We start from the raw sequence: 72,089 nt of genomic DNA on the forward strand, positions 1-72,089 counted from the left end.
GTCTGTTTTGGTTTGGTTTACATGGGTTACTTGAGACGGAGGCACAACACCCGTTGGAACATAAAGAAAAGGGGGGCCTGTTTGGCTATCTCTGTCTCTCTTTTGTCAACTTGGCTTGGCTGCCTGTTTTGAGACGCCCTCATGCCTCTTTCCTCTCGCTGTTCCTAGTGTGGACTTCCCCTTTTCCCCTCTTCGGCCTATTCTTGCTGTTTTAGTCAATTGGATGATGCTTCAGGCGTGCTCGTTTTTGTTTACAAGATGGGACATTTTCTTTCCTACTGGGCCACTAATTATCACCAAAATTTCAGGTTTAAGAGCGACTGACTGCCCAGCTTTAGTTTTGCGATTGGGAAGATCACAAACCCAATCCTAATAAATAATTTCTTCCAAAGACAAAAATATACTCTTAAATCACTTTATTACTTCGTGTAAGCATATAAACAAGCAGCACGAGTAATTTAATGTTGAAACGTGAGGAAATACTTTCTATTTTATACCATTATTAGGGTTCATGGAGTATATATATATTTTACCCAAAATTTTAAAAACTGTGGAAGGAAAGGTGGTTAAGTAAAGAAAAGGTTTGGAAAAAGTAATTTTGACGTCTAGCTTTAGTCTAGTAGTCTTCTTCCTCTTCAATTATTTCCAAAACAATGACAAATTTAACAAAAGCTGAAGGATGCAAAAGTAATAGCAATGTAGAAAGTAATTATTGAGGACGAAACGAACCTTGAAATTGACTTAACGTTGTTGCAGTGGGTGGGTGCAATTGGAATGCCCATGAAATCACATGTTAGGGCAAAACAAAAGGAAACCATATTTCCAAAGCATCCGGCCTTGTGCACATGCTGTCCCCTTAATAGTACCCTTCAACCCATTTGTTTAGTGCTCGAACTGGGAACACCTGCCCCGCACGTGCGACTCGTGTTCCTTTGCTGCTTTCATTTCATATATATTTTTGTGGTGGTAGAGGAGATTGGTAGCGCCGCTGTCAACTTAAATGAATCCTATTTGTTTCCGAGTTACCAAGAGCGGGTTGAGTAAATTTGCGCGACAATTAAAGCAGAGCCTAATGTGGGGGGCATTAGGAGGGTTCCATTAATTAATCTAGGGCTAGATGACTTAAAAATTGCAAATAGGTAAAGCTAATCAGACAGGCTAAAGGAGTTGGGGACTTCTTTATTTGGTAAGGAGGGCATGTGTTAGAGATGGAATTTCGATCAAGCAAGCAAGCAAGATGATGAAATGGGATTTTATATATATATACATGCTTTCACAGAATAGATCTCTCTTCTCTTCACTGCCAGCCTTCCATGTTTGATTGAGCATCTCATTCCCACTTTTCTTTTATTTGAGCATCTGCCACCATCAACCGGATCTATCGAGATGCCCACCCTGCAACATTTCTTTTTATTTATTTATTTATTTATTTTTTGGGTGCAAATGGGATGAAGAAGGAACAATTAATGTAACATCAATACAAGTTAAAATAGTATTTTGTAGTTTATTATAATCATGAAGATAATCAGTTTTAGAGTAAAGTTGTACAATTATAGACGAACGTTTTAAATTAAATAAAAAACAAAATGATGTTTCGTTAAAGATGTAATTAATTACTTTTTAATCTCTTATTAACATCTCACGTTGTACGGATTACTTTAATTAACAAGAAAAAATTACGTAATACAATGATCCAATGATGGGTCATAGTTGTGTATATATATATATATGATTTATGTCTTTTCCTCATTTTTAAAACAAAATCGTACTTCCAATTCTATGCTCTTCGTATTAGTTTAAATAACGTATTTATTGCCCGTTTGATACAAACTAAGATGGATACAAAAAATTATAAAGATAGACAAAAGAACGGAATTTTGTGACCCCTTAGGTTATGTTTGGAAGTTTTGAAAGATAGTGAAGGAAACGGTTTATAAAATAAAATTAAAAAAAAAAAATTGCCATTCACTTGTCTATCTAGATATTGAAGAAAAGGGAAAACGACTCTTTATAATTATAAGTTATTATAACGAGTTTATATGCCTTGCAACAAGATGAAGAGATTGATGTGAGAGAGAGAGAAGGTGCCAAACAATACTGAAGTTACCATTACATAACCAGAAGGGAGACAAATTACATCGAAGTTGTTGATGAAAACCCACACTACCAGACCAGCAGCAGCGCCAGCCGCCATTTACAAAGAACCCCTTGCCCACAGTACAGCATCCCTTCCTCTTCCTTCTCCCACATCCAATCACCATTTCTAACATCATGGTCCTCGTCATCCTAGGACCCCACAAAGCAACTACCCCCCCCCCCCAAAAAAAAAAAAAAAAAAACAAGAAATCTCTCCCTCTATCTTCTCTGGCGAAAATTTAATGGTGGCTTGCAGTTGCAGATCATGTTATCAGTACTGCAGGAAATCAGCGGCCGCCATGATGGGTTGGTTCTGATAGAGATAATTCCACGGGTTGCTAGGCAACCCAAACCCATCAACGGGCTCGCCGGAAAAGTAGCCCTCTCCGGCGCCGAGGCCGCCATTGTTCCCGGCGTCGAGGAAGGCGATGATCTCGTTCAGGGACTGCAGCCTGTGGCTGAGCTCCGCCTCCTGAGCCCGGAGGATGGAGTTCTCGCCCTCCACGGCGAGGTACTGCTGCGTGGTGGCGCTGATTCCGGCGATGATCTGGCCGTTCTCCTTCCGCAGCTCCGCCACTCTCGCCGTCAGTTCGTCGAGATGCTGCTGCTTCCGCATCCGGGACCGCCGCGCCGACTCCCGGTTCGATATCTTCCTTTTCCTCTTCCTCTGGTCCATCAGTTGCCGGAGATCTTCTTCGGAGCCGGAGTTCTGAACCAGCGACGTCGAGCCCGACGATGTTCCGCTATTTGGGGACGCCATTACTCAAGATTTAAAACCTCAGAAATTAATACACAATTATTCAAGCAGTAAGCAGGACCCAGACAGAGATATATATATATATATAGCTAATATTTCAGATCAATATGTATGTAGCTAGAGAGATAGTAATTAATATATCGATATATAATGCTAAATATTATTTAGAGGGTGGGAGCAAGATCGTTATGAGATGTAATAGAACCAGTAGAGGAAGACGACCGAGAAGGATTGAACAAGATGGGTCCTGCGCCTGTATGTGGAATTTATCATAAACCCAGAAAGAAATAGTTCACTCAGAATTGGAGACATGAATCTCAAACATCAAGAACAAGATATTGATCATCAAGATGACCCAAAAGAAACGACGGGTTAATTTCCAGTAGAAGACGGCGAGTTAAGAACGCCCCCTAGCCCAGACGAGAAAACCGGAAGTTTTCCCGGAAAATAGGCGAGAAAGTGAGATTAAATTTGGATCCAGAGAACAGATCCGGTGAAGGAAGCAGAACCGAAGAGGAACTGAAAGGCCAGTGCTTTGATTCCTCGGCACTGAAAGCTAGAAGGAGCAGAATGGTGGCGAAGACTGAGAGTAGAGTAGGAACTAGGAAGGGGATAGGGAAGGGAAGGGAAGAGGGAAGGGAAGAGGCTTGTGTTTTGTGTGGAATATATAGAGCAATTTGGCGAACGAACAACAGCAGCCGGCCATTGAGAGAAAAAGAAAAAAGAAAACGAAAAGAAAAGAAATTGTAAAAAAATATGTGGGGGGAAGAAAGAATATATTAGAAAAGAGGAAAATTTAGGAAATAAGAGACGGAGGGTGGAGAAAGGAAGTTTGTTTGGAATCTACTACTACTCTCTCCTCTCTCGTCAGGAAATCAAAGAAATAAGAGTTAGATAGGACTAGTGGGGCCGGGGTGGCAGAAGCCTCCACAACCGTCCAGATCCAGCTGGGGAGCAACAACAATCATTCAATATATCAACTTGGTAAAACTGTGACAATGACTTTGGTTTCACTTGGCTATTATCAACAGTGACTTCTTTTATATTTATTTGTCGCTTTTGATTTATTATAAATTATATTTTACGCGTGAGATCGGAATCGGATGGAGAAACCGATTCCCACAAGGAAATTGTAAAACGACGTCGTTGTACGAGTAGATTCAATGTGTGATTCGCAACGGGGGATGGCTCTCGAGATGTCACCCTTGGCATTAGAAATCTGACTGTGACAATGACACGAGTCACTTTGAGACGTGGAAATATCTTGGGATGCAGATGATGCCTGTGGGGCACTATTAAATTAAATTAAATGGCCCTTTTAAGTCTCGGTTTCCTTCTGTGATCATTGGGGTTTCTGTCAATTCTCCAAAATGTCCCTCCATCAGCCTCTTCCATCAGATTTGCGAGGGGTAATCCGTCATTTCCCTTCCAAACAATGAGATTCTCTCTGAGAGTCCGCGCCTGTGACCTCTGCCCACGTGACAGCAGACGGCTCGCTCGCTCGCTCGCAATTTGTTAGTGAAAATTCTACTACTAAATTAGTAGCAGAATCCAACACGCTTCTGCCAGATTTTCGTTTTTGTTTTTTAATTGACTTCGCTTTAAGCCTTATTTAAACATTAAAAATAACATTCTTTTTATAATTATACAGTTTTTAATTTTTGTTTTCCCTAAGCTTCTCCTTCACTGTTTATCACTAGTAATATTAATAAATTCTAATTTACTTTATTTTAAATTAAAATAAATATAATAATAATAATAATATAAGTATATAAATTATCCATAAATCATCTTTTGAGTTTGAGATAAAAGATGGTTAATTGGAGACCATGTGTGTCCCCCTTTATAACTGGCCCTCTTAGACTCTCCCTATATATATTTTAGAATTACGTTTTATTACTGACGTCTTTAGTTACTTTACTTTTAAAACTACATTGAAAAGATAAATTACAAGATGTACTTAAATGGCCTGAGTGGTGGGCCTTTGTCTCCTTACTAATGTCATCCTTAAAGTCTTCTTCCAAAAAAAACTATTCTATTTTTTTTTTGAAATCGAATTCACATTGAGAATCCCAACAAAGCTTTTCGACCTGCCCTTTTGACACTTACCTATGCCTGGGGTAACTCTCTCTCTCTCTATATATAAGACCTTGCTATTTGGATAGAATGTATCCAGGTAGAATTGTCTTTTTTTGTCATTTTAATTATTAATGTTAGGATAATTATGTCATTTAACATTTTATTTACCAACAATACCCTCTCTATTCACAATTCAAAATTACATTCTCTCTCTTCCTTGTTAAATTTAAATTTTAGTCTCTCACCTCATTTAATGAATTTTTAGAATTTCAAGAGTCACAATGGCTTTAAATACGGATTATTCTACTTTACTCTAATTGATTGACGCACGAAATCACTTAAAATATCAAATAAGCCCCAATTTATGACGGATTACATAAATTGGCGGACTGCATCTAAATGCAATCCGCCAAATGCAGTGCTGGCGGACTGCATCTTAGATGCAGCCCGCCAACCACCTGTAGTGCCGGCGGGCGTAGAACTTCATGAATGAAATATGTAAGCACCCTCGCCCGGATACCCCAACCACCAGGACTACCCAAACGGGAGCATCTACGAGAGGAGAAAAAACGTAAAACACAAGTCAAGCCACCCTAGCATGCATACTCAAAAACAAGAACAACAAAAGTGAAGCTAAACACATGCATGCACTACGGGTACCCCGCTAGCACAGCAGTCACATGATAAATAAATAAACATAGACTCCTGTGCTGATATACACGAGACTCAAGAAAAGACCTGACACAGTACAAAATAATAGAGTAAACCCTACTCAGACATCATAGTTGATAGGGATTGACGGGACTGCCTGTACACCATACCGACTCTGCTGTTAGAAGTTGACTCCCTTGCCCGGACCCACGCTGCGACTACTTGGAATAATGGAAAGCAAGGTGAGTCGAGAGACTCAGCAAGCATAAGAAAAAAAAGGCTGAAGGCTGTATAAATCCAGAAAACTCTCCCCAGAATAAACCCTCAAGTACACACAAGTCATGAGATGCTACAACACAATAGCATAGTATAATAAAAGCACATACCGGTCCTTGGGGCCCACATAAGACACACGACACCCAAGTCCCATACCAATCTGCCGCTGTCCTGAAAAGGCAACATGTATCTCCAACAAACCTGCGCGCGCTGTCCCGGGTCGGTACTCCCGTCACCCGTCCATGTCGGTACTCCCGACACCCGAGCCATAGGCTCCCTCGGAATGGTACTCCTGTCCGAGAACTATATATTACCAGTAGCTATATAATGCACATAAAAATGCAATGGCGTAGTGAGCATCAACGTGATACACTGGCACCCATACATCCAGGCATCAAGCCATGCTCCGCCCACATAGTAAACCACACGCGATGCATATGCTCGTGCTGGATGCAACCTGACCAAGCTAGCATGTCCGTGTCCAAGCATACTCAATAAATGAATATCCCAACATGTAACCCGTACCCATGTGCATATCAAATCATGAACAGTAATATAATGAATCTAAACGTGCAATAAATCACACACTGATAGAGCTAGTCAGCAGTGCCCGGCACCGGTCAACGACTAGTGACTAGGAGTGTCCACCCGACGGTCCACTTTAGGGCCGTACAATAGTCTACCTCAACTTCACCAACAACCGACCCATGCCCTACTGCTCGATAGCTCTAACCGAATCATAAATAAATCCGAGAAAAACTGTAAATAAACTCGATAAAATCATAAATAAAACCGCACGTCTAGAAACCTAGTTCCTAGGTTAGTTCAGCATCATTCCCAAAAGGAGTGGGGGCAGTACAAACCCCATAGGCTCACAACGAATAAAATTCTAGAAGTCTTGGATTTAATTTAAATTAAAACAGATGAATAATAATTCAACAAATAAGGTTAGGTGCCGAATTAAAGTAAGGGAGATGATAAAATATGAGAAATCACGGGGTCTTTTACGGGGATTGAAGAACACGAGGAGAGGGTTATGAGCTTGCCTGAAAATAGCTACTTTCAGTCTCTCTTGTGCTCTCAATGCGAATTAAATCATTTCCTAGCAAATAACACAACCGGGACTTAAATTAATTATTTCTAATCGCGCAAAATTTATAATTTAAACATATCACGCTTCTGCTAATTTTTACCCACGTACCTGATCACTTCCTTTGCCGAAAAATCCCAAAATTCTTTTATTTTTTCCTTATTTTCTTTTCTTTCTTTCTTCTTCTTCTTCTTCTTCTCTTCTTTTTCCTTTCTTCTCCCGCGCCCCTACTCCTGCGCGCATTGCTTCTTCCTCTTCCTTCTTTCCTTTTTCTTCTCCATTTTTTCTTTCTTTTCTTCTTCTTCTTCTTCCCGCGGCCAAACCAGCACCGCCGCGGCCGAGCTCCTTCCTCCAGCCGCCTGCCGCCTCCAGCTCCGCCTCCCACGGCCACGAGCGCCGCCGCTGCTACTGCCTCGCGTCGCCGCTGCCACCGCTGCTACTCCGCGTCGTCCATGGCCGCGACTTTTTCAAGCCGCTGCTGCTCCTTGTTGGCCATGGCAACGATTGCCATGACCGACTGGCGTCCGAGCTCTCGAGCTCTCTCTCTGCTCGCTCCCTCTATCTTTCACTCTCTATGTGATTTCAAATATCAGAGGAATGGAGGAAGCTTCCTGGAAGTTCACGAGCACCGCCACTCATTTTAATTAAATTAATTTCATTTACTCACTTTTATTATTATTATGGTTATATTATTATTCCTATTATTTTTGGGATATTACAAAATAAAATAAAAGTTTATAATACAAAGAGAATAAAAATTTGTAATATAATATAGATGAAGTACGCCAGTTTAATTCGAGGTAATGCGGCAATTTTAAGATGAAAATATTTTTATCATTTGATATCTTTAGTCATCCGTGCGTCAATCAATTCGGACAAAATAAAATAATCCATGAATGAAATAAAATAGAAGGAGAATGCAAAGAGAATACATTAATTACAACCAATAATGTACTGTCATCTAAGTGTCATGATTGTCATTATTCATTTTTATAACTAATTTTGTTTGTTTTGAAAATCTGCAGCTTTAATGTGTTGGGCAGTAATTTTAGGCGAGAGTTTTAGGTGAGGAAGCATATGAGTGAAGAGTTACAATTTTTATAAAGTTAAAATTATCTTTCTATTTTGTTTAATATAATTAAAATATTATAAAATAAGTATTAAATATCATTTTATCCAGATAGATTCTATCTAAATACATTTTATCCATATATATATATTGGTTTTACGGAAGCAGGGGAAAGCCTCGGACATTGATGCTTCATGGACTAACAAAAGAGGTGAAAAGGTGTAGCTTTGGTGAAAGTAAAAAGAGAGTTTGACTCGTGAATAAAGTGGCGTAAATGTTTCTGAGTTCGTACCACGGGGGGGCGGTGGATTTGGATCCGCCTGTGACCCCGTGCCAGTAAATTGCATCATGCAATATTGGACATTCTGAGCGTCGACAGTGACTTATATTTTACATAAAATTCATCATATTTATATAATATTGAAGACTGAAGACTGAAAATAGTGATGATGTAGATACTGATTGTAACGTTTTGAGAGTTAATTATAATAATAATTAGATAAATGCAATGAAATGTTTTAACTAACCCTATAAAATCTGAATCTTTTGAGTAAAATAAATACAAGTCTACGAGCCTTAATTTGCATTCCCACTCATTCTAACTCTTCACTCCAAAAGAAATGGAAAAGTATCATTTATCATGAACGTGCTCGTCAAAATTGTCCAACGCAACCTAATTTATGGACGCCTGTCACTTTCGTGGAAATATAATTGAAATTCTCTTCCCTTTTAAAAATAATAAAAACTTTTTTTAGTTTAATTTTTTTTTACATAGAATTACTTTTTTCTTCAATAAAGAGACGACACACTCACGACACAGTCATGACTCTTAATATTATTTTTTTATTCATCTATAATTTATTCATATTAATTAATTATTAAATATTTTTATATTGATGGTCTTAAAGTGCAATAGTTTATTATTATCTCCTTGTTATTTATATATATCCCTTGTTGATTAAAAAATTGTTGGGATGGGGAAAATTGGGATGATTGGCAGTTGTCCGTTTGTGCATTGGGGGGAGGGAGAGAGAGAGAGAGAGAGAAGAGGCAGCTTTCAAACTTGACTTGGAGAGCCCTGAAGAATTCCCTTTCCTTTGGCAAAAAGGTCAGGCACATAAAACACGCGCCGCCGCCGGCGGTTTCTGCCTGCAGATCCTCTCTTCCCGGCGGCGGCCATCGGTTTCGGTCTGCACATCTCCTCTCTCTCTCTCTCTCGGGGTTAGGTGCGACGTTGCAAATGGCTGCTTGTCCCGTCTCAATCTCACCTTCCTTCGTTGTGAAGTAAATTCAAATTTGACAATTTTATTAAAATAATATAGTAATCCTAGTTTTATAAAGATAAAGTGTATCCCGACATTACCCTCAATTATAGTCTAACAGTTAGAATCGTACACGTATTAATTTCAAAAAACTCTAAATTTAATTACTATATAACTAGTGCATGTTTCGTGTTCGAATCTCGTCATTGAATTTCGTGATTTAATTCTCGTACAAAAATTTTGAAACTGAACTGTGGGGGTTTCAGGATGTGAGATATCACTTTTTGGTTCCAAAGTGTATCCTCACATTAATATAAATATGAACGATTTTCTCTATATTTGAAAAATTACTTTGACTATTTTTAATTTTTAAAAATATATTAAATTACTCTTTCATAATTTAAGTTACATTTGATATTACTCAAATTTATGTACTTATATAAATTTATTAATACCCAATTTCACGGAGGAGACATCAGTATAATTTTTAAAAGACAGAGGTACATATTATAATTTAACAAAATTTAAAGGACGTTCAATGTAATTTATTTTATATCTTAATTTATTATTGGTATAACTAAAAGTTTTATATAAAAATTATATTTTACAAATAATTATTAAAAGCAAAATGTAAGAAAATTAAGTAATACTATCTGTTGCTTTGAACGGAGATGGTTAAACTTCAATAAATGTAATTTATTTTTAGATAAAATGTATTATTTTTAATTCTAAAATAATTTTTTAGTTGCTGATAAATATATTATATTTTGTAATATTTTATCAACTAATAAAATTCTTTTGAAATTGAAAATAATATACTTTTTCTAAAAATAAAGTGCATTATGTATTATCCTGGAAATAACAATTAAAATTATTCAAGAAAATTAATAAAAAAAATATTATTATGTCAGAATATTTTAATAAAATATCATCACAATAACTCTGGGCCCTTAAGGGTTCATTTTTACTTGTGAACTTGGCCCATGGGCTCCCACTTTAGGCCCGCCTAGCATTGGTAAGGGGCCTCATGTCCTCTACCAGTATGCATTATGCAATAACTTCTTTTGGGCCTGAGGGATCTAGACTCAGTCCAGTTCACTTGGGCTTAAGACATATTTATGATCGATTCAGAAAACTGGGCCGGATCCTAATTATTATCCATGGGCCTAATCCTAAAGGGGGTGGGTTAATTTTAAGGTCCCGGTGGTAGTTCAAATAGAAGGGAGGAAGCTTGCAAAATATTCATTTCTTTAGTATTAACCAAAATATAAATTGAAGACTGAAGAGGAGAAACGATTGGTAGAAACTGAAAAGTGAGGGTAAATGATGGTAGGCATGGGTTGACAATGAATGCTCTTACTCTTTATGGTTGGCTTCCTACTTCCTACCTATGAGGGGGTGGAGCTACACACGACCAAGACATTTTTTTTATTCTTTTTGGAATACCCAACTCACGTATGTGAGTTTTTCAGAGTGTTTTATTGTTAAGTATAGCCATGATTTTGTTGATTGGTTTGTCAATTTTTAGATAATATTATTCTACATAATTTATTTTAAATTTTCTTATACTATTTAATTTTTGTCAACCCTAATTAAAATTTATAGCTCCGCCCCCTATTTCTATACATTTTATATGGAGAGATTAATTATTATATTTAATTTATGTTATTATAATTATTAATTTTACATTTTTTTAAAATTTTAATTTATCTTCTTATTTTTTTATCAAATTTTATTAATAAAAATTGATACGATACAAATTTATCATAAAATACAAAAATCATGGACTAGGTGTTTAATTTATCCTAGTCTATAAAAGAGAGTAATAATGTGATAAATCTTATTTGATTTGGCATGATGAATAGGACAATCCAAACTTGCCCTCGAAGCCTACTTGATTTCCAAAACACACCATCTTGGGGAGTGATGATTCACCCATCTGTCCAAACTTGATTCTGAAAGCTCACAATTTATTTTCATAATTATTATATAGATGATCCATTCACATGACGTTGCAGGCAGCATATTAGCAACCAAATTTATTTGAAGGTTATTATTGTCTTTTTATAACCTAATACAAATTAAAGCTACATTAATACCTTTTACAAATAAAACAAATCATATTATTACCTCAAATAATATCTCATATATCAAACACAATATAACATGATTTGATCCCATCGCTAATATTAAAGTAAAAATTCTATGTAAAATAAAATGACTCATTAATGGCCATCTACATAATAAAACACAACTATTTTTGAAATTGTATATATTTCTATGGTTAAGATTAATTTTCTTCCGATCAATGGCTCAGATCAATTTGATTCCCGTCACTTCCCTTCTCTCTCTCTCCCTCATCTTCTGCAGCTCTCTCCCGCCCAGTCACTTCCCATTTGTTTATCTTTTTCTGTCCCACTCTCCCTCTCTCTTTCTCCCACCCACCCGTCTCCCTCCCTCACTGCCTCTCTCTCACTCTCTCTCCCTCCCACCAACCCACAGGCAGCTCTCCATCGCAGCCGCCCCACCTGAATCTCTCTATCGTCGCCTCCAACTCCATCGCCTCCGTGCGTGTATGTATTTTGTGTGTGTCCATGATCTGTTTGTTGAAGATAGGGGCAGAAGTGTGAGTGCGTGTATGTATTTTGCTTTGTTTTCCAGCTCGGATGGCAAGCATATAGCTCTTTGAGCTTCTGGGTTTTTGTTTTTAATGCTTAACAAGGTTTTGAATTTAGTTGGTTTGGGTTTCCTTTTCTTTGGTCTCAAATATCTGCTTTTGGATCGTTTCTACTATGGGGTTTTTTAGTGAAGTTATGCAACTTTTCTTAATTGAAGTTGCAACAGTTAATGATACATACACACAGTAAAAAAGAAATAGCCCACACTGTGTGCGTGTGTAATGATATGAAGTATTTGTAATGTGTCCGCGTATGTATGTATATAGAATATATGTATGGGAAACAGTGTGTGTGCGTGTGTATGAATATATGATGTGAATGATTCATTCCTTCACTTGAATCAGTGTGTGTGCGGGTGTAGATTTTTTACATTTAGTATTGGAAGCACCAAAAAATATAACAAAAGAAAAAAAAAATTATGAGTTAGACCCACTATTCAAACATTTTCTTAAAAATTTTATTCAATTTCTAACATTTGGTACAATTAAGTTGGACCCAAATATACAATTTTATTTTTTAAAATTTTATGGGACGAAAATGAGCTATAATTTTATTTTTTATTTTTTTCATATGTGTTTGTATAGGTCCCACTCTTATAAAATTATGTGTTTATACAATTATATGTGTTTATGTAATCTTACAAAATTTTATGTGTACAAATTTTGTGTTTATACAATTTTATTTTTTAATTTTCTGTGTTTATATGTAGATCCCAAATATATGTGTTTATATAGGTCTACTCTCAAATTGAAAAATTATAACTTATTTAAATCTCTCTAGAAAAATTATGTTCCGATTTCTATAAAATTGTTCTCTAATTTTAATTTTATTATTTTAATGTGATTATTAAAATACATCTATTCTAAATATTGGGTTGGCCATTTTATGGTTGGCTTCGTACTTCCTATCTATGAAGGGGTGGAGCTACACTAGACCAAGACATTTTTTCTTATTTTTTTTGGAATACCCAACTCACGTTAGGGGTGGAGCTACATACAACCGGCCTCCTTCTTCTTTTTCCAAGGGTAACAAAAAATCTTTATTGTATGTGAGCTTTTCAGAGTGTTTTATTGTTAAGTATAACCATGATTTTGTCGATCGATCTGTCAATTTTTAAATAATATTATTCTACACAATTTATTTTAGATTTTCTTGTACTATTTAATTTTTGTCAACCCTAATTAAAATTTCTAGCTCCGCCCCCTATTTCTATACATTTTATATGGAGAGATTAATTATTATATTTAATTTATGTTATTATAATTATTAATTTTACATTTGTTTAAAAAATTTAATTTATCTTCTTATTTTTCATCAAATTTTATTAATGAAAATTGACACGATACAAATTTATAATAAAATACAAAAATCATGGACTAGGTGTATAATTTATCCTAGTCTATAAAAGAGAGTAATAATGTGATAAATCTTATTTGATTTGGCAGGATGAATAGGACAATCCAAACTTGCCCTTGAAGCCTACTTGATTTCCAAAACACACCATCTTGGGAAGTGATGATTCACCCATATGTCCAAACTTGATTCTGAAAGCTCACAATTTTTTTATTTTGTTTTCATAATTATTATATAGATGATCCATTCACATGAAGTTGCAGGCAGCATATCAGACAACCAAGGTTATTATTGTCTTTTTATAACCTAATACAAATTAAAATTACATTAATACCTTTTACGAATAAAACAAATCATATCATTATCTCAAATAATACCTCATATATCAAACACAATATAACATGATTTGATCCCATCGCTAATATTAAAGTAAAAATTCTATGCAAAATAAAATGACTCGTTAATGACCATACAAGATACATTGAGCGTGAAAATACCCATCAATTGATTTATAATTACAAAATTACCACTACTGCATAATTTAATTGCTATTTTAAAAAATATTATTTTTTGATATATGACCACACATATAAATAAAAAATTTAAACATCGTTGCCTTATAAAAAATATCATATGATATTTGACAAATTATTCAAATTAGTATTAGTTTCTCCGTCACATGGTCTATATATAGAGCCTAGTTTCTCCATCACATGGTCCATGAATAGAGCCAATGTTATTCTCCATCACATGGTCCACGAATAGAGCCTTACACTGAGTGTGTATTTTTAGGTATTGTATTAATGTTGATGTTCACATAAGATGACACTAATATTGATACCAAATATGTGTCGCACTTCTCTACTTAGATGCTTTTAGCATTTTAAAATATGTATTTGTATGAGATCACTTAAATTGCCTACTTAATAATTATAACACCCCGTTTTCCTGGACGCATTATAATTTGGGATAATAAATTTTTTCTTCAAACACTAAAGCTAAATTATATCATTCCTCGTATCCATCTCAGAATTCTCATACATTTTTCTCGAAAGAGAATCATTATACATATCAAATGTCGAAACAATGATCGAACTTGATATCTTAACATTGATCATTAAATCATCGTTCCTCAATATAACTTATTACAAAATATAAGTTCTCAACTAATACTATACTTAATAGGGTTATACATCTTCATGCTTTCAAAACGTTCAGAATTCAAAGTAGCAGAACTTAAATATATAGGCTACATAATATACATTCTATTCATCATGCACTTTGATAAGTGCCATTTCATACCTCATTCATCATTGTATCTGCTACAATCTCCATCTGGAACGTTTGAATATTCAGGGGCAAAGCTCAAATTAGATGATGAATCATCTAAATAAGGGTACAAAACAATATTTCGTGCATGAATTTAATGTCTTACTTCATCGTAAGGGTCAACTGCATCCTTCATGCTACTCACCATTTTTGCGGCCACCTCTTTCGAAGCCGGGGTGTATGGGAGGACCCTTAGTAAAGCAACGGTGCTAGTTCGTACTCCTTATGGCCACGATGCGCGTGATCAATGGTATCAACGTGTATATATGCATTTTATAGTCATGTCATGTATGCAATCTACGTGATGGATACATATCAGAGTATGTTAATTTGATGAAAGCATCCCCGAGGATCGGGGTTTGAAACATAAATCACCTATAAACCAAACATTCTTCATAAAGCTAAATCTAGTTGGGATGTATCACTTCTCTTCTCAAGCCTATCGAGCTACCTCGATATTCACGTATTGCCTCGAAATTTGCCTCGATTTGCGTGCTGATCTCAAAATTCGCACAAGTCACTTCAACTTAAACCTCAAAGCATCCTAATCACCATATTTAATTAAATAAATATTAAAACCTATTTTTCCATAATTTCTTACATTTTCTTTATTTTTCTCTCTATTTCTTCCTATGTTTCCTCAATAAATCCAAACTAAATATTTCTCAAATATTTTCTCACATATTTCACTATGAAAATTCATAAAATAATATTCTTGAATTTCTGAAATTTTACTTACTTTAACTTAGCATCTCTGGCTTCCTCGATACCCGTGCTTTGATCTCGAAACGCGCGCCCGAACCATTTTCTCACCCAAAATATCCAAAATATTAATATATATCCATTTCTTATTTTTTGGGGCATTTTTCAAGATTTTTCTCTATTTTTTTTTTTCCATTTCTTTCTTTTCTCCTCATCTTCTTCTTCTTCTTTTTCTTCCTCTTCTCGCCTACGTGTGAACCAGCCTAAGCCCTCTGCCGCCTGCCCCGCCGCTCTTGTAGCCTACCGCCGGTCTCCCCGACCGCTGCTGTGACCACCGCTGGCAGCCACTTGCAGCGATGGCCACCGCTGCTGTGCGACTAGCTTTGGTCGCCTTCGGCCTCGCTGGCCGGCCTCCTCTACGCCTCTTACCTCGAGGCCCTCACACAACCACCGCAACTAGCCTCCCAGCTGCTGCCTTGTTCGCTGCGCCCTCTTCCACGTAGCTATGGCTGCCAGACAACAGCTTTGCTGCTGCTGCCATGGTCGATTTTGGCCATTTTAGGCCCCTCTTTCTTGGCTCTAGCACAATCTCTCTCTCTCTCTCTCTCTCTCTTTCTTGATCTCACAAGCTCTCTTTATCTATCTCTCAACCATTGGCTCACCCGAGCTTGCTGCCTTCGATTTTCATTCTTGGTTATTTTCCTTCATTTCTCTGCCTATTTATAGCCAATACGCGAACTCTCCTCACTGCCTCGCCATCCCTCTTTGCGTATAGCACACTCAAATTGCAGCCATATGTTTGTAGAGCATGGATATTGGGAGTTGTAGGGCATGGAGATTTGTAGGGGCGTGGCCATTGCGTGCCTCTGCACGCATATATATATATATATAAAATTATGCATTACACTTTAAATTAAGAAAAATTACACATTAAACCCCAAATTTCATCGCTGTTACACTTGTGTAATTCCTAATTGCAATTATGCCCTTAAACCTCAAATTAATTTGCATTACAATATCAAAAATCCACAATTAATAATTTCAAAGTTACTTGATAATAACGATTTCGCCCCAGTGTCCTCATCGAGCTATTGTTTCATCCCGAAACCATCGAAGGGTTGTTTATTACGAAAAACTAGAGCCCCCTCAAACTTCTGTTGACGTTCTGGACGTCCCTTACGGCAATTCGATTTTGCAGCTAAATGGCAGTTGCATTTTAGTTCTACAAAAAATCTGTTCCCGATCTAATTTCTTTTGATATCATAAATTTTATCTTGGAACGCTCATCGAGACCGTATTATTTTCCTTAGACAATTTCACTCCGAAACATTCCCTACAGTCGATTCGGTACTTATAACTACTCTCAAACATATTTTTCGGTATTCAAACCTTATTTAAATTACGTGGCAACCTTATGCCGAAACGGGGTCTTACACTAATTACCATTTTAATATATGTAAGTAGCACACTTTTATTTTTTAAGTTATAAGACTAAAAAAGATTTATAAATGCAAGGGGTAACATAATAGGATTTTTTTTTATGTCACATTCTAATATTTATATATATTGTTACTTATATACAACAATAAATTTATAGTTAAATGTGAGTGTCCGTCCTGAGCCTCCAGTCTATCTTCAGGAGACTTGCAAAAGAGAAAGTAGTTAAGGCATGAGATATTTTTCGTGCATATCTTTCGATGTTTAAGTTAGTATTTATATATAAAAAAAAAAGAATTATAGTATGAGTAGAGTTTGTTTTATCTCGATCAGAAAAATCATCTCTTATTTATAGAATTCGAAATTAATAGATGAAGAAATATACCTGTCTTTTAGATTATTTATTCTAAATTTCCAAACAAAGACATCAAAGATGAATTTAACACAATATTTGACTTGAGAGAGGTTTCTAGAAAGTCCATCGGGAGAGATCTCTTAAGAATAATTTCATTAGTAAGGTTTCTCGAGCTTTTCCTTTTATACTTATTTTTCTTAAACTTACATTGGCGTTGAATCACACACAACAATATCTTACATTCAAATACATATTCTTGGAATTGTTGCCCTTGTACAGTCCCCCACTGTTTGTGCTCTCAATTTCAACAAAATAAGTAAATCGCATACGGATCTTTGATACTTACCTACATCGAGTATCGAACTCGTAATCTACTGGTACTAATCCTAATATATCATTTACCCGCCACTTAATCTATATCTTAGGAACTCGAACACATATTCTTATATTATAAAATTAATGATTCCACGTATGGAATCCATGCAACATAGCATAGAGGCAGTAGATTCCATTCTATGTATGATTGGGTGAATCGTTGAATTTGAAAGAGTCTTAACCATTTTCCCATTATTGGACTTTCGTGTTGGCAGTTCCTCATTGGTAAACATAGCTAAATCTTGTGAAGTAATATGATATATAACAACAATAACAAGCCACCGCAGCAAATATAATCATTTAACCTACAAAATTGAAAGCTAAAGGGCACCGACCGCTATATATGATATATCCCCAACTAATTCCAACCATCTAATTACATCTCTACTTCCCAATCCCTTTCAAACTGTACTGCCAACGGTGGCATCCAAACACGCCCTAATCTTAAATAATATTCATATTTAATTTTCTAATTTATTATGTTTAATTTATCCCTTAATGTAACATAAATTAATAGATACATATGATAATTATAATTTATGAAGTCAATTCTTAATTTTAATTTCCTACAATGGGTTGGACTCTGCACCAACCCACCTTCCCCTAAATATCTCTCGGATTCTCAACTCCACTAGTATTTGGGAAACGTTTAGCATTAATTGTTTGGTAGTTGGTAGGCCACCAAAGCCATCCTTGTTCCTAAATTAAAAAAAAGGGTAATCTTGTAATCTATCCTTGTTCGTGACCAAATGGATCAATTGCACGTATCGTCAAATTTATTTAGAATTATAAATTCATGAATATAATTAAAATATTAAAAAATTTAAAAGTATAATTAATTTAAAATTATAGATTTAAAAATATAATTAAAATAAAAATTTTTAAATATTTAAATAAAAATTACAAATATAAGAATTAAAATATATATTTTGTCAATAATTTTTAGTTCATTGACTTTAACATAATATGTTTTGGTCAGATTAGGCATGGACAATTTAAATTTAACAATTGGAAGTGCACTCCTCGGGGTTACTTTAATCTTCAATAATTTTGATTCATCATAGACAATTACAATGCAATGGGTATTATTCATATTAATAGATACCCACTTAGACTTTTATCAATTGATTATTATTTATTTATTCTGATTTAGATTTTTAGCAGTTCAAATCCTTGTAGTTCATTTTATTATACAAGATTTCTAAATAAAGTTTACCTTATTAATAAGGACAATTACAAATGACCCCATGTTTCAATAATTTTATTTTTATTAAGCTCAGATGATGCGACAAGCAGTCTTCATTATGAATTATTGACATTGGAAGCAGAGCCTGGTTCCGGAGAGGAGAAAGAGACAGCTTGTTGAGTTGGACCGAATGGATGGGGACGGCTAATTAATCAAAGAGGAAACAGACAAAGACACGGTACTTTGGAAAGCAAGCTTTTTCGTACAATCACTGGCGGCCTGGCGCCGGTGGCTGGTCGCCTAGCACTCACCAGCTACAGCCAGCTATAGCAATTCCCTTCCCCTTCCCGCCCGCGGAAACCGACAGTTTTACCTGTCAACTAACTCCCCCCCCCCCCCCCCCCCCCCTTCCAACAAATGGAACCTTTACTTTACAGTTACCCTTTTATTATTCTCCTCTTTGTTCTCATCTGAGGCGAGTATAATTTGGTTTTTTTATATAAATTGAATCAAATCCAATTAAAAGTCTTCGATTTGGTTATGGGTAGGATGGAACCAGTGACTTTTAACTCGACCTAACTCTTATACATATATAATAACATATTATTATTATTATATTAAAACTTTAGAACACTTAACCTAAGCAATCCAACCAAGCCAAGTAGAGGTAGGATCGTGTGTTTGTTTTTGTTCATGGATGACAGTTCGTAGATGTTTCTTTTTCTACCTAACAAATACATTATACTTTTAATATTTTATTATATAATTATTATGTCTCGTTTATAAAATTAATTTTTTTAAATAATGTTAACAAGTTTCTTGAGAGACATTAGTTAAAGAGTTCTCTGATTGGTTAATAAATATTTTGAAAGGATAATAATTGAAGAATTTGATGGGTATTTAAATCTATTCATGCAACAGGTAGGTTAGATATTACGTTTAGATTTGTTTAATAAGCATTAAATGTTTAAAATTTACTAAACCCTAATTGGGTTTGGAAAGCCCAATGGGGCTTCGAATTTTTTTATATTTTAAAATATAATACATTTTGTGGGAACTAATGGAAGTGTATGAAAATAATGTATAATAGGTATATGTTATTTAAGAACAAAATATATTTATATCTCTTCAATTAATGTCCTGAAAACACTTTATTTTATTAGTTGATTTTTTTGATATCAGGGTAAAAACTCATATTTAAATAAAAAATGAAGCCAATTATTATGTAATAAATTAACTTTATTTTTAATAAAATATATTTATTTATCGTATTTTTAAAAATTATATTAATTGATTAAATAATTTAAAATATAAAATGTATTTAATTAATTAATAAATTTATTTTAAAACTTAAAATAAAGTACATTTGTGACTCATTAAAGAGTCGTTAACAGTCATTGCGTTTTAAATAAAATGAGTTGCAATTGATTTATGATTGAAATTCCTAATTTCAAGTAAATTCCCTTTGGTATCCCAAAACTGAGCACGTGCCCAATCATGTGCAATTACTCAAGCCGAGCCCAGGCCGCCAAGCTACCGCCCTGCTCAGCTTACTCCGCCGCCTGTGACCAAATCATTGCTGAATTACTCCAACCGCACCGCCGGCAGATTCCTCCTTCCAGGCAGCCCCCCTCCCGCTCCTCCCGCCACGTGTCATTCATCGCCCAGTGGGCCCACCCCATTTCCCTAGCCCCCAAACCCCTCGCCCGACCCCCTCCCAGCTCACAATTAATTCTCTTAAATTCATCTCTCTCTCTCTCTCTCTTTTCTCTCTCTCTTCGCCGTTTTCCAGTCAGGCGATACATACGTACAGAAGATAAAGCGTATATTGTGATTAAAATCTGCAAATTCAGTATTTCCACTGCGATTTGATGCACCAGTGAACCGTTACAGCGCCAGAGGTCCTCTTAATTGCATTTATTGCCGTTGGATCAACCTCGTGATTCGTGAGAGGTACGAAAACCCTTTATTTCTTCACAGCCTTTGTGTTTCAGTTTGGAATCCGATCTCGCGATATCCGACTTTTTTCGTCGTAATGTAGGTTTTTATAGCGATTCGAGATTTCAGAGGTCGCGGTTTCGTTGTCGGCGAAGTCGATAGAACGGAGCTATGTCGGGTCCGCTGGATCGGTTCGCAAGGCCTTGTGAGTTCTTCTCTTCTCCTCTTCTTTGATCGTGTATTTTCTTTTCTTTGTTGTTGCGAGCTGTTTCTGTAGCATATCGAGTCGGATCGTATTTAGTTAGGGTTTTTTTTTTTTTTTTTTCTTTTTTTCCTGTTGCTGGATTTCGAATTGTCGGTTGAATTGTTTGCTCGCTGGATCTGCTATTGCGTATGATGAATTGATGATAATATATTGTTTGAGGTCAATTTCATATCCGAGAAAAATGTTTGTTGAGGTTTAGAAGAGTGAATCTGTTAGGCTGCCCGAAGAGACCTGGTAATTTAGGTCGTGACTATTTATTTTGTGTAAAAATTATGAAGATCGTGATTTTGGAGCTGGGCTCCTAGGGCATATGGTTTTCTTTACAAGTTTTGTTCTCTTTCGGCCTGATTGATGTTACTAGGGTTAAATTTACTGTGCCTCCTGCACTTCTCTATGATATTTTGTTCGGGTTTTGGGACTGTTGTCTTAGGATACGAAGATTCATGGATTATGTGATAATCATCGTGCAAGATTTTCTTTTACTTGCAATTTTTAATGGGTTTATGCCCAAGAGATTATGAAGGAACAGTATCTGATCTTAAATGGTACATGGTTTTGGAATTCTGAGTGATTGATATTTGTCATACCTTGTGTACTCTGTCTTGTTATTGTCATGTCTATTTTATTTTGGTTGTAAACTATTACAAGGGTGTTTTGCGTTTGATTTCTGCCTCTTTCTTGTCCTTTTTTTTTACGTTTCAGAAGGCTAGGGTAATGCTTTGCTGTTATTTGTTAAAAATTGTCTTCTTGTGGCAGCTTAAACAGATTGGCCTTTGTTGACATTTTGGTAATACAATTTTCTTTACGTCCATGGCTACTTCGAAGTATCTTAACCTTGATTCACTTGTTCTGGTCTAACTATTACAAAAGAGCAGTTAAATTTTTAGGAAATATTGTCTCAAGCAATCATATTGAGGTTTCACATCATATTTTTACTAAATTTTTTATTTTTATTTTTTGGCTAAATTACAATATTTTTACAACTTTTGCTATTTGACAGGCTTTGAGGGGTCATCTGGCAATGATGAGAGAAAAGAAAGAAAATCTGATTTTGAGAACTCAGAAGATGAGAGAAGGACAAGGATTGGGACACTGAAGAAGAAAGCTATAAATGCATCAACCAAGTTCAAGCATTCTCTTAAGAAAAAGAGTGGCAGAAGAAAGAGTGATGGCCGAGTTAGCTCTGTTTCAATAGAGGATGTTCGGGATGTTGAGGAGCTAAAGGTTGTTGATGCATTTAGACAAGCATTGATATTGGATGAATTGCTACCTGAGCAACACGATGACTATCACATGATGTTAAGGTACTCCATTTTTCTTCCTTTTAACTCTTACACTATGCAAAATTTGGCAGATGCAGATGAAATCTGTCCTTCAATTGTCACTTCTGTTGATAATATTCTTCTCCTTTAGCTCTGAAGGTAATAACACTTATCATTTTTTTGATTGGCAAACTAGATTAATTGAAACTATGTCTGATTAGCTTCAAAGGTTTGATGAATTGATTTGGAAGACATTTTCTTTTAAAGTTGAGAGATAGACTATTGATAGGTTCATAAACACCTGCAGTGTCTTGGTACATAAATTAACAGTTATTAACTCAAGGAAAAAAGGTATTTCTTTCCTTTTTTTTTTTTTTTAAATGTTGGGAGATATACTATCTATCGTATAGTTTCACAATCACGTGCCAGTGTATCTTGTATTGATACATAAAATAGCAGCTATTAACTTATTACAAAAAAAAAAAAACCTTATTATAATGTTGTTTGTTTATAGTCTGATTCCGTAATTTTCATCTGAGAAAGAATAGCCACTTGTTATATTTGACTGACTTAGTTTGTGGAGGTATTGTTTCTAGTTGCATTTGTCTGTTTAAAATTGGTTGTGTTTTCCAATTTTTATTTTGAGGTTTTATTCCAAAGATTTTGAAATGGAAGCAGTGAGAAGTTTGAAACATTGATCCTTTTTATAATTATTTCTATTTTCACATGGAAACACTGTTAGCTCTGAGAATGATCTTTTTGTTGGTTCCTGAAATTTGAATTTTCCTGGAAACAGAAAAAGGAAACATGTGTCAAAACTGCATCCAAATGCTAGCTTCCTTCTAGAATCACTTTGAGAGACATATTTTGAGTGAATGCTTGTAGCAGGTGTGATGTTGCATTTAAAAACCTAGTTTTGTGTCCTCCCCAAAGAACAATGATGAAGACCAAGCTTGTTTAATATATTGTGTTCATCATGGGTATGTCACGGCCCTAGGTTTTCCTAGGGTTTGGAATGGGATTTGGAGGAAACTGAGGAAGAAAGAACAGAATGGAGGGGGGAAAACAGAACAGAAAGAGGGAGAAAATCAGAAGTAAGGGGGTAGGGGTTCAGAGGAAACAGAGAGGGAGAGAGGAATTGAGAGGGGAAACAGAATTGAATTCATTCATTTATTCCTTATTCTCTATTCTACAACCTATTTATAGGCTGTTACATCCATGCAGTTATTAACAAACTAACAAACTGAAGTACACTCTACACAGCCTAAGGTACTGTTACAATTGGGAGCACTGACAGTCTATTAATTCACCCAAGAATCCAACAAATATAACACTCTTTACACTCTCACTCACCAGCACAATCACACAATGTAAACAGAAAGTAAAGAATTGTAAAGAATAGAGTTAGAACAATCAAACCACATGAAGAACACTGACAATTTATCCTGGTTCAAACTGATAAATCAGTCCTACATCTAGCAATACCGAGAGCAATCCAATATGAATGAAATTAGATACAAGAGTTCCCACACTTCCTCTCACACACGAGTACACTGTTCTCTCTTGAGATTACACAGAACTTTTCTTGACACAAAGTCTTTCCTCTTGACATACAACACTCTACTTGTTTACAACATAGAGCTTTCTAAAAAAATGAATGATACCCTAAGCACTAACTTGAGCCCCCTATATATAGGCAATATGACGATTACATCAAGAGAATTAAAAATATGACAATACCTAAAATACCCTCTAACTAATAGTTATCGTTAAAAGCACTAAATGGTCACTAATGGCCTACTACAAGGGATCCAACCAAGATCTCTCTATCTCTTCCTTCTAGATCCTTAATACTCAATGCAAAACATCACAGGTACAACTAAGGGAAAATACAAACAAAAGAACAATTACTATTAATGCCCTTGGGGTCATGACAATTCCCCCATTCTCGAGCGGTTTCTTGTCCTCAAGAAACTTTTTACAATTGTGCCTTCGTTGTCACCCAATTCTTGCCGGTTCTTCTCCTTCGTTCTCTACTCCTTCCATGTTCAACACTTATAACATAATCCTAATTTCCTTCTCTACTCCACAGTAGATGATTTGGCTGCATTAGGGCTTGGGTAAACCTTAGAATTCACATTTACTTGATTCCCTTCCAATGGTTGTGTCATGTATCTAGGGTTTAGCCTAGCGTTTGGATTGGAAATTGAGAGAATTTGAGGGAATTTGACACAGCCTGCAGCATGTGTGTAGAGAACTAACACACGAATGATACTCTCTGTTGGGTTTTTGCATGGAGTTTTTTTTTTTTTCTATCTATAAGATGAAGAATAGAACTTGTTTGAAGAATAAGGGCGGTTGGATTTTTTCTAAGTTAGATTAGTTAACTTAGAAGTTATATTATGAGGGATATTTTAGTCTTTGTATAGGCTTAATAGTAGGTCTTGTAATTAACGCCCCTATGGTTTATAAATAGTAGGCGAGGGTTGGAAGTCGGACATAACAATCATTCACTCATTCATTTTGTTTCTCTAAATACAAGTGAGATTGCCGAGGGAGAAAGGCTTAGAGAGAAAGTTTATCTTTAGTATTCTCTTGTGTGAGGGCAGTGAACTTGTGTGAGAGAGAAAAGAGAGTTCTTGTAATCTTGTTCAACGGTTTCTAGTGGATTTTGCTCTCAGGATCAAGGCTAGATGTAGGATTGCATATTGCAATTTGAACCATGATAAATTAGCGCCTATTGTTTGGTTTGACTGTTCTTTATTTTAATTTCTTTGTTGTTTTTCATTTCCAGTTTTATATAATTTGTTGTGGGTTGATTTCTAGGTGAGGAATGGAGAGAGATTGGCAGACTAGAGTATTGAATTGAGTTTCTAAGAGCTCCTAATCCTAACACTTTCAAATCAAGAAGTTTGAATCACCGAAACTTAGTCTCGAGTAAGAGAAGAAAACCAAATAGGTCTTGCTGAAGAATAAAATCGAAAAAAAAACTGTTTACAAACCCTAACTAATGAATATTTATAGTGTTCGGCCACCCCATGGCATTATTTTAAATAAAAACTAATTAAAATCTTGATCAAATAAAACCCTAAAACATATGAAGTAGAATAGAAGCCCTAAAAATTATGAAGTCGTTCGGACCAATTTGGATCAACTCTTGAACTGATGCCCTCTATCTTGTCTCTGAACCGGTTTTAGGACTGGTTGGAAACAGTGACTACATCATCTACCTCCACTTAAGAAGAATTCGTCTTCGAATTATGATCCAGGTATTACAGCTCCACATCCATCAAATACAAAGAAAGATCAGCAACATTAAAAGTTTTGGAAATACCCATATGATTAGGCAAATCCACAACCTAAGCATTGTCATTAATCTTCTTTGTAATCGTGTAAGGACTATACTTCTTTGGTTTGAGCTTGTTTTGCTTTCCTGTTGGAATCTTTTCCTTCCTCAAGAATACAATGACTTCATCTCCAACCTCAAATACCTTGTACTTCCTATGCTTGTTAGCTGCCGCTTTGTACTTCTCATTAGCTTTGTGCAACTTTTGTTTGACATCCTCTTGAACCGCTTGAACTTGCTCGACTAAATCACAAGCTGCAACACTAAAACCTAGTACCTTTGGCAACTTCACCAAATCCAATGCATGATTAGGAACTTTTATGTATACAATAGAAAATGGTGACCTTCTTGTTGAACTATGCATGACGTCGTTGTAGGCAAACTTTGCTTGAACTATGACTAAATCCCATTGTCTTGGCTTGTCTTTGCAAACGCTGCGAATCAGATTTAAGGTACTGTTCACCACCTCTATCTGTCCATCAGTCTGGGGATACGCCATGATGTTGAAATTCAAAGATGAATCGAACATTCTCCACAAAGTAATCTCAAAGTGACTCAAGAACCTTGTATCATGATCTGAAATAATGGTTTTAGGGACTTCATGTAGTCTAACAACTGCTTTCAAAAACAATTTGGTCGTGGGTACTGCATCTGCTGTCTTCTTACATGGAAGAAAATGCATTTTTTTTTAAAACCTGTTAACCACTACAAAAATAGAATCCATATCTCATTGAGTTCGCAGTAAGCCCAACACGAAGTTCATAGACAAATATTCTCAAATAGCATTGGGAATAGGCAATGGCATGTAGAGATTGGCGTTAGAAGATTGCCTCTTAGCTGTTTGACATACATAGCATTTGGCCACAATAATAGAAACATTTCTCCTCACTTTAGGCCAATAATACCTCCCCATAATAGCTTCAATAGTCTTATCTCTGCTAAGATGTCCTACATAACCACCGCCATGCAAATCCTGAATAATTTTCTCATGAAGGGATGTACAATGAATACATAGCCGATTTTCTTTCATGAGAAACCCATCATACACATAAAAATCTCCTGACGGTTGCTAAGACATGCATTGTTCCCACATGTGCTTGAAATCATCATCCTTAGCATATAAATCTTTCAAACACTCAAATCCAACAATCTCAGCACTAAGAGTTTTGATCAAATCCACACGCCTACTCAAAGCATCCGCCACTAGATTATGCTGTCCCGACTTATGCACAATTTTATATGGGAATTTATTAACAAAAGCAGACCATCTAGCATGCATATCACTCCTCAGTTGTCTTTGACTACTCAAATACTTAAGAGCTTGGTGATTCGTGTAAAGAGCAAACTCTTTAGCAATCAAGTAATGTTTTCATGTTTTAAGAGCCCTCACAACTGCATAAAACTCCTTATCATAAGTAGACCATTTTTTTCTGGCTTCACACAACTTCTCACTAAAGAATGCAATTAGTTTATTCTCTTGGGACAACACAACACACCTATACCCACTCCACTCGCATCACACTCAACCTTAAACAATTTGTGAAAGCTTGACAAAGCTAAGATAGGAGCGGTACATAACTTCTCTTTTATCAAGGCGAAATTTTGCTCTTGTTCTTCACCCCAATGGGACTTTTCTTTCTTTAAACACTCAGTAATTGAACCCACAATACTACTAAAGTGTTTAATGAACCGTCTATAGAAAGCTGCTAACCCATGGAAACTCCTCATACCACTCACATTTTTAGGAGTTGGCCACTCTCTAATAGCTCTCATTTTCTCCTCATCTACCTTTATCCCTTTTTTGCTTACAACAAAACCCAAGAACAACAAACTCTCACTCATAAAAGTACACTTCTTCAAATTAGCATAAAGTTTGTTTTACCTCTGCACTTTCAACACCTCTCTAATATGCCTAACATGCTCATCAATAGATTTATTATATATCAAAATATCATCGAAATACACCACAACAAATTTTTTAATGAAAGGGTGTAATACCTGATTCATTAGTCTCATGAAAGTGTCTGGTGTGTTGGTTAGTCCAAAGGGCATGATTAACCACTCAAATAACTCATCCCTTGTCTTGAAAGCTGCCTTCCACTCATTTTTAGGGCGGATTCTGATTTGATGATAACCATTTCTGAGATCAATCTTGGTAAAAACAATAACCCTATCAAGTTGATCAAGCATGTCATCGAGTCTAGGAATTGGAAACTTGTACCCAATAGTAATCTTGTTGATTGCTCTGTTGTCAACACACATCCTCCAACTCCCATCTTTCTTTGGTGTCAATAATGATGGCACTGCACATGGACTCATATTAGCTTGAATGTGCCCTTTTCTCAACAATTCCTCTATTTGCTCCCGCAAAATCTCATTCTCCTTAGGACTCATCCTGTAGTGAGGTAAGTTAGGCAAACTAGCACTAGGAACCAAATCAACGTGATGTTGAATATCCCTCATAGGAGGTAGCTCATTAGGCAACTCCTCAGGAACCACATCATGAAATTCCTCCATCAATCCCTGCACCTCCACTAGGATTTGATTCACTTTCAGTGGCTCACTCACACTCTCCCCATTTACAACTAACAAGTGAACCTCTCGGGTATCCTTACACTCTCTCACAAACTCAGAGTGTTTATGTGTAATGGTAAGAAAATTCCTCCCCTCCACTTTAGAGGCTTTGGTTTGGTTCTTTTCCACCATAGGTAACAAAGTATAACGCATACTCTATTTCTCAAGCTGATATGTGTTATTCCTATCTAAGTGCTTAGCATCCACATCAAATTGCCAAGGCCTCCCAAATAAAATATGGCTAGCATCCATATCAACAATATCACAATAAACTTTGTCAAAGTACTTACCAATAGAGAAAGGCACCCTGCAACGTTCATCCACATGTATGCCACCAACTTCTTTAATCCATCCAGTTGTATAAAGGTTTGGATGTTTCTCAAGAGTTAGCTGCAACTTCTCCACCATATCTCTTCCTATTATGTTCTCATGACTTCTTTTATCAATAATCAACTCAAATATCTTCCCCTTCACTGTACATCTCGTGTTTAAAAGCTTGTAAAGAAACAGCTAGGGCAGAAATAAAACTAGAAAGAACACAAGAAAGAAATAAAACTAGAAAGAACACAAGAAAGATTTCCAGCAGAGAGAAAAATAATCAAGCCTCTAAATTGATTCTGAAGATGAGTTGCTTTTAAATAGCTTGCCCATAACAAAGATAGCTCATAACAAACACATAACTACCGCTAATAAACATAAAGCTAACTAAGAAGAGAAACGAACAACATATGTAAACAGAGAAAGAGAGAGAAGCACATGACATTTAAACTAAACTACTCCAACACTTCCCCTCAAATCAGACTCCATTGAAGGCGAGTGATCAGATGTAGACAATGTTTTATCATCTGTAGAACCAACATATACAGGGGACAATGTCAAACCAAGTCTTGCTCGTAAAAACTTGAATCGGTCTCTAGGCAGCCCTTTTGTAAGAACATCAGCCACTTGACTAGCTGTAGGAACATATCTAACTTCCACTTCACCATTTTCCACTTTCTCTCGAACAAAATGAACATCAACTTCAATATGTTTGGTTCGAGAATGAAAAACTGGATTCTCGAACATGCTTTTGGCAGCTAAGTTATCACTCCACACAATAGGAACAACAACACATAGATAGCCTAGCTCTTGAAACAATGTTTTCAGCCACATCAATTCAGTCACACCCAAGGCAATAGCACGATATTCAGCCTCTCCTACAGACCTAGCAACAACAGTCTGTTTCTTGGAACCCCAAACAATGAGATTCTTGCCAAAATAGACACAAAAGCCACTGGTAAAGCGCGGAGTCACCTTGCAGCCAGCATGGTCTGCATCCGTGTACACTTGTAAGGACAAATCATCTTGAGATGGAGAGAAAACCAAGCCCAAGCCAACTGTGCCCTTTAGGTATCAAAGAAGACGCTTACAAGCTAACCAATGCTACACCTTAGGACAAGACAAAAATTGACTCAGTTTGTTAACTGTAAAAGCTATGTCCGGGCGAGTATATGTCAAGTATTGCAGTGAGCCAATGAGAGTTCTATACAAAGAAGGATTGAAAATAGTTCTCCTTCATCTATTAATGAAACTCCAGCAGCCGTAGGAGTATCACATGGCTTGCTATCAAGCATAGTAGCCTTTTTCAGTAAGTCAAGAACATACTTAGTTTGAGTTAGGTAGATACCACTGCTGTCTCTATAAGCTTCAACACCCAAAAAATAGTTCACAGAACCAAGAGTCTTAAGAGTGAAATGAGTGTCCAAAGCTCTAATACATAACTTAAGTGCATCATTATCAGAACCAGTGAGTAGTATATCATCAACATAGATCAACACATAAAGCATACAACCAACAGTCTTCTTAACAAACAAAGACGCATCCGATACAGCACGAACAAACCCCCACGACTGTAATGCTGTCCTCAGCTTCATATACCAGGCTTTAAGAGCCTGCTTAAGCCCATATAAAGACTTTTGTAACTTGCAGACATGTGTAGGGAACTGAGTATTAACAAACTCCTCAGGTTGGACCATATAAACTGTTTCATTTAAGTCTCCATTGAGAAAAACATTTTTTACATTAACTTGTTGGATGTCCCAACCATAGGTAGCTGCTAAAGCAAACAAAACTGGGATGCTTGGTGCCTTAATAACTGGGCTAAAGGTTTCAGCATAATCTACATCCGGAGTTTGATGAAATCCCTTAGCAACCAGCCTGACTTTGTACTTCAGAACAGAACCATCAGCATTGTATTTCACCCTAAACACCCACTTATAGCCAACCAGATTCATATCCTTAGACAGAGGAACCAAATCCCAAGTATGATTTTTCTGCAAGGCTGAATATTCTTCATTCATGGCCTTAACCCATCATGAGTCTAAAAGGGCCTCACTAACAGAATTAGGCTCAACGGAACTCACTAAGGCATGAGGAGAAGAGACATGTCGCTTTGCCATGCTTGTTCCACCAATATCTGTTGGATTTGCTATGATAGTAAACAAAACCACTCCAGCTATAGCTACAACAGGATCTAAGTCCAACAAAGATGATTTATGGTGTAGCTATTGCAAGAAAGCAAGACACAATAGAAAATTGTTTCAAACTGTTAGTGTACCTAGGGTTTTGATAGGAAATTGGAAGAAATCGAGGGGGAATTAGATTGAGAGGTAGGGAAATGCAGCAAGAAATGGGGAAGGATTACAAACAGAACAACAAGGAGAGGGAAATCAGAGGGATCGGGAGAGAGAGATCAGAGGGAAATTGAGAGAGAATTCATCAGAGGGAAAGTGAGAGAATTCAATTATCATTCAAAAACATGCATTCCCAACCTCTAGCTGTGGCTTATATATAGCCTAACAGCCTCCCACATGTACCCATGTGTAGTACAACAATAAGCATAACTGCCTATAGCCATGGATAAGGATCTATAACAGAAAAAGAAAGAAAATTACAGTTACTGCCCTTGTAAACCCTATTATATTTACTAATCTATGCATGGGGTCGTGACAATTCCCCCCTTCTTGAGAGAGTTCTTTGTCATGTACCTAGGGTTGGATTGGCAATTAGAAGGATTTGATTGAATAGAATCGAGAACATAATGATTGGAGAGGGAAATGGGACTGAAATGGGGGAAGAAATTAGAGGGAAATGAGGGAGAATTGTAGAAGGGAACAAGGGGGAGAATGGGAGAGAATTCTAGAGAGAAAAATGAGAGATTCAATATCATTCAAAAACATCCCTCCATCCGTCTACAGTAGCCCTTTATATAGGCATATCTAGCTTCATAACCACCCCCATGTGCTTCTAACCAATTGCTAAAATATCTCTTAACAACTATCATAAGCCTATTACTAAATTACCCTTTTACTACTCCTTGGGTCATGACATTCTTGTCCCCAAGAACTTACAGCAATTGGCCACTGCTTTTATCCAATACCAACCTTTTCTATTTGTTTTGTTCCTTTTTCTTTCTTTCTCCTTCTAGGCCTCTTCTTCTTCGTCCTTAGGTTCTCAAGATCAATTTTAGGCATAAGTTGACCCAAAACTTTAATAGAAGAAACCTTATTGAGTTCAAGGCCAATATAACCACCTCTTGTAATAGCTGTCCAATCAAGATTGGTCTTCAATCTAAGAACATGATCAACCACTCTTGGGTTGACATAGTTAGCATCTGAAACTTGGAGTCTAAAGGAAGGACTAACTGTGCTCGTGACTTCCTTTAATAATTCATCATCGTCTAATACAAGTAAGGATGGAAGACACGCATCCATAGCTGCAATTATTGTATTCCCCATAGACCAACTGTCATTCTCTACTGCAAAAATATCAGCAATATCCTGGAAATGCAGCAATGGAGAATTGTAGGCAAAACCTTTGACTTCTTCAGCTATCTCCCTTAGCTTTCCTCTAGCTACCAATTGTCCCTGAAATTCCTTACCAAATCCACACATCTTCACAACATTAGAAGATATTTAGCTGAGGATGTATCTCCAATCATACCATTTTCAGAAATAGTAAGGGACCTCAAATTTCTTTGCCAACCAAGAACCAATTTGACATTGCCGCTCAGTAGCTGGAATTTGAACAATTGAAATAGTAGAAAACTCTTCCTCCCGAGCTGTTTTTGCTCACTGTCGTACACCCAATATTTATCTTCTACAATTTTCTTCTCCATTGGTGTCCCAGTGTCCATCCTTGCAATTTCCCTTCCTGTACGGCCATACTGATTGCATAGGAAGGGATGAGCAAGTTCCACATGTTCCTCAATGGCTGAAACATGACCTCCATCACGACCTTTATCCCCAACATGATTTATAGCCAGATTATTTAATAAAACAATATCCCTGTTCGGACTATCAAATGCATGAAAGCCATCTTCGTAGCAATTTTTATCTCCAATCTAATTTATAGACTGCTTATCAACCAAATCATCAGCTTCCTGCCCTTATAAAATGTGGTCTACATAGATCTCCTTATCCAATCTCCTTTCATCTTTGGAATCGTAAGTTACCACTGACAAGTTCATTTCACTTTTAGCGCCAACCTTTTTAATATTGACTAATTTTTCAGTTAGACCTCCTAATTCCATGCAAATAATTCAACAACTCCTTTTTCTTTCTGTTTGTCGGAATATTCCTCTATATGAACTTCTTTTTCAAAATAATCAGATAGTTCCTTTGGATCTGTTGCCCTAGCAATTTGATCGTTACAGTTTCTCTTTAGATAATGCATTTCACCGCCAGTATAATCTTTGATATTGCAGTCATCCGTCTTGTTAATACTGCCTAAATCAAAATACTTCTTTTGCTCAAACTTGGAGGTAAGCAATGAATCATTTTCTCATAATATTGACTTCTCCTTATATTGCTACATTTTAAGGAACTCCTGAGGCTGTAATGCTTCCTTAACCATGTCCTTCTTCCAAAACTCTTTGTTACGACCGTTCAATCTTGATGATTGATTGTCTGAATCAATCCTCTTTTGATTAGAACTTCCAAAATGGTCATCTAAAACATCTCTTCTTGATTTATCAAAGAATTCAACGGGACTGCTGACCTAATACCTCTTAGACATCATCTTTGCAAACTCTTGCAGCTGCTCATGTATAACACTACCTCTCTCCTCGTGCATTTTGCTGACCTGATTATCTAATATTTTTTCCCATGTCTCATGATTCTGGCCACTCCTCATGATTTTTGTTGAATCCCATTGAAAATACAACATTCTTCTGCTGCAATTGAGACTCCAATTGTTTCATGTGTGCAATGCTCCCCATGGTCGACATCTCATGAATAGGACAAGTCAAAGACCAAGGATCAGGAGTTCTGTACAATCTGAATCCAACCCTTCCGTGAGCTAATTGGCTTTGAATTAGAATTGCCTCAAATGCAATTCAATAACCCAGGAGCACCCACTCGCCTTCGCCTTTCCAATTCGAACAAACTTAACCAGATTTCAAAGCCGAAATTAACCTCTTGTTTTCCTTACTTACAGCCTAGAATTCGATTGGAATCACCACATGTGGAATTCTTTTCACTAAATCACCGCGCAATCAGTTCCAATAATGGCTGAGGTCACCTTCCTGAATCGTGATTGCAGCAGCTGAAGTCCGCTGGTTCCATTGCAGCTGAGAGAGCGGCTTTTGTTACCTTCAGAAACAGATCATAAATGAATGCTGCCGAGGATCAACTGTTCTGATTTCTCTCCTAATCTTATGGCTGTATAGGCTCTCCTAATCTTATGTTGTAGCTGTTAGTTCCGATAATGGCTGAGGTTGCCTCCTTAAGGCAGTTTTCACAGAAAACAGAATGTTAGTTCTCAACTATAGCAAATAGTGGGCCTGGCACTTGAGCCTTTCAAGCTCTTTCTACACCTTCCTGTTTTTGGTAGCTTTCTTTTCATTCACATTTTTGCTTCCCAGCTGTTTGTTTTAGACATAATTCTGTTGGGTTTCCTTTGTCATCAATTTAACATCCTTGTTATGGTTTCTTTCAAAGATTGTGATTGGATCTGCATATGTTTGTCAAAGAGAATAATGTTCTCCTTTGAGAATATTAGATCTGAGAAAGATTTCACCCGCACTTTGGATTGTTGTGTTCTATGATGGTTTTAAATGGACTTAAATTGCAGGTTCTTGAAAGCAAGGAAGTTTGACATTGAAAAAGCAAAGCACATGTGGGCTGAAATGATTCAGTGGAGGAAAGATTTTGGTGCTGACACTATTATGGATGTAATTAAAGTGAACCTTGAGTTTGTTTTGTGGGTTCATTACATTGTTAGTGCTGCAACTTCCATTTAACCTGTTCTTTAAATGTTGATGTTTTTCATCAGGAATTTGAATTTAAAGAACTGAATGAAGTTCTAAAGTATTATCCACATGGTTATCATGGCATGGATAAGGAGGGAAGACCTGTCTATATTGAAAGATTAGGAAAAGTTGATCCTAATAAACTAATGCAAGTTACCACGATGGATCGGTATATAAAATACCACGTTAGGGAGTTTGAGAGAGCCTTTGCAATTAAGTTTCCGGCATGTACCATTGCCACAAAAAGGCACATAGATTCAAGCACAACAATCTTGGATGTTCATGGAGTGGTATGTGGCCCCACTTTTCATAATTATACGAAGCTATAATTGTGGGTATACAGTTTTTTACAATAAAAAAGTCTTTCTTGATCCTTTTTTGTGTGTTATATTTTCATTATTAATTATTCAGGGTTTGAAAAACTTCACCAAGAGTGCACGTGAGCTTATAATGCGACTCCAGAAGATTGATGGCGACAATTACCCTGAAGTAATCTTTTTTCTCTTCTGTGACAAATTATATTGCTCTCAATTGATGAAATTGATTATTGACACTTATTGTTAACCTCACAATTGTTGCAGACACTCCACCAAATGTTTATCATCAATGCTGGTCCTGGTTTTAGGCTGCTATGGAATACTGTGAAGTCTTTTCTAGATCCGAAAACATCTTCCAAGATTCATGTATGCAAACATTCTCAGCTTTTCTTATTGGGACACTTTCTATATCATCATGCATTCAGCTATTGAAATTTCTCGTATCATTCTTTTTCTGTTTGAAACCCTCTTTCTAGGTTCTTGGAAACAAGTTCCAGAACAAGTTGCTTGAGATTATTGATGGCAGGTAATGGGATTTTATATTTTGTAAACATATTGTTTACTTTTTTCTTATTCTAAGCTTATCATCAAATTTCTTTGGCATTTTACTGTTTGTTGGTTCTGATCTAAAACTGCCTCAATCTACCTCAACCTCAATGAAATTCTGTGACATGCAGTGAGTTGCCAGATTTCCTGGGAGGTACCTGTACCTGTGCTGATAAAGGTGGTTGCCTTCGTTCTGATAAAGGGCCTTGGAAAAAACCAGATATCTTAAAGGTATGATGCGCCTTGGGGTGTAAAGCATGTTTGCACTTAGCTTTTCCTCTTGTTTGCTTGAGCTGAAAAAGGCTTGTATATGTTTGTGCTGCAGATGGTTCTCAGCGGCGAAGCACGGCATGCTAAACAAATTGTTAAAGTTCTTAACTCTGAAGGGAAGTTTATTGGTTATGCCAAGCCTAAATACCCGGTATGAACTCTTTGAGAGTATATTCAATGTGCTGCTTGGCTGTAGACATGGTTTATAAATCTGCCTTTGGTTTGTTCTATTTGAGCAGATAAAAAGCTGTGATACATCTACTGCTGAGTCTGGATCTGAAGCAGAAGATATGGCTTCACCAAAAGCATTGAGGAATTATTCACATCTTCGTTTAACTCCTGTTCGTGAAGAAGTAGGTTCTTGACTTTCACTTGGTGATCTCTGTCAATTTATTTCCTTGGTTTCCAAATTTTCTGGCTTCTATTTATGTTACTGCACTGATTCCACAAATAAACAGGCTAAAGTTGCTGGGAGGGTGAGCTATGCTGGTAGCTTCTCAGGGTATGATGAATATGTTCCCATGGTTGACAAGGCTGTTGATTCTGGCTGGAAGAGGCAACCATCCTTTCAAAAGCTTGATGTTTTGAAAGGTAAGCGTACCTTAGATTTAAGTCCTTTTATCCTCTGCTTGCCAATGAGTAACTTCCATGCCTTGCCTTTGGATTTGTAGAAAATAGGTTAAAGAATGTAGGAGAAAAAAAGAACAATTCTCTATATTTCTTCACTATGCACGGTATTACGTTCCCTATAAATAGGGAAGAGAATTACAACTTAAGAAAGCTACACAAAACGGAGAGATGTGCTATACACTGTACAAAGGAAATAAGAGATACAAAGAAACAAAAATAAGAAATCTCTAAAACCGGACTACTTTCTAAATGCTAAGGATAGGATCTGTTCTGATTTTAGAAAAGCTGGATTAGGCGCCCATTCCATGATTCTATGGATCATTCAATACTCCCCCTTAAGTTGGTGAATGAATATCTATCATTCCCAGCTTGTTTACAAGCTCTTCAAACCTCTTGATAGGCAGACCTTTTGTTAGTAAATTAGCTAGCTAATTTTCTGAAGTAACAAAGGGTATACTAATCTTTCCAGCTTCTATCTTTTCTTTGATAAAATGATGATCAATCTCAACATGTTTGGCGCGGTCATGTTGCACTGGATTATGTGCAATACTAATTGCTAATTGATTGTCACAAAATAATTTCATGGGACCATGACTAGGGACTTTTAGATCATCTAGCACAATTTTCAGCCAAAGTAACTCACATAAGCCAAGAGCCATTGCTTGAAACTCTACATCAGCACTAGACCGGCCTACTATACTCTGTTTTTTGCTTCTTCAAGACACCAAATTTCCTCCCAAAAATACGTAGTAGCCTATTGTAGAGTGTCTATCCATAAGAGAGCCTCCATAATCAGCATTAGTGTAGCCTATGACTTCCAATTCCTTCCCTGATTTGAACAAGAGACCTTTCCTCAGTGTTGATTTGAGATAACACATAATTCTTCTAATAGCTTGCATGTGCTCTTCAGTAGCATTATGCATGAATTGATTCACCAAGCTGACAACAAATGCCATGTCAGGCCTGGTGTGAGATATGTAGATTAACCTACCCACTAACCTTTGATATCTCCCCTTATCAACCACCGGACTATCACTGGGTCCTAACTTCAGGTTAGGTTCCAAGGGTGTGCTTGCTGCCCTGCCACCTAACAGCCCACTCTTCCAATAGGTCCATGGTATATTTTCTTTGGGAAAGAAATACATCATCCTTAGAGTGGGCAACCTCTATCCCTAAGAAATACTTAGCCTGCCAAGGTCTTTGATGTCAAACACACAGGCCAAATTCTCCTTCAGTAACTTCTGTTCATTATCATAATTTCCAGTGACAATTATGTCATCTGCATACACAAGCAAGCAAGGCTATTAGAGTACCTTTCTTTGAATGCTTGATGAATAGAGTGTGACATCCCCTGCTTTGCCAATACCCCATCCTTCATAGCCCTTGAGAACCAATCAAACCAGGCTCTTGGGGATTGTTTTAGCCCATAAAGAGCTTTCTTTAATTTGCTAACATGACCTGTAACTCCATTAGTATAGCCATGTGAAGGTTCCATAAAGACCTTCTCCTCTAAGTCACCATGTAGAAAAGCATTTTTGACATCTAATTGCATCAATTCTCAGCCATAACAGCTAGCTAAAGATAGGAGAATCCTCACTGTAGTAATTTTTTTCACGGATGCAAATGTCTCCAAGTAATCTATGCCATATGTTTGAGTATAGCCCCTAGCCACCAATTGGGCTTTGTATCTTTCCAATGTGCCATCAACATTGTACTTCACATTAAAAACCTATCTGGACCTTACAGGTTGAACTCCCTTTGGTCTAGGCACCATTTCCCAGGTTTGATTTTTATCCAATGCCCTCATTTCTTCATGCATAACTTGTATCCAATTCTAATTCTCTAATGCCTCTTCTGCAATCTTAAGAATAGCTATGGAATCAAGGAAGGACAAAAAACTTTTGTGTTTTGGGGAAAGACTGATAAGACATGAATTGGGCTATAGGGTGCTGTGTGAAGCTCCTAACACCCTTTCTAATAGCAATAGACAAATTCAAATAAGAGTGTATAGGGTTAGGACAATCAGTAGGGTTAGGAAAATCAAAGGACTGAGTGAGTTCCAAACTTGATCATGAGATAGATGATGGGCCCTACTTGACACATGGATTAGGCTATTCCTTCCTCTTGTACGCGTATGGTGAGCCCTTGAACCTAATAGGAGATATCTTTGATTGGATAGAGATTGGAGAATCAAGAGATGTTTCCAAGTCTCTTGATTCCGCTATCTTGGCATTAGAAGAAGTAGGTGAACTCGAGGAATCTGGAGAAGAATGTGGCTGACATGGCTGAGAATTTTCCAAAATAGGTAGATCATGGTCATTAGCTACAATCTTCCCTTGAGGACTAAAAGTAGGAGACTTGAAAAAAGATTAATTTTCCACAAAAGTCACATCTTTAGACACAAGGATCTTTCAATCAGGAGGATGGCAGCACTTGTACCCTTTTTAGGTAGGAGAATAGCCAAGAAAGACACATCTAAAGGCTCGGGGGTCAAACTTATCCCTGTGATGTTTAGAGACATGAACAAAAGCCACACACCCAAATACCTTGAGAGGAAGAGAGGTATGAAGCCCAATTTCTGGAAAGTAGGAAGAGAGATTGAAATGGGGTAAGCTAATCTAGCACTCTTGAGGGAACCCTATTGATTAAATAAGTTGCAGTTAGTACTGCTTCACCCCAACAAGATTTAGGAACAGAATGTTGGTGCAAGAGAGCCCTAGCAACATTTAAGAGATGCCTCATCTTTCTCTCAACAAATTCCATTTTGCTGGGGAGTTTCTACACAAGAGGATTCATGAACAATCCCCTTTTGTTGGAAAAATTGATTGAGGTGAGTGATTAAAGTAGTATCTTGCATTATCAATTCTAAATTTTTTAATGGAAACCCCAAATTGAGTGAGAATCATCCCTATGAAACAAGGGTAGGATGTTGCTGATGGCTGCTTTGTCCTTGAGTAAATATACCCATGTCATCCTAGTGTAGTCATCAATAAACGATACAAACCATTTAGCGCCAGAACAATTGGGAACTCTAGAAGGCCCCCACACATCAAAATGCACTAAGGAGAAAGGAAACAAAGAGAGTTTATTGCTAATAGCATAAGGCACTCGATGGTGTTTAGATAATTCACACACATCACAGTGAAAAGAATTCACATCTACACCTTTAAATAGGTTTGGAAACATGGTTTTTAACAAAGAAAAAGTTGGGTGCCCTAATCTAAAATGCTAAAGTCACACATCAGACTGAGTAGAAGTGAGCAGAGAGGAATAGTTTAGGCTAGGCTAATCTCCTACAGGTGACTCACTGCTACTTTATAGGTAGTACAACCCATTTAGTGCCTTAATAGCACCAATCATCTCTCCTGTGGCTAGATCCTGAAACACAAAGTCATGAGGTGTGAAAAACACATGGCAATTAAGACTTTGGGTAAGCTTAGAAATTGAAAGTAGATTGGTGGAGAGGCTAGGCACATAAAGTACATGTTGGGCAGGTAGAGATGGGTTCAAACATACATTCCCTCGCTCAACTATAGGAACAACTTGGCCATTGGCAATTGTGATTATTTGCAATTGCGATTTTTCTGGAGTTGGTTATTGGTTCATAGGTTTCTGTCATGAAAGAGGGACAATGGAATTCTTCCTTATCGTCTTATTCACCACAAAAGAGGCTAATTTGATTTATACACCAGCTTCCTATTAGAATTAGGAAGTTGCCAAAAATATTTAAAGAAAAATTCTAAAACCTAGATTAGGAAACCTATACAACATTAGGATACAACAACTTATAGAAACAATTAATCTAAATCTACAAGATACATTCCTTATAAATCAATCAATCAATCACAATCTATAGGATTGGAAACCATATCTGCCGACACTCCCCCTCAAGATTGGGAGTGGATATCCTTCATCCCAATCTTGCTTGTCATCTTCTTGAACACAACCGTTGAAAGGCCCTTGGTTAGCATATTTGCAAGCTGATCTCCCGAGGAGATATAGGGCGTATAAATCATCCCACTATCCAACTTCTCTTTTATAAAATGTCTATCTACTTCAACATGCTTTGTTCTATCATGTTGAATTGGATTATGCGCAATACTAATGGTTGATTTGTTATCACAATAGAGTCTCATAGGTTTTGTCCACTCAACCTTGAGATCCTCCAATAATATTTTTAACGACAATAGCTCACACATACCTAGGGCCATGGATCGAAACTCGGTTTCAGCACTTGACCAAGCATCCACATTCTGTTTCTTGCTCATCCATGTGACCAAGTTACCTCCCAGTAAGGTACAATAGCTGGAGGTTGATCATTTATCCACCACGAATCTTGCATAGTCAGCATCTGTGTAAGATTCTAGTAACATAGCTTCACCTTTTTTAATAGAATGCCCTTCCTAGGTGTGCCCTTAAAGTAGTGTAGGATTTTATAGACAGCTTTAAGATGAGATTCCCTTAGGATATGCATGAATTGGTTGACAACTCCCATGGCATATGTTATGTCTGGCCGAGTATGAGCTAAGTATATCAATTGCCCAACTAGCCTTTGGCAGGCCTCTTTATCAATCAAATCATCCTCTAATGCCTCACCTAGCTTATGGTTTGGATCAATGGGGTTTTCCACTGCTTTGCAACCGAGAAGCCTTGTTTCTCTTAGGAGATCCACTACATATTTCTGTTGAAAGATAAAAATACCTTCTTTGGAATGAGCTTTATTCCCAAAAAAATATTTCAACCTCCCAAAATCTTTAATTTTAAACTCTTTCACCAAGCATTCTCTTAGCTATTGCATGCCCTCTTCATTGTTATTGGTGACTACTATGCCATCCACGTAAACGAGCAGAACTATGACTCCCCCTGTGGCCGAGTGGTGGAAGAAAAGAGTGTGATCTCCTTGACTTTGCCAGTACCCCATACGAAGCATCACACCGGTAAACCTCCCAAACCACATCCTTGGTGATTGTTTTAAGCCATAGAGGGCTTTGTTGAGGCGATAAACAACAGGTTCTTTTGTAGTGGCAGAATACCTTGGTGGCACTTCCATGTGGACTTCTTCCTTGAGTGTACCATGCAAAAATGCATTCTTTACATCAAATTGATGTAAAGACCAATCTAGGTTAGTTGCGAATGAGAGAATCACCCTAACTGTGTTGAGCTTAGCTACTGGAGCAAAGGTGTCTAAGTAATCCACTCCATACACCTGTGTATATCCCTTGACCACCAATCTTGTCTTGTATCGATTTAAGGTCCCATTAGATTTGTATTTAACAGTATAAACCCATTTACACACCACCAGATACTTCCCCTTGGGCAATGGTACTAAATCCCACGTCTGATTTTTGTCAAGGGCAGCCATCTCAGCTTCCATGGCATCCTTCCAATGCTTATCCCTTATCGCTTCAAAAAAGGTTTTTGGAATGGGAATGGTATGAAGATTGCTAAGAAAGGTTTTATGGACTGAGGAGAGTTTAGAATATGAGAGGAAGAGATGTAGGGGATGTTTAGTGTAGGTTCTGGTCCATTTTCGAAGAGCAATAGGCCAATTAAGATCATTGTGAGACCTATTAGTTATGGAAATAGGATCAACTGACTTCTCAGAATTATCAAAAATAGAAACATATAAGGAGTTAGAGATGGAATTACCTGGAGAGGATCAAAAGAGAGATTGAATTGTCAATGCCTTTCTCGTTTGTAAGTGGAGTAGAATCAGGAGTGGATGCTGAGGCTTGCATAGGATTAGGTTCCGGCCTCTGCCTCCTTGAGTATACCTGCAGTGGTCTAGGAGTATTTGGAGACTTTTCTCCTGATGTCAAACCTAAGGATTCCTGTAGGTCAGTAGGTGATTAAAGAGATGATAACATGTCCTAGTTTGAGAGAATGAGAGGATACTCAGTGGACAGATTGAAATTCTGTTCTTGAGCAGTAAAATTTTTAAAGTAAGGCTCATTCTCAGCAAAGGTCATATCAACAAACACAAAAAACTTTCTGGTAGGGGGATGATAGCATTGATACCCTTTCTAGGTTGGAGAATACCCAGTGAACACACATTTTAGGGCACGAGGGTCCAGCTTCTCTCTATTGACAGCAGGTATATGGACATAGGCTGTGCACCCGAAAATCTTAGGTTGCCAATGACTAGCTGTGTGAAAATCAGGAAAATAATCAATTAGGAGTTGAATTGGACTACAAGATGTTGGGATTTTTGAAGGAAGCCTATTAATGAGAGTGGTGGCAGTAAGTGCTGCTTCCCCCCAATAGTATTTAGGGACACGATGATGAAATAGAAGGGCTCTAACCACGGTTAATAGGTGTCCGTTTTTCCTCTCTGCCATCCCATTCTGTTGGGGAGTGTAGGGACAAAAGGAATCATGTATAATACCTTTTTTCTGGAAAAACTGTGATAGGGATTGATTAAAAAAGTCTTTAGCATTGTTAGATCGAATTCTCTTTATCCCTACACCAAATTGGTTTTGAATCATGTTATAGAATGTTGGAAAAATTTGGCTAACTTCAGATTTTGTTTTCAGCAAATAGAGCTAAACAACCCTAGTACAATCATCAACAAATATGACAAAACCGTTTTGCTTCGGAAATGTTGGGGACATTTGATGGACCCCAAATATCACTATGGATTAGAGAGAAGGGAGAATCAAATTTTTTATTTGATAAGGGAAAAGACACTCTTTTATGTTTTGCAAACTCACAAACAACACAGTGAGAGTTTTTTATTTCTAGATTTCTAGCTAAATCAGGAAACATCAACTTAAGGGTATGAAAAGAAGGATGACCAAGCCTATAATGGTGCAACAAAAACTGATTTGCATTGGACTAAACTAGGCATGACACCTGAGAGAAAAATCTTTGTTTGTCCTGTCCATCAGGTTCTTCAAGATAGTAGAGTCCTTCTCTAGCCCTAGCAAGCCCAATCATCCTCTTCTTGCCTTGCTCCTGAATCTCATAGATATTTGAATGGAACAAAACATGACAGTTAGTATCCTCAATGAGTTTTTGGATAGATATTAGGTTGGTGAATAGCTTGGGGACATGAAGAACATTTTTCAAAGTAAGATTTTTATTAAGGAAAATATCCCCTTGGCCTGCAACAATGGTGAGAGAACCATCTGTCATTGTGATTTTTCTGGAACTAGGACATGGGTAATAGGAGATAAACATACGAGGAAAAGAGTCATGTGGCCCGAGGCACCAGAATCTAAGACCCAAGAATTCTGGTACATAATTTCTGAAGCTTGTGGTAGGGAATAAGAAAAAGAAGTATTACCTGTGATAGCAAGAGAACAGGTGCCCTTGTCAGTCTTCTTGTCAAGGGATCCCAAGAAACTTCTTAACTGGTCAATTTCTGACTTTTTTAGCTCCTAGACCTCTCCTTGTTCTGAATCTCTTGGTTCAGGTGACTAGGAATTGGCCATGCACCCCTTGTCCCTGCATTGAACTTCTCACCGGTCCTCCCTTAGGTGGTTTCCCATATAGCTTCTAGCATTTGTATATGGTATGCCTGGGTCTTTTGTAGAAAGTATACCACAAAGAATCCTTATCTACCGATTTCTTTTCTTCTCTAGGCCCTCTACCAGGATTATTAGCCTTCAAGGAGACTAGAGCAGAACCTTCTCCAGAAGGGGTTTCTAGCATGACGCCCTTTCTTCCCTCTTTTGCTCTAATCAAAGACATAGCTTCATTCAAGAAAGGCAAATCCTTCGTACCGAGGATTTGTACTCTTACTGTATCAAATTCGAGGTTGAGGCCGGCTAGAAAATCATAGTGTCAGAACTCTATTTCTGATAAGGAATTCTCTCGCAATTCAGTGGAGAATTGCAGGGGAATTGAGGTGTAAATTTGAAGAATTGAGTGATGAGGGAGAGAACTGAGAGAAAGAGAGATCGAAATAGAGGAGTGGAGGGAAAATGAAATCAATATTTTCTCATTCATGCTCAACTTGGCCGCGGGCTTGGCTTATATAGCCAGCCTTGGCGCCTCATTTTGAGTTTACATTTGTATTATAACTGCCTCTACTCTTTTATTACAATAGTGCCTTATTCTAACTACCTCTTGTTATTATTACCCAAATGCCCTCCTTTAACCGTGGGACTATGACACATAGATCCTCTCTTTCTCCACAAATCGTTTGTGTATGGCTGCATCCTCACTACACTTCATCTTTAAGCACTGGTAGTGGTCGAGTTCTTGCCATAGTGTTTGCAACAGGTTAGCATTCTCAGTGATGGTCCTTGTTCCTTGTTTGGTTGCTACTGCCTTTGCTCTTATTTCATAGATCTGGGTTGCATCATGAACTTTAGAGTAGGTGAGACTTATTGCATCCCAAATATCTTTAGCCGTTGTCAAGAACATAACTGTGTCACTGATCTCTGGAACCATTGAGTTCCAGAGCCAAGACATTACTAAGGAGTCTTCTTTATCCCATGCTCCAAATGCTGGATCCGTCTCTTTAGGACCTGTTCCCAACAAGTGGCTGAGTTTCCCTTTCCTTTTAAGAAAGGTGCGGATTAGCTGGGACCACTTTAAGTAGTTTTTACCGTTTAACTGGCAAGCTACTTGAAGGTTTTGTAATTCTCCCTCTATACCACTACCATGAGTCCCAGCAAACTGAGTTTCAGTAGGTGGAACCTCAGTCGCATGGCTGGAATCTCCAGATTCGGGTATAGGATCATGTGTAATAGACATGATGACAAGAAAGAGAAGGTAGAGGGAAGATTTGACAAAGGAAGATTGAAAGAACATGCTATGATCGAAGCTGGATTAGTGCTTCTATGGCTCTGATACCATGTCCCGAAAGGAGGACAATGGAATTCTTCCTTATCGTCGTATTCACCTCAAAAGAGGCTAATTTGATTTATACACCAACTGCCTATTAGAATTATGAAGTTGTCAAAAACATTTAAAGAAAGATTCTAAAACCTAGATTAGGAAACCTATACAACATTAGGATACAACAACTTATAGAAACAATTAATCTAAATCTACAAGATACATTCCTTATAAATCAATCAATCAATCATAAACTATAGGATTGGAAACCATATTTGCCGACAATTTCAAACATTTTCAGGTTAGGTGTCATGTGATCAGTGGCTCTATAATCTAAAATCCATAGTTCATTCCTAGCTGAATATGAGGCAATAAAGAGTAAAGCACATACCTGCTTGAGCCAAAGAACATTCACCTTGGAGAGTCTTTAAGAACGACTTTAGCTTCCCAATCTCTTCTGCATTCAGTTCTCCTAGGTCTGAGGAGGTAGTTGAGTCAACCTTTTCAGTTGGCTCTTCTGGTGCTTTGGTTGAGAGGTAGGCTTTTACTTGGTTCTTAGGCTACAAGTTCTTGAAACCTCCCATTTTGTTTAGCACTACCTCTTTACCATGCAATTTAAAGCATGTTTCTCTTGTATGCCTTGGCTTTTTACAGTAAGAGCACCAAAGCCCACCCTTGTTTGCTTCGATGAAGACTAATCTCTGTTTTGCAGAGTGTCACGACTCTAGGGTACAATGGTCATTAAGCATGCGGCAATTACTGGTTTGTATTTTTCTTGTATTTCTTTAGTTACATTTCTGTTTTAGATGAGAAGTTGTAATACTTTCAGTTACAAATGATAACTGAAAGCACTAATAGTAAGAGTACCTATATAAGCTACTACCCGAGAGGCTCTTTTGGAGGATATTAAGTAATAATTGATTGAATGCTTCTCTCTTTTTAGTTCTCTCCCAGATTTCTCTCTCACATCTTTGTGCTCCTCTCTCCATTCCTCTCTATTCTACTGGTATTCTTGCTATCTCCCTCCAATTCCTCTCTCTTTCTCACCCGAATTCTTCTCAATTTTCCATCTAAACCCTAGCCAAACCCTAGGGTTGTAGCACAGAGGCTTTATCCATGTACCCTGCACTTTGTTAGTTACCATAGCCGATCCCTCCATGTTATGATCAGTAAACATGGCTGTCCTCCTGTGTTCTTCACTTCTTACTATAAAATAAACCTCATTTAATGATGGCATCTTTTCCTTGCTAAGTATTTATTCTTTCACTTGATCAAACTCAGGATTAAGTGTTGCCAAAAACTCCACTATCCTTCTCTCTCTCTCTCTCCAGCACAGAGGTTAAAATGATAGCATCCTCACTACATACCATTTTTATATCCTGATAGTGGTCTAATTCCAGCCAAAATTCATTCATCCAATTGTAATATTCAGTTACAGTCAAAGACCATTGCTTTGTACTACTGATCTTTGTTTTAATTTCATACACAACTAATGCATCTTGCACCTTAGAATAGGCCCTCTTCATTGTTTTCCAAATATCTCTAGCGGTAGATAAAAACATATAGTTTTTACTTACCTTGGGAAGCATTGCACTCCATAGTTAGGACATCAACATTGAATCCTCCACATCCCAGGCAGCAAAATTAGGATTCGATGCCTTAGGTATTGGTCTGGTGAGATGGGCTATTTTCCTTAGGCCCTTCAGAAAAGTTCTCACCAATTAGGACCACTGAAGATAGTTCCCACCATCTAGATGGTAGGAATGGTGCATTCTTGGTAGCTCGCATGTCGGAGCTCCACTAGCAGTCTGCTCAATTGGCATTGCTTCTCTTGTTGACATAGGAGAAGCAGTTTCAGAAATCTCTGACATTATAGGGAGATATAGCAGCCGGAAAAATCAAGAAGAAACAGAGAAGGGATCATGGCAATGAAGAGGCTCGCAAGAGGAGAAATCGGGGCAATGAAGGCTCACAATTGATAATCAGAGGTATTAGGCTCTGATACCATGTAGAAAATAGGGTAAAGAATGTAGGAGAAAACAAGAACAATTCTCTATATTTCTTCACTATCCACAGTATTGCATTCTCTATTAATAGGGAAGAGAATTACAACTTAGGAAAGCTATATAAAATGGGAAGATATGCTATACACTGTACAAAGGAAATAAGAGATACAAAGAAACAGAAATAAGAAATCTCTAAAATTGAACTGTCTCGATCCTAAGGGTAAATCAGTAAAGGGGTCGATAGTAGCCGTTAGTTGTTATCTAGCTGGGGGTTAGGAGGATAGGGAGTTAGCTAACAGTACTGCCTTGCTGTTATGTTAGGGGTGGTGGTGTTGTTATGGTTGTTGCTAGAGACTCTATAAGAGACCTACGGTAGTAATAGAAGAATCATCAATGAATTGAATAAAGATTCTGATTTCCCTCCCACTCTTCTCTCTCCCTCTCTACGTCTGAACCCTGTCTTTTCCTTCTCCATTTCTCCCCCTTTCTGTTCTGGTTTCTCCCTCCAATTCTGTTCTTTCTTCTTCAATTTCCTATTCAAACCCTAGGGTCGTGACAGACTACTTTCTAAATGCTGAGGATATAGGATCTGTTCTGATTTTTGGAAAGCTGGATTAGGCGCCCATTCCATGATTCCATGGATCATTCAGTAGGATTTTTTTTTTTTATGCTGGTAAAGAGACACCTTTGGATGTTTTTTTTTTTAAAAAAAAAACACCTTTGGGTATTTTTTAATCCTACTAAATTTACCATAACTAGTGTGGCCAACAAATCGCCCCTACCAATAAACAAACAAATAAAATACAGCATGTGATTTGGAATAATATTTGGTGCCCCAGGTTCATATAGTTGATTAAAGATTCCTGTAGCCTTGTATGAGTGCAGTGTAACTTCGTGTCTGACATACTGTTTGGGTGTTCAAATGGTGTGACACAAATGCAATAAGCCCCTGTTTGCTGTCTTGTGCACTGGTTGATAAGTCTATAGCGTGCATACACAAAATAGCAGCCACATCAGACCATGATTTAGACTTCAGAATAAAATTGGACCCCACTATTTCCTTTTAATTTGATCTGGAATTTAATTTGAGATAAATTTGATTTCCGAATCTCTGATGCAGGGGCACTTCCATTACCTGCTACTGAAAAGGCACCAGAACGATTTCAGACACGGATTTTGGCAGTGTTTATGACCTTTTTCATGACACTTGTCACACTCTTGCATTCAGCAGCAAGCCTTGCAACTAAAAGACTACCTTACACTTCTTCCAGTCATGAAAAAAAATTACATGGACTCTCTCCAGATGCTGTACCAAAGGAGGAGTGTCGCCCCCCTTCACCATCTCCACAATTTACTGAGGCAGAACTCTTGTCCTCCGTTCTGAAAAGACTGGGAGAGCTTGAAGAGAAGGTTGATACACTTCAAGCGAAGCCATCTGAGATGCCTTATGAGAAAGAGGAACTGCTGAATGCTGCTGTTTGCCGTGTGGATGCCCTAGAAGCAGAATTGATTGCTACTAAAAAGGTGCAGGCACCATATTTTTAATTGCGACTAAATACTTTTCCTTGATCCTCTAACTGATGTATTATATTGACATGGAACAAAATCTTAGTCTGCAAATAGTTAAAGCACTTGAAAGTTCTTTGGATATAAGTTGTTTACCAAAAAAAATATACAGATACATATGAATATCATAATAAGTAAATAGAAAAGCAACAATTAGGTCATTATAATGCACATTATCCTTAAAGGGTTCTCCACCTTGTTCTTCTTGGTTTCATCTACCTTTTTTTGGCTAAAAGCTCATTTCATCTTATCCATTCTCCTCACCAGGAGAATATATGTCCTTTTCTTACATAACCAGAGCATCCTAACCATGTTTGTACTTCTTATCTTCAATGCAATCCACTTTGATCTTATGATGTATAACCATATTACCAATTTATCCTTTCAGTATAGTTGCACATTTGCTGTTGCACTCTCATTTCCATTACACTTACATTTTGCGTATGCTTGTGCTTCATTGCTTAACACTGGTATTATTGTCATCTATTATTTTTATTAGCTTTAATGAAATTTTAGTATCACATAATAAAACACATACACATTCTCCATTTTAACCATCCTGTCTTATAGAATAACATCCTCAATAATCTTCCCATCTTTTTGAGCTAGCCACATCAGAGTACCTTTTTTTTCTCCTTCCTTCCTTTCCTTTATTAGTTTTATTTTTATTTTTATTTTGTTTTATGTTGTGGAGGTTGGGGAAAGTTGGGTTCGGGATATGAAAAGCCTCACCAGGATTTGGCTATTTGATTGGATGCTATAATCTCACTTTTCCTTGTCTAATGCTCATCAATATATGTTCATCTCCTGGTTGATATAATGCTAAAACTTCCTACTATTGGCTTTCAGGCCAAATATGTATTTGATTGGATCTGGATGTGTGCATAGGAGGACAGAACCATCTTTTTTTTTTTTTTTTTAATCATATTTCTCGCTTCTCCTTGAGGGGGAGATAACTTGTATCGTTGTATTCTCTTGCCTAGCAGGCTTTGCACGAGGCTTTAATGAGGCAGGAGGAACTGCTTGCTTACATCGACAGCCAAGAAGAAGCCAAGCTCCGGGTGAGTTAAATATATATATAGATATATATTAGATAATAATATAGCTGGAGGGGAAAACACTTCCCCGTACAAGTAAAGATTCATTCAGTCTCATGCAATATTATTCTAATGATGTGCGTTGAATGCATGTTGGAGTAGAAAAAGAAGTTTTGCTGGTGAAGACTGAAAAGGGACAGAGAAAGTGTGAGGTCGAGCGGTGTTGATATTACATACGTTGCCAAACCCGTTAAAAAAAGTGTCAGTCAGTGGCCTTTTGTGTATACTTGTTAACATATACCATCAACGTTAACCTCGCGGAGGAGGAGGATCTGCCACCCTCAGTCATATGAAGATGAAGATGATGATGATGATGTTCTTTGTATTGAGATATGAAAGAGTATATACCAGATTCGTGAGTTACTACTACTTGCACTGTTTATGGAGTTATCTTTTCTATGAATGATCTGTATCAAATACATTTTATGGTTCCATTTCCTGAAATATTGTTACAATGAGCAATAGAGCTTTCCCATTGCGTACTTTCTTAGTTGCCATCTTGAAGTGTTCCATTTTCTTGCCTCTCGAGCTATGTACCCAATAAATGAGAGTTTACTGTGGTGTGAGGAGGACTAGGTGCCTCTTTTACTGTGGTGGATTAGTTGTTTAAGAACAATTTTTAGTAAATTAAAAGTTATTTTGTGTTAAAATGTTTGGCCGACATAAAACGACGCTATTGTTATTATGTACTATACTGTTGATGATAAATTAGAATTTCTTGTTATAATGTCGTTGAATTCTCAAAAGAAAAAGAAAAAAAGACGCCCTTTGCCTTGTCCTGTCTCAAGTAAAGAGTTGGGGCATCTAAACATTTTATTCATTGAGTCGCAAACACATGTTCAGTCCCCCAAGGCCGAGAGTAGAGTTCTAAATAAGGGTGTGAAATTTGGGTCTAGTCGAAATACCAGAATCGAGTTGACCGAAATTATTGGTTGGGTTTCGTTTTTGATAAAATTTAGTTTGATTTGGATTTTTTTTTTTTTTTTTTTTCCGGGGGGGGGGGGGGGAGGAGGATTTCGATTACTTGGTTTTGATTCGATCTTTGGGTTCGAAATAACTGAATTGACCGAAGTTATAAAATAACTATATTTTTGGATTAAGTGTGTGCACTGAATAAGAAAAGAAAAAAAAAAAATAAAAGTTAGGACTTTTAAAACTCATCACCTTTAATCATCCTTCTTTGTTCTTTCTCATCCTGCCTTTGTCTTTTCCCTTTGTGGCTTCATCTTTCGCTTTCGATTGACGATTGTCATCCTCCTCACTTGTTGGCCACTGTCGTCCCTATCTTTCTATTTGCCCTAATCGGTGACTTGCAAGTTGAACAAAAAATCAAGTCCTCTTTACCCGTTGAAGCCATCGTCCTCGTCTTTTGTCGGCCATTGTGTCTCCAATTTTCTCTTTACTTTGATTGCCAACCCCTGCAAGTGAGTTTCAATTTGAGTTTTTTGGTGATTTTCGATTTTATTAATTTTTTTAGTTTTTTTGGTTTGTTTGATTTTTTATTTTTAATTTAATTTTTTAATTTATTTGATCAGTTCGATTCGATTTTTTAAAATAATTCAATTTTTTAGTTATTAAATTTCGATTCGATCCGATCGTTTGCACACCTCCAATTCTAAACTTTCACTTTAATACATTTTAGTTTATTGATCACTCATCGTATAATTTATAAATTTAAGGATAAAAGTAATTATGATAATATTATGTCTAATAGTTCTTAATAGTGCTTTTTTTAATATTTTAGATGATTAATTGAAAAAAATATGATTATTCTTCCATTTCCGTTAATTTAAATGGTAAGTAATCTGCTACATTTTTTTGTTAATGAGGTTACAAAAACTTAAATATAACTGTTAATCGGTTTAAGGGTTCCTTTAACCTAAGTGGTAATCCGTTACATTCTTTTGCTAGTTATAAAAACTTATATATAATTGTTAATGGTATTTTAAAATAATAATAATTAGTTACATAAATACTTAAGTTTACAAGCGTGCACGGTCAATTTAAAAGAATTTAAAAATTATATCATAATTTTTTTTAGTATATATTTCAAATCAAACCAAACCATAAAATTACGATTTAGTTTAGTTTAAACACATTGCAAAATCACATAACCAATGTAATAATATACATCTCCAGCAATAATAATAATAATAATAATAATAAAGAATTAAATATCTGATCACATAAGAAAAAAAAATACGAATTTGCAATAATGTTCAAACAATATTAATGTACTCATAAAGCTTAAATCCTGCAGGAAGTTCAAGTAGTTCAACTCATAAGTCATAAATGTTGAAACAATTGTGCAAATGCTATTAATGTTTTGGTTTAAGCCTATTTATTTTTTGTATAAAACTTCTATACAAAATGTTAAACAAAAAAAGGGGTAAAAACTTTATCATTAAATTATTTTTTGGATAAATGTTGCATATGATAGTATATATAATACATTTATTATATACATATCATAATTTACAGTTAAGTTTTTGTTTGGTATTAAAAGAAAAAAAAAACCAAACTATAAACTATGATTTACGAATCAAACCATCATTTAAAAAAATAAAAAAGAAAAATGAAACTAAACCAAATTCACATTAATTTAATTTGACTAACGGTTAGACCAAACACGTACAAAGCAATTAAGTGCAAGTGCAAATAAAGTGGCAAGAGTCAAGCGGAGCAATATATATTGAAATTATTATATGCAAGTAGTGTTCATAGAGAATATAGGGACTTCTAACCACTTTGAGCCATATACAAAAATATGTAGGCTCAATGGGCAAGACCCATAACCATAATAGCATTTGTGAGATTAAACTTTTAGACCACTTGACCAACAACCACTGAAGCAAGGCTTTTGCTCTTGTAGTTGTGGTAAAAACAAAAAAACAAGAAAAAAAAAATAGAAGAATTGGCTCAAGGACTATTATAGATGGCACATTTCTGGGCTCTGAAATTAACTCTTGCAGCCAGTTTCAATATAACGTACGTATTACAACTATATATATATATATATATTGCAAACAGGTTTACAGCACTTGGATGGACCCTTATCCCCTTCCAATCACAGTACTAATAGTAGTTGTGACTTTGAAAACTGCATTAGTTGAATGGATGGAGGTTAGAAACCAAAAATACTCTTCTTTTTCTTCTTCTTGTCAATGTAGGCTAGGATCTCTTCTTGTCGGGAAAGGGCGTCCTCGAGAGCCTGAACAAGAAACAAACAAAACCGCATAAGTCACTCCGCCTGCAAGAGGAGGAGATATAAATTTGAGCTGCAATTTCTTTCACAAGGGTCCTCCCTAGCTATAGTAGTATAGCACTTCATAGAACCAATGAAGGAGATGTTGCAACAAATCCATTCCCTTTTGAAATAATTGAGGAGAAGTAGATGGCACCTTCTTTGCTGCTGAAAGCTCTTGCTCAAGTGCGTCAACGCGATTGAGGGCAGCCTTCAGCATTTCTTCTTTTTCGGGTGGCATAACTGCAGGTTTGTTGCTTATAACAGTCACCTTCTCCTCCAGTTCACCCATGCGCTTTGTGACTGCCAAAAACTCATTGTTGGAGACTGCGGGGGCCTGTAACTGGTGCGGTCTCATATCTGGCTCAACACCGAACATGGAATTAGAATAGAGGGATGCAGCTGTAAGCTTCCTTGGCATGTTGCCTGTCAAGCGGATCAAAGTGGCAATGCCCATCACAAAGGTCATAACCCCGGTGAAAATCTGATTGCTTCCTCCTTCATAAGTCTTGTGAATACCATCTTCAGTGAAACAATCTATATGCTCACAGAGAAGGGACAATATTACTTTAAAAGAAAACAAGTATTTACTACAGAGAGAGAGAGAGAGAGAGAGAGAGAGTTTTGGGAAAATAGGCAGCATGTATTACAAATACATACATCCTTTTACAATCTTATCATATGCTTACGAATACAACCAAATTTCACTGTAATAATAATACAAATGATATAAACTTATTCCTCTCTCTACAAGCTTAAACTTTTGGATGAGTTGGTTATTAAAAATTCAATGTGATACCAGAGCAAGGGAACGTAGTACATTGGTCAACTGGAGAGCCCAAAGTTCCACTTAAGTCCTTGCAATTGGTTCAGGTGCAAATAAGTGACAATACAAACTACAGTGAATGGAATTGTTGATTGCAAAAGCTTTCTAATTATGTCCATACAGAAACTCCAAAATGGAACACATGGGCTATTGGATTGTACATCTATCGTAGTAATTATTTGAAATTTGTAAAAATAACTAGCATAGGTAGTAACGTAATATGTACCTTTTGGAAAGGCCCCTTGTACAGATTTAACCCAAGTTGCATCCATGGCCTTGTCAACAAGTGGAAGAAGCAAGTCTTTTTCGTGGATAGGAGCCTGGAGAAAAAACATTTCAAGTCAGGTTGACTGGAAGAAACCAAACACACATAAAAGCTGTGAAAGAATTGAAGAAAATATAGACAGTAAATAGTTGGGGTAATTGAGCACCAGAAACGAACATCTATGCAACATTAATGTATAAAGCACAAAAATAATACTAGTACATTGCATTGCCAGACATAAAAACGGATCAAAAGGCATGCAGTTGAGGGCGTGCAAGTTTAATGAGGAAAAAGGAAAGGATATCACATTATCCATTTCCAAATTTTTCCATATGGAAAAATTAAAATAAAGTATAATGATATGAATCCACCAGCAAATATTCAAACGAGTACAACATATGTGAATAGAGCTGCCCACAAAATTTCATAATGTAATTCCTAAAGAACACATACTTTTCTCTAATTTCTTTGAACGAAATGAAAAACTACTATATTCATCACAGAAAATCAAAGAAGATGTCAGAATTGGTAGGGGTCATATTTCTGAAACGATTACCTAAAAGGAACAAAATTGGAAAAGATAATTCTAGAAGCTTCCTCTGAGCCTCTCCAGGATGTCCTCATATTCAAATTTGACTTTTCTGATTAAGTTACTAGCTGCCACAAGCCAATCTAAGTATGATCATTGGGACACACACCTAAACACGTTTATAGTTTATAATGCATCACTTGCATGCCATGGTAGCCTGACTAACTTACTTGCTTTCGAACAATGGAGAGTTGCGGCTGTGCTGCTTTTGGCTTGAAAGAGTTACATTTCTTCGTACTCTATATAGCAAGCAATTGTTAAATAAATGTTATATGTTTTACACACTGAAATCATCATCATCAGGTAGGAAACTAAAAATACACAAATCCAAGTTTCAATATAAGTTGGTCTATACCTCTTGACTTGCACTCTCATCCTCAGAAATTGTTTTCACATCAACAGCGGGAATGCAGGGTTTTGATTTGGCTACACTACTCTGAACTATCTGGCTCACAAGAATAAGAACAAAGCATTGGCATGTTTTATAACAACTGCATTTTGACAAAATGAAGACCTAAACAAAGAAAAGTAAGGCAGAAAGAAAGGTTCAGCACCTTCATTATTTCAGGATCATTCCACGGGCCCTTATCAGATTTCATGCATCCACCTTTGTCTTCACAAGTACACGTACCACCCAAAAATTCTGGCAGCTCACTGGTCGAAGATCAGCATAGAAAATTTTGCTGTGAGAACCATACTAAAGTTTTATAAGGTCATGAATTTTCCAATACATTGAGCGGATACTGTTATTCAATAAGCTTATTGACAGCAATTTTGATGCATCTTAAAAAGACATAGAAGTCCCAACAATCCAATTGGAGAAAAAGAATACCATCTCAATTCAGTAAAAGTTACAGTTACCTGGTATCAATTACTTCAAGCAATTTGCTCTGATATTTGTTGCCCAGAACCTGGTACAATAAAAACCATTCATGAGTTTGATTGACTTGTTCAATGAAAATCATGCATACTTGAGATAAATTGATGAAAATGGCTTACTTGAATTTTCGCAGATGTCTTGGGGTCCAGGAATGTTTTAACAGTGTTCCATAACATCCTAAAACCAGAACCTGCGTTAATAATGTACATGCGACACAGGGTCTGCAAAGAACAAAATACCCAAATGAGAACTTGAAGTTAAATGAAAAAAAAAAGAAAAGGAAAAGAACATCATTTACATCAAGATAAAACAGTACCTCTGGATAATTGTCGCCATCAACCTTCTGAATGCGTTGAATAAGCTCTCTTGCAGTTTTGCTCATTTGTTTCAGTCCCTAGGGCATCAAACAGTGTAAATTCGGGGTGCCAGTTTTCTTTTCTTTTCTTTTTTTCTCTCAACTAACAAATGATATTAAAGCTATTAAATTTTCTTTTCCAAACAGGCTAAAAAAGTCATATGATATATCATTTTTTAAGTACAACACATTTTATATGTGCATGCACCCTGAATTCAGTAGGGCAGTCTTACTCTGGTTGTAGCCATTCAATAGGCAGATGCAGCAGATCGCTTAAGATAAAGTGAGGGGGGGGGGGGGGGGGGGGGGGAATGGTCTCAATCATATTTCTTTTAAGGCTCATTTTTCAGAAAATTGCTAGGCTCTTTTTACTCAAAACAAATTTTTGGGATCTGCACATACCACTCCTTGAACATCCAGAATAGTTGTGCTCTGGTCGATGTGCCTTTTTGCAGCAACTGAACAAGCTGGGAACTTGGCATTGAAGGCCCTCTCAAATTCCTGCACATGGTAATTCAAGTAGCGCTCCATTGTTGTGACCTGCAGAAGCTTGACTGGATCAACTTTTCCAAGTCTCTCAATATAAACAGGTCGTCCATCCTTGTCGACCCCATGATGTCCCTGTGGATAGTACTCAAGCACCTCATCTTTCTCCTTGAACTCAAAATCCTGAGCAAATAAGTGAATTGGTGAAAATAAGGAACACAATGTACTAGTCTAATAATAAAGACCCATCCCAGTGCCAATGGTTTGGCTATATAGAGGCAAATCAAAACAACAAACATTGTTTTCTGAAATACCTCCATAATGGTGTCTGCACCAAATTCCTTTCTCCATTGAATCATATCAGTCCACATCTGTTTTGTTTTTTCAGTATCAAATTTCCTAGCCTTCAAAAATCTGACCACCATGTAACAAATTGGTAATCTGATTATTGATACTGATCATGCAAAGATCAGTTCCAGAGCATTAAATCAGATAAAAGGCATAAAACTCTGTTTAAAAATACGTTGCTGAAAATTTTCCAGATAGCATTACAAACTAAACGTTGCTTGTATAAGAATATTTGATTTCATTCCATTATACAATAAACTAATGTCCAGTATTTCCTCTATATGCACGTATAACATCAAAACATGTTCAGTCTAGGAAATAAGGAAACCATTTTCCATAATAGTATGTGTTCCATCAGTAACATTTGCCACTAAAAGCATTAAAATAAACACAAAATTATTATTGAAAAGGCAGCAGGCATGCTTGACAGGTCAGAGTATCAGAGGAAAGGAATACAGGGCATATTAAGAATGGCTTATGGATTACAGTGTTTGGTAAAGTCGGCTTCATTAAAGAGATTACAAGTAAACATAGACAAAAAGATGAAATACCAAAAAGAAATAAAATAACTCAGAAGGTTAAATGCAGCAAAAGTATAAAGGAAATCTATCAATGTAATGCCTTTATTACTACTGAATCTAGTAGAAAGGAACCTTGCCCATTAACATAAAAAAAATTATAGATTATATGTGGCTTGACTTCATTTGTTTCTTGCAGAGAAAATCCCGCAAGAGGCATGAAAGCCACTAGCATTCCATTTCCCAAATCATTGAGAAAATCCCGTAAGGAAATCTATCAATGTAATGTCTTATTTAATATTTAATCTAGTAGAAAAGGAAACTTGCCAATTAACATAAAAAAAGTATAGATTATGTGGCTTGACTTCATTTGTTTTTTGCAGAGAAAATCCTGCAAGAAGCATGAAAGCCACTAGCATTCCATTTCCCATATCATTGATGATGGAGCAAGCAATCGGAAATAACCTTAGCAGCATGTGATAATCATCATGCTTTTCAGGTAGCAATTCTTCAAGGATTAGGGTTTGGCGTAGTTGATCCACTGCCTGTACTTCCTCTGCATCACGCTCCTCTTCAAATGCAAATGACATAACTCTGCTGGTTCTCCTTCCCTTTTTGTTCAAGGAATGCCTAAACTTACTTGAGGCATTAATTGCCCTTTGCTTGAGAGACCCAATCCTTGTTTTCTTCTCACCATCAAAGTTATCAGTGTTAGATTTTTCTAGACCTGTGGACAAATAATGCATAAAAGATTACCTCTTATATCAAACAGAAGATAATTAAAAATGACGAGGTTTGAATTCTATTGCTTTATGCCTCCAGAAATTATATATAGACATACACGGATTAATGCATTTACAACTGGAGTTAAACAGAAGATGAATATCCGTTGCAACTAGATTGATGTATGAACCACTAAAGCCTGTTTAATTAAAATTTTCATTTGCATTGAAATAAATGCATTATTATAATAATGGAGTTTTAGTTGCAGTATAATGACCATGTATCGAGCTCCAGTAAATTTCAAATTAAAAAAAATTCTTAAAAGATAAAAGCAGATACAATTGCAGAAAATAATTGATCATCTTAGGCACCTGGCTGAACAGATTGCTCAAGAGGTCCAGACATATTGTCACTCGTAGCCATACTTTGCAAGTTTCCTCAAGCGGAAACAGCAAAGGTAGGTCCAGTAGAATGAAAGATGCCTACATCATTACCAAAAAGAAAAAAAAAAAAGGGTTAAAAATGATATATCCATGTGAAGAAAATTCATAATATTGAGGTCATAGCAGTTAAGCTTCCAAATCCAAGTCCCACAGTCAAAAATGATTGTATTACTTGACTAGAAAGAACAGGTCTGCAATTTTCTCTCTCTGTTTTCCCTTCAAAAAAAAAAAAAAATCTATTAGAAGCACTTAGTAAGTTTCTAAAACTCCCAATTCTTTCAGTCTGGAGTCCTAAGAATATTCAGCAAATATTTGCTGAAATTAACATAATCAGATTCTAATTGTATACTCTTTTCCTAACTACCATGGTCATGAGTTCTCCAAATTGTCAAGAAATCATAATTGCAAAAAATAATATAAAAAATCGACCAATGCTAACCAAACATCATTTACTGCTAGTCTAGCATACAGTACATATAATGATATAAAGAGAAAACATAGATTGATCTTTCCATTGTCTGTCACTGTTTTAAGCTGTCAAATTTGCCCTCAAGGATTTTAGTTATTTACTGATGATTTGATCAGAATTTCCTTTCTTGCATTATACTAGAAACGTGTTCAAACGGATTGAAAAACCTGTAACTCAGATTTTTTACAATTTCTTTAATCATCCACGGTATGGGAGAGAGACAGCGCATGTGGGTTTTTCATAGGTGCAGATCACCTTTTTGTTTCTAATTTCTTTGTCATTTTTATTTTCATAAAAAAGGTGGAAAATAAAGAAGAACTATTGAAGATCAACATATATTCTGCACAAATCTTGGCCTCTAGTGCAACAATATACAGCCAAAACATGAGAACGGTAGTCCTTTACATCCATGAAGGGAAATTCGATAATGATGTCGGCGGCAAAGATTTGGAATAACATGCACTGAATTAAAATCGGAGCAACCAATAACAAAACAGAGTTGGGCAAAAATGTAGAAAAGCTTGATAACGAACCAAATCAACGTCAAAAAACAAAATTATCCAACAAGACATCAATAACTATGAGCAATGGCAATGAGAATTGAGAAGAATAACAACATTTCCAGAAGAAAACCACAGAAAGAGAGAGAGAGAGAGAGAGAGAGAGTTGTTACCAGAGCAAGATGTCGGACCGAGGAGAAAGTATGCGAGGAAGAGAGATTTTGTATTGCGCGATCCATCTCTGAATTCGCGGCCGCCCGTCCATCCCTCAGCTGATGCCCAAATATAGATTGATACACACAGCAATACAGAATATACACATTTTTGGAGAGAAAAAGAAGGAGATGCAGAAGAGATCGTTCCATTCTCATTGACGAGGTCGTCTCTTTCCGAGAGAGAGAGAGAGGTTGCAGAAATAAAAGCCGCTCCTCCGTTCAAATCTCTAGCGGGTTCTGCCAACGCGACCATAACCGGTCTAACAGAAGCGGCCTGCTTCGGTTACAACTTTGCTTTTCAGTTCTCATTTGGACTATTTTGACAATAAAAATGTAATCATTATGAGAGTTTTAAAGAGTTTTCAAAATTTTGAAAATAAGGAAAATATATTTCATAATTTTTTTTTATTCACCTAGAGTGTTTGACTTTCACCTGACTAATCTTCAGGGCAAGCCCGGTTTAAGGCATAAGCTAGTGCCTAGGCCCCTCTAAAAGAGGGCCCCAATAAATTTTTTTTTAGGTCAAGTTTAACAGTAAAAATATTTAAATATTTTAACATTAAAAATATTTTTTACCCAAAAGGGTTCTAATAAATTTCTAATGATAAATATTTTAGTATTAAAAAAGGAATCCAATAGAATTTTAATATTTTTTATTATTTTTTAAAGGAACTTCAAATTTTAAATAGTCTAGGGCCCCCAATTCCCATGGGTCGGCCTTGTCTTAGGGGCAGGTGAGCTTCTCCCTTTATGCACTCCCAGGTAAATTTAGATGCGAATATAGTCTATATACACCCAGAGCTAAATATTCAGAACAGTTCATGTAGAATTTAAACTTTTCAGTAAGTTTTTGCACTGATTCAAACACTAATACTTTATATGAAACTTCAAGTGCTTTATCAGTGCACCATGCCTGTGGAGGCACCTTATCTTTTTCTTTCACATTGTTCAAAAGTTATGAAAAAGTTTCAAAAGTTTTTATTGCAAGGAAAATGTTTTTCCACAACTTTGTTTTTGTTTTATTTTTTTCTTCTTTCATGATATTGCCTAAAATATACTATACATTATATTATATTAAATATATTATGTATATATCATCATTATATTATATTAAATATACTATGTATATACTATGCAAAACCCATCTAAGTTAGTCATGGCCAAAATTGAACCAGATTGGCGGTTCGAACCGGAACCGAATCGGCCGGAACCGGACCCGGACCCGAAATCGGCCGAACCGGAACCGGACTGAACCGGCGAAATTCGGTCCGGTTTCGGTTCAAGGTTCCGGGGAACCGGAACCGGAACTGCCGGTTCCGGTTCCGCGGTTCCGGTTCCGCGGAACCGGAACAACCCCCCTCCCCCCCCCCACCACCCCCCCCTCCCCCTCGTGCAGCACCCCTCCCCCCCCAACGGTCCAAAATTGGACCGTTGGCAGTCAACGGTCCAATTCCAATTTTATTAATTTTTTTTTAATTTTATAATTCCTATCTATATATACCCCTCCCTCCCCCACTCATTTTTCACACTTTCTCTCTCTCTCTCTCTCTCTCTCTCTCTCTCAAGTCTCAAGCTATTATTCTCTCAATTTTGTCTCTCATTTAATATTTCAATTTCAATTTCTTCAATCTTCTCATTTTGTTATTTATCAATTTATTCAATTATGTTGTTAATTATTTATTACTTGTTACTATATTATTTTATCATTATTATATTTTTTTATTATCATACTTTTTTCAAAAAAATGGCAAGTGAAGGTAGAAATTTTGAAAATGTTGAAAATGTTGAGTTTGAAACTCAAAATTTTCAAACACAAGAGAGTGAAACTCAACAAAAGGGAGGTGGAAAAATTTATACTTCTGATATTTTTAATATTCATTTCAAGAAAACACCAAAAGGAGATGGTAAATTTGATGTATCTTGTAATTATTGTAATCAGGTATACAAATTCAAGCAAGGAGGTGGATATGGTACTTTCGCCCGACATTTGCAAACAAAGCACCCGCTCAAGGTTGGATTGAGCCACGATCAAACACAAATATCCGGGTTTGCTACCTCTTCAAACTCTCCTCAATTATTTCATTATAATGAAGCTAATTATAGGTCTGGTTTAGCTGAAATGATAGCAATTGATCATTTATCTTTTAGTTTTAGTGAAAAATTAGGTTTTACTCGATTTTGTCAAAACTTTGTTAATCCTAGTTTTAAATCAATTCCTAGAAATACTTTGAAAAGGAATTTGTTAAAATTGTTTAAAAACTCAAAAATTGAATTGATAACATATTTTCAAAACAATAATATTAATGTTACTATTTGTAGTGATATTTGGAGTGATCATTGGCAAACTCATTCATATATGGGTATTACTTGTCATTGGGTTGATGAAAATTATGTTTTACAAAAAAGAATTCTTGCGTATCGATGTTTTGATGAAAGTCATAATGCTGAAAATATTTGTAGATTAATTCAACAAATTTTACAAGAATATAGATTAGTTAATAGAATTTTTTCAATTTCTTTTGATAATGCATCGGCTAATACTGCTTCTATTAATGAATTGAAAAGAATTTGCCAACCAAATTTTGGTGGAAGATTTTTTCATGTTAGATGTGCATGCCATGTTTTAAATTTATGTGTTCAAGATGGTATTAAGTCACTTAATTCTTATTTAGATCCAATTAGAAATGTTATTTCTTATATTTGGGTACACCCTCGAACTGCAAAAGCATGGGCACATTTTTGCACCTCCAATGGTCAAACCCCAAAACGTTTTTCAAAAGATGTCCCTACTCGTTGGAACTCAACTTTTAAATTACTTAATCAATCTTTTGAATATAAAGATTTATTGTGTTCTTTTGCAACAAATTATATTCCACAATATCCTATTTTTTCAACTATGTAGAATGTTTGTAGTTCAATTTTGAATATTTTACGAATTTTTAATGATGCTACTCATACACTTAGTAGTGTTTATAAACCAACTTCACATCAATTTTTAATAGAAGCAATGAATGTAGCCGGTGTATTAATGGAAGGAATTAATGTTGAAGAAATTTGTCATGCTGTTTTAGAAATGAGAGAAAAATGGTTACGTTATTATCAATTTATTCCTGAAATTTTTCTTGTTACTATGGTATTTGATCCTAGGTGTAAATTTGATGGTTTAATTGAGTGTTTGTCTAACTATTATTCGTTGTTAGGATTAGAAAATAATGACGAAATTGATGTGAATATTATAATTTCTAAGGTTAGAACTTTATGCAATCAATTATATGAAGCATATGTTATTGCTCCTAGTAGTGAAGAATCATTTCCATCCATGGCTTCGCATTCCTTTTCCTCCCAACTAATGAAATGGGGTCATAAATTTTTAGATCAAAGGAGGAAAAAACCTAGATCGAGCTCACATTCGGAGCTCGAAACTTATCTAACCATAGTTTTTGAGTTTGGTGATGATACAGGTTTAAATTTTGAAATTTTGGAGTGGTGGAAAAGGCACAAGGAGACATTTCCAACTCTTGCAATTATTGCAAGTCAACTTCTTGGAGTTCCAGCTTCAATTGTAGCCGTTGAACAAACATTCAGTAGTGGAGGCAACATTTTGGACGAAAGAAGATCAAGATTGGCTCCAGAATCATTGGAAGCTCAAGTTTGCCTCGATGATTGGGAAAGAGCTAACATGCGACGTCAAGAAGAACTTATCCATTCATCATCATCTGACGAATGGGTTAATGATGGTTCAACAACGGCGACTTCCGACTCCAATGAAGATGCATAGGATCCAAGTCCATATTTTATTTTTTTTCACATTTGTAAAAATTAATTACTTGTATTACATTTTTGTTGTAATTATTTTTTAATGAAATTAAGTCTAATTCTATTTTTTATTTTTTATTTTTCACATTTGTAAAAATTAATTACTTGTATTACATACTTGTTTAGTTGTTTTAATTATTTTTAATGAAATTATTACTTATATTTCTTCAATTTTTAGTAGTGTTTTTTTATTAAAAATATGGTTGAGAATATTTATATTTACAATTACATTTAACAATTAAAAATCGAAACCAAACCGAACCGAACAACGGAACAAGGACCAAAATTGAATACAACAATATTTAAAAAAAATTAAAAAAATTCGGTTTGAACCGGAACCGGAACCGTTGACTGAACCGGCTCAAACCGTTGACCGAACCGGTCCAAACCGTTGACCGAACCGGCACGAACCGGAACCGGAACCAAACTGTCCCAAACCGCCCTTGGGCGGTTCGGTTCAGGTTCAAAGATTTCTTGAACCGGAACCGGCGGTTCATGAACCGTGGCCATGTTTAATCTAAGTTCGATGACTGATAGCTTCTTTTTTTTTAGATTCTTTTATTTTTATTAGATAGTAAATATGTTTATTTATATTTTAATTTTAATTTAATTAACACAATGAATAAAGAAAGGTTGTCCTTGAACTAGTTTAGGAAAAAATAAACTATATTAGGTATTTGAAAAAAATGCTCAAACAATATGGGCGTAAGTGGAATTTGTCCTAATATTTTCTAAGTATGCCGTAAAAATTGGGAGAAAACTCCACAAGGTTGACTTGAGATTTAAAGTAATTATAAGAAGTACCAATTGTGTTTGAAAAAATATAGAAAATACTTTTGAGATTTAATGTTATCTTATAATTTTTCGACGTTATTAGTCAACGATCATTAAATTTTATAAAATCAGTAAAATACTCTTATATTTAAACACATTCTTCTCTTCTTTTTTTTTCTTAAATCTCTCATCTATTTCTCTCTTTCTTGGTTAGTAGCGAATGATGACAACAACTATGGTCATTCATCTTTTCTTTTCTTTTTTTTTTTGCTTTATTTCTTTCATTTGCTCTCGATCTATAACGATAGAGGCTAGTTATGGTAGGATAATGATGCCATCTAGTCACAGTAACAATGGCAAGATTGTTCATGGTGGAGATCATGATGACAATTAGTTTCTTCCCTTATCATTGAGAAATTAAAATCTCTTTTATGCCACATAATATAATTTAATTATAGTTGTTTGAGCATTTCTTGGTCTTTTCACAATTATTCTATATCATCACTCAATCACATGCAAACGTCATAAATAATTATTTACATAAATTTCACAAACCACTACGAAATTTGCCTAAATTATTCTAATTGCTCTTATATTTTTAAAAATGACAAAGACCTTCAAATATGATAGACTATTGGAATGAACTATTTTGCCGACGTACTTAAATTACTTCTCTTGTTTTTTTTCTTCTCTCATTCTTGTGATTTCATATCTTTTGTCAATTGTGATGGTATCCATGGACCAACCACTACTATACATGTCTCTCACATTCTCTCCACTTGTCTTTATCTCTATTTTTTTTTGTTTTTTGATTAATCAAACCATTTGGGTTCTGATCAAAAACCCAAACAACAATTGGAAGCCATAGATAAAAATTAAAAACGATGGCAATTTGAGAGGATGCAATAGATATGATGGTGACGGTGCACGATTTGAAGATACTCAAAATGATGCTACAACATGGCAGACCATGATGGTGACAATATATATCTATAAAGATAAACAGTAGTGGTAGATCTGTATTTGATAATGACAATAGCATATCTATAAGGGCAAATGACGGCAATAGATCTATCCGATATGATAAGTTTATTTTTCTCTCATCTTTTCTACCTCTAATTAAATTTATTGTGTGTGGGTTCACCAAGTATTTACTATTATTATTTAATTTTAGAAAATAAGGAAGAGGAATTTTTAAAAAATTTACCACTGTTAGTTAATGACAAAGGGTTTGTGTTGTATAAAAGTTAACCTTAAGAGAGGTTAGTGATATTTTTAAAATGCAGGGGTGGTCAATGTAATTTAGGCTAATCTCAAAGGTAATTTGTGAAATTTATTCTAATTATTTTCACGTTCCTTAATAACTTTTCAATCCATTTTCTCAATTTATTTGCACAATCATATCATACAACAAATAAGAATTAGGAATGTAACCTGTCAAAACATTTTCAGCAATTTTTAGGACATACATATTATAGAATAAGCAATATACATTGGTCCTTATGCAATAATTCCAAAAAAAATACTCCTATACTAATCGTGAAAATCATAACACTTTGTGTCGTTTAAAACAATAAATTCCTTAAAAGATCTAACTCAAAGGTAATCTACAAGTCTTTTTGAAAATTTTGAAACTTAGTGGCATATTTGTTATTTTGAAAATATGGGGTGTTTTTGTATTTATGAAAGCTTGGTGACCTTTCTATTATTTTAAAAAAAATGAGAATTAACTGTAATAATTTATAAAAGTTTTGAGGGCTCGTATATTATTCTGAAATTGTATGGAAGGGAACAATAGTTAGAAACAACTGTTAATACCCTGTAAGCTGAGAGGTAAAAGAAGGAATCCATTTGAGAAAAGCCTTGCATCTCATTAGCTAGTTGGTAAGACAATAGTTTACCAAGACGATGATTAGTAGTTGGTTCGAGAGGATGATCAACCACATTGGGACAAAGATATATGGCCTAGACTCCTACAAGAGGCAGCAATGGGGAATTTTCTACAATGGGCAAAAACCTGACGGAGCAATTCAGTGTGGAGGTAAAGGGCCCACGAGTCATGAAAAGAAGAAGCAAAGTCTTTTTGTAATTCCAAAAACCAAAATGCAATTTTCACAAAATAACGCACAGACCATTGATATTGATTTGGCTGATGATTCTGGAATTAAGACTGGCATTTTTCGAGCTCATAAGTAGACATGGTGGAGGAAAAGCAAGCATTGGTTATACTTAAACAATATGATTTCATGTAGGGAGAAGCAGAAAGCTTCTTGTTAAGGTATTTCCAACAAAAATCTTTGGAAAATCCATCATTCTATTTTGCAATGCAATTAGATAATGAAGAACAAATAATAAATGGGGCAGATGCAAAAATAATTTTAGATTATACTTATTTTGAAGATGTGATTACTTTTGACACAACATATAGCTAGCACAAATAAGGAATTTGGGCCATGTGGTATATTTATTAGGTTTAGTCATCATAGAGGAATTGTGATATTTGGGGTTTTATACACCTAACTATAACACCAGCATAAGTCAATATACACCTAACTGTGAATATAATATACATCTAATTGTACCATTAACTAAGTTGGGTGCCCTATAACATTAAATCTTTGCCTATTTCCCATTTGAATTGTGGAATATTCTGTCTTTGGTGTCTGGTATTGATATGAATTCAGTAATTGGATTTTGTGAATTGTAATGTTATTTTGACACATGTAGAGACAATGGTCATAAGGCATTGATGTTTAAAATATCAGTGTTTTTGTTCCTTATATAACACTCAAGGCTTGCAATTCCAGTAAAATTGCCTTTCTAAAACCTTAACTGCCCCATGATGTTCATCATAGACACTTGAAATGAACTAATTAAAATCCATAGCAAAATTCACTATGCTATAAATACTGTCAAAAAGTTATTTATTTTGAATTAAATTGATGCTTGTATTTAGTCGTAGAACAATTTTTTATTTTTTATTTTACTGTTTCTAAATAATGGAATAAAAGAAGTTTATAGAAAAATAGGTAAATAAGACCAAATAAAATTTGGTGAAAAGTTATTAGGCATAAAATGAGATACAATGGCCTTACAAAAGATAGTGTCATAGATAGAGATGGTTGGCAAACTAGAAAGCATGCAACCATCCCTACTTGGGAATTAAGCTTTGGTATTATTGTTATTGTTATTGTTAGTGCTACTGTATTGGTATTGGAATTGTAATTGGGGGTTCAACCATACTAGCCTCTCAATTGGGTATTTCACAATCCAAGATGCACATGGTCCTTTTTGACAAATCTGAAATTTATTTGCACATAATAATGTGGACAATGAACTTATATTAGAAAAATAAAAAGGAAAAATGAGAGAACAACTTATGCTGGTGTTATATGTTTAGGTCCAAAAGTTCAGAAGCAAATTGTTTTGGATGGTCCTATTAGCTGTTATTTAGTTAAGAGAGTCCCTAACTGTGATATAGTTAGGAGTAGGCTTTTCTTGGTGGGAGGTGTATTGGGATATTGTCCCAATTTTTTGTTGTTGTTATTTTCTTATGATTCTGAACAAATTCATTATTTGGTTATGCCATTTTCTTACTTGGGTTTGTGGTTCTTAAGTCGCTAGCACATTGTCTATGACTAGTTTTGTCTGTTTGTCTTATAGTTAGAAAGTTGTATATTATGAATTCTTGCATGTTGCAGAAAGCATATTGTTGCATGTTGTTTGATAATAATATGTTGCAGAGATTAAAAATGCACGTACTGAAGTTCAGCTTTTCTTTTTTCGAAGGTTGGAGAAGTTAGGAGCTCTTGAGTGGAGCAGACAACATAGTAGTGCACGAGCACCAACAATGGAGGCTTATTACTTGTATGTGGTTACATGCTGGTATTATTCATCTACTTTCAAACATGTTAAACTTGTATATTATGTTATGTTTGCTGTTATTGAAGTTACTTTTGAACCATGTCTTGTGACAAGTTGATTGCAAAGCTGAAAGCTCTAAATTTTTCAGTATTAGAAATCTTGAATTACAAAGCTTTGTTTCCCAATTCAGTTAGAAAGGACAATTTAGAAGGTACATAAGGTTAGTTCAAACAATAATATACATTTTGAAGGTTCGGTTAGATCGAACAAATCGATCGAACCAGCTAGTTCGGTTCGGTTATATAGTGGTCGATTCTCGATTCCGATAGTAGTTTAGGCAAAACTTCGGTTAGTATTTCGATTCGGTTAGGATATTTTAGAGTTTGGTTATTTCGATTTCGGTTAGTTCGATTATTCCATTGGTGTCGATCGATTCAGTTTGGCTCTTGTTTTTGGTTCGGTTCGATTTGGTTATTGATTTTTGAACGGTTCAATTAAGTTAAAACCAAATGTACACCCCTACAAATCAGTGTATTGTTTGTCTGAGTCTCCTATGCCTTTTATAGTTTTTCCATTTTCAACGTTGTTGGCTTGTTGTCCAGTGGATAAAAGATCACACTTGAAATTTTACAGAAATATTCCTTCTTTGTTTGCAAAGTAACAGTTAGTATATAAGTTAAACTTCAAATTTCATGCCAAATATATGAGAGAATGATCATAATATATTAAATGAATTTGAAATGTCTAAAAAAGTGAAATTTGTGCACATTTAATACTATGTAAGTTACTTGAATAAGTTTTAAGATTAGTCAATTAATAATTCAAATACAAATATTTATTATTTATGTAATATTTTTTACTCGACTAAGATACTTAATTACTTGATTAAGTACGAAATTACTTGATTAAATATAATCTTCTAGTCCATTAAGTGTTCAAGTATAGAAACTTGACATTTTTGTCTCAAATTATTACTTGAGTAAAATTTGTGATTACTCGATTAAGATTTAATATAACTCGAGTAAAATATTTACTTAGTTAATTAAGCGTATAAATACATAGATCTGTTATTTTAGCCTCGATTTTTTACTCAATTAAATAATATGATTACTCAATTAATATATCACTTAGTCAATTAATATATTGATTACCCTATTGATTATATTTCATCATATACTCAAGTAATACAAACATATAATCGATTAATCCCATGAGTATTCAGATCTTACTCAATTAAAATCATAAGTTAGTTGATTAGAACACTTGTTATTCAACTAAAATATATTCTTACTTAATTAAAGAAATATTACTTTATTAAGCTCAAATTATGTGTTACTCGATTAAAATTATAAACTAGTCGACTAACTTTCTTATTACTTATTAAAATTATAACCATTATAGTCTTCGTCCAAGTGCGACAATTAGTTATATATTTTAAGTTGAGTCATTAATATCATTCAAAATTTGAAATCATTCAACAAATTAGGAACCAACTATCATTGTAAGCACCCCCGCCCGGATATCCCAACCACCCGGTCTATCCGAACGAGTGCGCTCACAGAAGGGAAGAGGAATAGACAAAAGACAGAAATGCCCTGGCATGCATAAATAAGAAATTTAACAGCGGAAGCAAAACGGTAAACATGCATGCCCACAAGCACCCCGCTGATACAGCGGTCATGAAGTATATAAAAATACATACAGACCCTGTGCCAACAATAGGAGGTACAAATGACAACCTGGCACAGTCAAAAATAAAAGACAGCGACTCTAGCAAAACATCAGAGATGACGGGGGTAGCTAACTGTACACCTTACCAACGCGGCCGGCTGCTAAATGGAACGATCCTCGCCCTCGGCCTTTGCTTTACCCTTACCTGGAATGATGGAAAGCAAGGTGAGTCGCAAGACTCAGCAAGTTTATAAGAAATGAAGGGCTATAAATAAAAGAAGAGACCATCCCAAACACAGCCCCACAAGTACACACAAGTCATGAGACGCTACAACACAACAGTGCAGTATAGTGAAAGCACATACCGGTCCTTGGGGCCCACACAAGACACCTGGCACCCAAGTCCCATACCAACCTGCCGCTGCCCTAGAAGGCAACAATATCCTCAACAAACCTGTGCGCACTGTCCCGGGGCGGTACTCCCGTCACCCGTATCCACGTCGGTACTCCCGACAACCGAGCCATAGGCTCCCTCGGAACGGTACTCCCGTCCGAGAACTAAATACTATCAGTAGCCATGCAATGCACATAAAATGCAATGGCGTAGTGAGCATTAACGTGATACCAGGCGCCCATACATCCAAGCATCAGGCCATGCTCCGCCCATATAGTAAGCCACACACGATGCATATGCCCGTGCTGGATGCATCATAATCAAGCTAAAATGCCCGTGACCAAGCATAACCAAATCATGTTAATCCCAACATGCAGCCCGTACCCATGTGCACATCAAGCCATGCAACGAGAATAAAATATAAGCAGGCATGCTATAATCACATAACGGCTAAGCAAGTTAGCAGTGCCTGGCACCGGTCAACGGTCAGTGGGTAGGAGAGACTCGCCGGCGGCCTAAGGTAGTCCGTACGACAGTCACTCCGTCACCGAACCATCGATCCTAGCCCCCACTGCACAACCGCTCCAGCCAGAAAATGACCAAAAATCCAATTAATACCCGAACCGCTAAGAACCTAGCCCCGGGTGAGTACGGCATCATTCCCAACAGGCAGGGGGGTGGCACAAACCCCCGTAGGCAACCAACAAATAAAACCCACGAGATCCATTTAATAAATTAAATCTTAAACTAACCGTTTAAAAACTTCATAATTAATTAATGGCCGAAACAAACGAAGAGAGGCCCAATAAATCGCCAACGAAAGAAACGACGAGATAGGTAAGAAGAACTTGCCTTATCAGAGATATCCTTAGGCTCGTTGGGTCCAAAAGCAGTAAAAATTATACAAACTGCAATATCCCAATTATTTGCCAAAATTAATAAAATTGGACGCAAAACAAAATTCTGACCGTACAGAATATTAATTACTAGCTGCTCTACATACCTGGATAATTAAATCTGGAGTTAAACGCAATTTAATCCAAATTTTTCAGCCCCAAAATCTCACAAATTTCTCCCGTGCGCGCGCTGGTTTTTCTCTGAAATTGCTACTGTTTCTATGCTCAAAATCACGCCCGAAATCGGGCTTAAATGCGGCCAAAAATAAGCGGAGGAGACGCGGCCACGTGGCAGCGCGCGGGCCAGCCACTGGGAGGCCACCGCCTCACCGAAACGACGTCGTTTCGACGTCTAGAGGCTGAATTAAATCAGCCAAAAATCCCCCCCCTCGCGCGCCTGCCCGCGGATTCGAAGCCGCGTCCACCGCCTGGCCGCCTCGCGCGCGACCGCTCGCGCTCGCATGCATCTTCAACCTATATATGCATTATGATATATTTAAGGTGATTTTGAGCCCTTTTCTGCAACACACGCCAGCACCCGAAACTTTTCGTTAATTGCACTAACGCCCACTTAATTAATTACATTAACTCCCGAAATTTCTGAAAATCCCATTATTGAATTTCTTTTAATTTTCCTATAATTCCAGAAATTCCTAAAACAAATTAATTAATTATTTTAATTTCTTATTTCCTTAAAATCACATAAGTAAATTTTATTAAATCACAACAAATTATTTTAATATTTCTTTTAATTTAAATTACCCCAAAATTAAATTAAATTGGCATTTACGGGGCGTTACAAATCCTCCCCCCCTTAAAAGAATTTCGTCCCCGAAATTCGTACCTGGCTAGGCAAACAACTGAGGATGAAGTCGCCTCATGTCCTCCTCTAGCTCCCAAGTAGCCTCCTCAGGGGTATGCCGCTGCCACTGGACCTTCACATAGGGAATCGTGCGGCTACGAAGCACTTTTTCTTTCCGATCCACGATACTGGTAGGCAACTCGATGTACGACGCGTCCTCTTGCACCACGAGCGGATGATAATCAATGACATGCCCGGGATCTGCCACGTACTTGCGGAGCATAGAAACATGAAAGACATCATGTACATGGGCTAACTGAGGGGGTAAAGCTAACCGGTATGCCAACGATCCGACTCGCTCCAATATCTCGAACGGTCCCACA

At 36.3% G+C, this 72,089-nt stretch overlaps 3 protein-coding genes across 3 annotated transcripts; 1 reads left to right on the forward strand and 2 right to left on the reverse strand.

Annotated features, from left to right (window-relative positions):
- Nucleotides 1–2,085: 2,085 nt before the first annotated feature.
- LOC127802674 (bZIP transcription factor 44) lies at nt 2,086–3,668 on the reverse strand. The gene has a single exon (XM_052338627.1). The coding sequence runs from the start codon at nt 2,894–2,896 to the stop codon at nt 2,408–2,410; it is 489 nt and encodes a 162-aa protein (XP_052194587.1). The 5' UTR covers nt 2,897–3,668; the 3' UTR covers nt 2,086–2,407.
- Nucleotides 3,669–20,466: 16,798 nt separating this feature from the next.
- Nucleotides 20,467–50,110, forward strand: LOC127801609 (phosphatidylinositol/phosphatidylcholine transfer protein SFH8-like). Its single transcript, XM_052336879.1, has 15 exons — nt 20,467–20,688; nt 20,777–20,878; nt 21,939–22,242; nt 34,232–34,331; nt 34,433–34,699; nt 34,821–34,898; nt 34,991–35,092; nt 35,203–35,252; nt 35,404–35,503; nt 35,598–35,693; nt 35,782–35,895; nt 36,001–36,133; nt 48,086–48,489; nt 49,518–49,592; nt 49,731–50,110. The coding sequence occupies exons 2-15, from the start codon at nt 20,845–20,847 to the stop codon at nt 49,749–49,751; spliced, it is 1,878 nt and encodes a 625-aa protein (XP_052192839.1). The 5' UTR covers nt 20,467–20,688; nt 20,777–20,844; the 3' UTR covers nt 49,752–50,110.
- A 2,461-nt stretch (nt 50,111–52,571) lies between these two features.
- LOC127802294 (phosphatidylinositol/phosphatidylcholine transfer protein SFH12-like) lies at nt 52,572–58,288 on the reverse strand. The gene is made up of 13 exons (XM_052338010.1): nt 58,234–58,288; nt 57,605–57,866; nt 56,588–56,687; nt 56,190–56,456; nt 55,749–55,826; nt 55,552–55,653; nt 55,414–55,463; nt 55,107–55,206; nt 54,908–54,997; nt 54,723–54,791; nt 53,925–54,018; nt 53,030–53,409; nt 52,572–52,839 (listed from the first exon to the last, which is right to left on the reverse strand). Exons 1-13 carry the CDS (start codon nt 58,283–58,285, stop codon nt 52,753–52,755), a joined length of 1,731 nt encoding a protein of 576 aa, XP_052193970.1. The 5' UTR covers nt 58,286–58,288; the 3' UTR covers nt 52,572–52,752.
- Nucleotides 58,289–72,089: the final 13,801 nt, after the last annotated feature.

This window comes from Diospyros lotus, chromosome 5 (assembly GCF_014633365.1).
Source record: "Diospyros lotus cultivar Yz01 chromosome 5, ASM1463336v1, whole genome shotgun sequence".
Classification (NCBI taxonomy): domain Eukaryota; kingdom Viridiplantae; phylum Streptophyta; class Magnoliopsida; order Ericales; family Ebenaceae; genus Diospyros; species Diospyros lotus.

What these genes read in the sequence shown, in the direction of transcription:
- LOC127801609 (XM_052336879.1), top strand. Translation starts at nt 20,845, where the DNA reads ATGTCGGGTCCGCTGGATCGGTTCGCAAGGCCTT. An exon ending in CTTGAGATTATTGATGGCAG is followed by an intron (nt 35,253 to 35,403) that starts GTAATGGGATTT and finishes TGTGACATGCAG; the next exon opens with TGAGTTGCCAGATTTCCTGG. An exon ending in AATTGATTGCTACTAAAAAG is followed by an intron (nt 48,490 to 49,517) that starts GTGCAGGCACCA and finishes CTTGCCTAGCAG; the next exon opens with GCTTTGCACGAGGCTTTAAT.
- LOC127802674 (XM_052338627.1), bottom strand. Translation starts at nt 2,896, where the DNA reads ATGGCGTCCCCAAATAGCGGAACATCGTCGGGCTCGACGTCGCTGGTT.
- LOC127802294 (XM_052338010.1), bottom strand. Translation starts at nt 58,285, where the DNA reads ATGGCTACGAGTGACAATATGTCTGGACCTCTTGAGCAATCTGTTCAG. An exon ending in GTGCAGACACCATTATGGAG is followed by an intron (nt 56,457 to 56,587) that starts GTATTTCAGAAA and finishes TTATTTGCTCAG; the next exon opens with GATTTTGAGTTCAAGGAGAA. An exon ending in ACAAGGGGCCTTTCCAAAAG is followed by an intron (nt 53,410 to 53,924) that starts GTACATATTACG and finishes GTGAGCATATAG; the next exon opens with ATTGTTTCACTGAAGATGGT.